Raw genomic sequence first — 72,089 nt, forward strand, 5'->3', positions numbered from 1 at the left:
GGATGTACCTCTAAACCGGATAGGATTGGGAGGAGATGGGGGATGAACTCCGTAGATACAGCTCATATGCTTGTCTAGTGAAGTGTAGATACAGCTCATATGCTTGTCTAGTGAAGTGTAGATACAGCTCATATGCTTGTCTAGTGAAGTGTGGATACAGCTAATATGCTTGTCTGTTGATGTGTGATATGCTTATCTATTGAAAAGTCTGTCTGATTTGATATAGCACTAAAATGTATATCATCATCGTTCGTGAAGTATGGAAGTAGTTTATGTGTTATTGATACAACACCAAAATGTGTATGCACCGTGAATTTTGAAAATGTTCTAGTGATGAACTATAATCTCATCAAAATGTTTTGGCCAGAGTACTGAACCCCGTTTTCAAACTCAAAGTTGAATAAGAAATGAAGGGTGAATTGTAACATAGGTTTGGTTGTCATGGAATTGAAATAAGATGTAAATGGAAGTGTAAGTATCGACCACCTATCAGTTGCTAATCTTTTAGTCATTGTTCATAGTTGGTTTAGTATATCTCTGCTGGGCTGTGGCTCACCCTATATGGGAACATCATTTTCAGGTACAGGTAGCATGCCGCCTCTACGAACATAGCTTGGGAGGCTAGGGGCAAGACATACTTTTGTTGCCTTACTTTCCTTTTGATGTATTACATGTAATTTCAAGCCAAGGGCTTAATGTGTAATCGAGTTAATACTCTCTTTTGTAACCAAGTGATAACTTGGAAAGCTGTAAGCCCGCAGGGCATTTACTTTTGTTGTTAACGTGTAATACTTTTGTAATGAAGTACTCTGATTTTTTTTTTTTGAGGAAATGTTGATCTTTTGTATATAAATGTATGTTTATATTGATGGGTTTAATATTATTTTTTGAGGGCGTGACAACTTGGTATCAGAGCGTACCGGGTTCGAATACTTTGGGTACGTGGGAAGTGATTAAGATCACAATGGGTTTGTCTCGCTTGATAGAGACTTAGTAGTAGTGTCATATACTATGTGTTTAAATTGATAACATGCTTATGTGACTATGTGGGTATGGAACGTAGTTTCTAGGATGTTGATTGGATCTTTGCGTTTCTGGGAGTCTAGTTGGAAAAGCACTTGATCAATGCTGTTTCTAACCAGAACTCTAGTAACGCCTCGGGACTATCATTATCCGGAAATGAAATTCGTAAGTGCTTATGTGTTTATGTGCTTACGTGGAGTGAATTTCAGTTGTCCATGTATTAGGACGTGAGTGTTTAGCTTCGGCACATGTATGAGTGTGCTAACGTGTCTCTGTTACTTTTACTAGGATGCCTAGGCGAGGAAGTTGTGATTTCCCTCCTTCCGCTCGGGAAGAGTTGCGGAAACAGTTTGTGGAGTTACGCCAAGGTACTGCACCTTTGGTGCGGTTCGAAAGGTGGTTTGCTAATCTGTCGAGGTTTGCTCCAGAATTGGTGGAGACGGAGGACTTGCGTTGTTTCGAGTTTGAGAGTAAGCTGCGTGACGACATCCGTGTGAGGATAGCGGGGTCTTGGCATAAAAGATATAGTGTGCTTGTTGAGGCAGCTGCCCATGTAGAGGTTGCGGTGCTAGCAATGGGGCAGAATGGGGAGGGAGCCATCTCGGCAACTCCCGTGACTCAGGGTGTTGGTAGACCTTTTAAGAGGCAAAGGGGTTTAAACCCGCAACAGGGAGGTCGGGCTAGAACCACCCTTCCAGTGTCGGATTTGGGTTCGGGAGAACGTAAACAGAGGGATGTCGTTTGTTTCAAATGTGGTCTTCTGGGCCACAAGGTTTCGGGTTGCCCACAGAGGAAGAGGGCAGGGTTAGCAGTTCAACCAGTAGTCGTACCACCAGGATCATCTAACCAGCCGGGTTTTGGGTCGATCAAATGCTCAGTGGGGAGGCAGTTGATGGGGTCTTCATCAGCTCAGATTCTGGACCAGTCTCGTGCTCAGGCACCGCCTACTTGTTGGTTGTGTAATCAGCCGGGTCATATTCGGCGTTTCTGTACTCAGCCGGGGGCTGCTTTAGGGGTTTTGCAACCTAGCCAGGCTCAGTTTCATTCGACTGAGCAGGAACAGTATCGTTTTGGGGGACTAGCAAGCCAGATTGCGAGGGCCTCAGTGGAGTCGAGTTCCCAAGCCCCAGTTGGGGAAGTTCGTAGTTGTTCCAGGTGTGGACAGAGGGGGCACGTCGGTAGTTCTTGTCCGTGGTTAGTAAACTCATAGGTTGTCTTGTATTTGGAGATGACCAATTTTGGCGGTCCAGCGAGGGACGACAGTGGTGGTAATACCGAGGGGTTGGTTTCATTTTGGCCAATCCGTTTTGTAATCGGTGAATTATCATTTGTGATCATTGGGTTCCGTTGTGTAACCAGTGTGCTTTGGGAATGTTGAAACATCTAAACTGTTTGTTTGTCTATATGTATACATATGTGCTTGTTCGTTAATTTCCCTGGAATGGGTGAATTGGAGCATGATGTAGCTCTGAAGTTTTATTAATGTATAAAGTTGCTGTAAAACCACAAAAATTTTTTTTTTGAATTTAGGCGTGTGACTTGATTGGGAAAGATGAAGGCTGAGGAACCATGTTTTCAAATTTGAAAGAACCACCGAGGGGTGCGTGTCCTAGCCAAGGCAATATTGGAGAGGATGTGAAGTATGCGATTAGTACTAGATGTAGCACGTATTTGATATGGTGTCCTACGGGGGCATAGCGTATAATTTTGTTAAGGTTAGACTTGTACCTTCGTGGTAAGTAGCGTTGCCGAGACTACAGGGGTACTGATTGGCCGTTTTAAGTGAGGGGATGTTAGTCCCTATATAAGGTCATGATTGTTGTGTCGGGGAGTGTTGTATTGTAAGCAATTGGTGCTATATCTCGGGCAGTAGTATATGGGTATTTCCTAAGTTTTGGGGCTCTTTTATTTTGATCGAATGTGATAGGCTTGTACCTTAACACTGGTTAGGTCGGGAGACGCCATCGTAAGGGTTGATTGGGTGTACAGTCGTTCGTAGTTGGGGTGTGATCCGTGGATGGAGTCACAGTAGTATGGTGTTTGCGGATGGAGATGTGGGTTAATGGCAAGGAGAGTGAGAACCTTTACTCTGCTGGATAGTTAGAAGAGTGAATCCTTGAAAGCCTTGTCGGCGACCTGTAGTGGTGTCGGGGTTTGGTTCATGATGGTTGCCTAGCGGTAGTTTTGACTAGTGGTTTAGCACGGAGGCTGGGCCTCTGGAGGGTACTCTCGGGATGGGTGGCAAGTAAGATGTGGAGATTTGATGTGATGGTTAGATGTGATGGTTGCGAGAGTTGCGTGGTGTTGGCAAGGTTATGTGAGAATGTTCGAGGAAATGTGAGATTTGTATCTCGGGTTAGTGGAAATGGTACCTGTATGTTGGTTCGTGTTTTGGACTTTGCTAGTTAGCGAGTCCGTGGTGACCCCATTGGTTGTATAGGGGTAACGTTCGTGTTTTGATTGGTTATCAATCGTTGGGTTTGGGTTGTGAGTGGATGCTGGCAACATTCTTTGAAGGAAGAGCAGTTCATGTTCTAAGGTAATGAGTATAGCGTTGGTCAAAGTGGTCCTTCGTGTTTGGTTGTTGTGATTGAGGTTGACCATGCCGGTCTTCGATCAAGGAAGTGAGCAGGCTTGCTAGATAGCCATGGTGGGGAAATGGTGATTCCTTTGGACGCAGTGTTGATACGGTTCAATTTTGGGAGATCCGGAGAGATTCCAAAATTTGTGGTTTGTGTAGAGAACTCCGTGGTTAGGGTTAGTGGTTTGAGTGGCACATCAGTGTGTGGATCACTGAGTATAGAGTTTATTGAGTTGATTAGTCAGCTTGCCGGTATCGGGTTTTGGGTTGGCATTGGTCACCTTGAGTTTAGTCTCGTTCGTTGTAGACTTCGTATGTTGATTAGGGAAAACTGAAACTAATCAAACATTTGTCGTTGGATCTGACGGTTGAAATAATACATCTAATATATGTATTGATTGATCATTGTGAATGATTGGCTTTTATACATTATGTATGTATGATGCTTGGTTTGATATTGATACAGCACTATAATGTGTATCATTTGTGTATTTCTAAGCCGTGTTTATGATTATAAAGTGGTTAAGTAAAGGGAGGCGGGATAAAATTGCAAAACCATGAATTTCTTATATCTTATGTGTTGATAGTACTGTTGTTATTTCTATTAACTATCATTATAGAAATGTTGTGTTCCGTGTTGGTTGTGGCATCACTATGTGAGTGATGGTTGTTGATAGTGTTATCTTGGAAAGAAATGGAAAACAAAAAAAATTTCCTAGTGTTTGGGGCCATCTAAATGCGTTGTTGAAAAGTTGATTTAATTCAAGGGTTTTAAAGAATTCTAGATTAATCTTTTGGCAAATAAACCGGGGGTAACTCTGCGTTTTGGGTAACACCATATTTGTGAAAAATGTTTACAAAGCTTTTGAGTTTTCGTATGGAAAATGCAAGAGTTATTTCGGAACGTCAACGTTGAGAATTTGAATATCTTTGAGAAATGCCTCTTGAACAAGAAAATGTTTTCTTATTATCTACTCTAAAGATTTGCTTTGGTCGTGTTGTTGAGTAGAGACTTAGCTTGAAGCACCAGTCGGTTATTGGTGAATTGTTTCGGGAGAGGTTTGGTTTGTTGAGGCTTGCGTACCTAAGGTGTTGTCGTTTAGAATGTGTTCCCTTGGTTAGTCTCTTCCTTGGTAAGAGTGAATTGGAGGTTTGTTGTGAAAGTAATTTCTTTCCTTGGGACTCAATTGTTGAGTGCTCTGTAATCTGTTGGCCTTGTGTTTTGGCGTACCCTTAATTTCGGGGACGAAATTCTTTAAGGGGGGAAGGTTATAGCGATCCCGATATTTCCTGTTGTTGTTTAACTGTAATCCGGACTTGGTTCCGTAGATTCGTTGTTGTCTTATCCTCATTTCTATCCCCTACTCTTTTAATTAGAGTTTTGGGTTGTGTTGGGCAAGTTGGGAATAAGTTGGTCGTGTTTTAAAACTTAGAAATTTTGCCCAGGTTTTGCTCTCTCCGCTCGAGCGGCAGTTTGGACGCTCGAGCGTGAATTCCCTTCTCTCAGCATTTTGGACATCTGCAGAAAATTCTGGGAGAGTGCATCCGGCGCTCGAACGGATCTTGGGACGCTCGAGCGTGAACCTGTGTCTGACGCTCGAGCGGGGTGTTGTACGCTCGAGCGGACCTGTTTTTATATCAGTCCGTGAAATCACTTTTTTGATCACTTTTTGATTTCCTTTCTCTCTCTTACTTTTTCAAAACCTCCATTGAAGAGCACCTCACTCTAAATCCCTAACTTCTCTCTTAGGATTGATCTAGTAGGAGTTGTTTTCTCACCTTGGGCCTTTACAAAAGTTGTGTTGATCGTAGAGGGCTGTCTTTTAATCTGAAAATTTCGGGATTTGGAGCATTTCCGTTTCTTCATCTCCTTCGTTGAGCCCCATCATTCGAGGTAGGGATATCCTACTCCTCTTTATGAGCTTTGTCTTTGAATTTTAACATTTTGATATGTCGGGGGTTGTTGGGTAATTTTGAGAAAGTTTGGGCCTTTGTGTAATTTTACAAAAGTTGGGGTTTTATTTATAATAAACCTAGAAGCATGTTTGGTATAGAGAAATGGAATAAATGTTGAATCATTGATGAAAATGGGACCTAAGGGTTGGGATGGTAATTATGGAAAATGACCTAATTACATTGTTTGATTAATTGAGATAATTAATTGTGAGAAATGAAGAAATGAAATGGAATTGTTGAGATTGGGAATGTATGGGGAAAAAGGGTGTAGTTGAATTATTTATCACTCACCGAATTGAAATGTTGATTGAATATCCATTTGTGCATTTATTTCCTGCTTAGAAATAATTGCTTTGGGCTATCGGTGGAGGGTAGTGTTGATTGTTGTAGACAATGCATGATGATTAGGCAAACTAAAACTAATCAATCGGATGTGTCATAGAGTATGACGGTTGATAGAATACATTAACTTTATGTATTGAGTGATTGTGTATATGACCAATGTGTTTATATGCATTATGTGTAGACGGTTGGTAGAATACATTAACTTTATGTATTGATTGATTGCGTATGTGATTCTGTGTTTACATGCGATATATTGTGTATAGAACCTTTGTGTTTATATGCATTGTGTAGAGGAGGAGATGGGGGATGTACTCCGCTGTTTAGGGGAAGATGGGGGATGTACCTCTAAACCGGATAGGATTGGGAGGAGATGGGGGATGAACTCCGTAGATACAGCTCATATGCTTGTCTAGTGAAGTGTAGATACAGCTCATATGCTTGTCTAGTGAAGTGTAGATACAGCTCATATGCTTGTCTAGTGAAGTGTGGATACAGCTAATATGCTTGTCTGTTGATGTGTGATATGCTTATCTATTGAAAAGTCTGTCTGATTTGATATAGCACTAAAATGTATATCATCATCGTTCGTGAAGTATGGAAGTAGTTTATGTGTTATTGATACAACACCAAAATGTGTATGCACCGTGAATTTTGAAAATGTTCTAGTGATGAACTATAATCTCATCAAAATGTTTTGGCCAGAGTACTGAACCCCGTTTTCAAACTCAAAGTTGAATAAGAAATGAAGGGTGAATTGTAACATAGGTTTGGTTGTCATGGAATTGAAATAAGATGTAAATGGAAGTGTAAGTATCGACCACCTATCAGTTGCTAATCTTTTAATCATTGTTCATAGTTGGTTTAGTATATCTCTGCTGGGCTGTGGCTCACCCTATATGGGAACATCATTTTCAGGTACAGGTAGCATGCCGCCTCTACGAACATAGCTTGGGAGGCTAGGGGCAAGACATACTTTTGTTGCCTTACTTTCCTTTTGATGTATTACATGTAATTTCAAGCCAAGGGCTTAATGTGTAACCGAGTTAATACTCTCTTTTGTAACCAAGTGATAACTTGGAAAGCTGTAAGCCCGCAGGACATTTACTTTTGTTGTTAACGTGTAATACTTTTGTAATGAAGTACTCTGATTTTTTTTTTTTTTTGAGGAAATGTGGATCTTTTGTATATAAATGTATGTTTATATTGATGGGTTTAATATTATTTTTTGAGGGCGTGACAAGAGCTGTGCATAGATCAAATGAAATGACATACATCTTAACATGGTTTTACAACTTGAATACGAAATAACATAAGGTACATATTACATCTTGATCAAAAGGCTTCTCAAGCCAAACATACAAAAAAATGAACTACAAAGCCAAGAAGCATAATCTTCAAGATGCTAGCAAAACATGAATCCAAAACATCTTCTAAACAAAGCTTAGGCGACATCGCCTTCTTGCTCATCACCTAGATATATATAAGGGGGAGGGTGAGCTTGGAGACTCAATAAATGAAATAAGTAATAAAGGTTTGAATGAATGATATCCAAGATCTTTATCAAAACAATACATATCATAGCCTGTAACAAAACATGAGATGAATCAAGTTCATCAATCAAAGTCTTTCAAAGCTTCTTGGGATGTTTATTAACATCTACATAATACAAAGGATGACATTCTTGACAAAACAAAGGAATAACCAACCCGGAATTGAAGCACACCCGTTCACGACCGTCGGTGGTCGACCTGAAATCAGTTAGACAACCCACCCGGAAAACCATCGGTGGCAAAACACAACCCACCCGTACAAGACCGTTGGTCATACCATCCGTACATGACCGTCGATAGCAAGAGATATCTCAACATAGGTGCTACATAAGCTTAACGTCCCTTAGCACGAAAGGACCTTCCAAGAATGTCATCAAAACAAAGATAATGCTTGATATAAAAACTAATGGATAATCATTCATACTTGATTAAATACTTTTCCAAAACAAAGCAAAGTAAAGCAAAGCTTTTATTGAAACATTATAACATAGCTTTATTAAAAATATCACTCACAACAGTTCTTCGGATGTAGGGATTAAGGCAAGAATCCAAGACCTACAATCATATAGCAAAGTCTACTGAATGCATTTTAAGAAGACAATAAGGAATGCTCAAAGATGGTTGTGCAATGCATTCTTAAAACAAGCTTTATATGAATGAAAATGATCCCAGCGTTTCTTTCCAAAACCAAGTCAAGACAAAGCAAAACATGTGCTGGGAGTCAAAACACTGTTTTTCTTCTAGGGAAAATGTGAGACCCCTAACTTTTGTAAACCTTATTAGGTCCCTAAATTTTGAGTTACTACAACAAAGCCCTTAACTCATTGATTGCTCGCAAATTAAACCCTAGAGTCAAAAACGCATCACGGACGAACCCATACAAACCCTAATCGACCCTGGAAGCTTAGAATCATAACACTCTAATATTAATTATTTAACTCTCAAATTTTAGATTAATTTCTCTAAACCCTAACTTTCGGTTTTTACAGTCTTCATTCAGTTATTTACCTTTAAATTCAAAGCAAGATAATACAAACCGAATTATTTTTCCTAAACACTAATTTATTAACTCTTCACTTGAAATAGATATTTTAATTGAGCCCAAGCCCTCACATTTTTATTAAATCACAATTGACCTCAAACAAGTACCATTATATATTTATATATACACTTGTACCCTAAAATCTTCTTTTAACATTATGTTTTACAATTTTTAAGATTTGTACACAAAATAAATAGGCAAATCTCCCCAAATCTCGAGGACATGACTAGCCGTCATCATTATACTTTAGTACAAACAAATCCCTTGAATCTTGAAGTAATAATGACTTTGGTACCAATAAAGATTTGCTATGAGTATTTAAATTAGCCCTAAACCTAACTAGATCATAATTAAATACATAAATAAGGTTCCAATACATGAGTTTAATTCTAAGCCCTCATTTCTTTTATTAATTTCAAGAATTACTCCAAAAATAGTACATGTACCCTAATACTATTAGTACCATCACTCAATTGAAATCTATATATATGCATACATTGAGAACTGTGCCCCTAATACCTAAAATGATTAAAATAATAACCCCATCACCCTTCCCAAGGGCCAGCCACCATAGGGAAACGTAAAGAGACAACTTTCAAGATATATCATCATGAAATTCTAGAAAGAAACACCACCTAGTACCCTAGACCTAGGATGCTAATTCCTAAACTAATTCTATTTTAACTAAATCTTGCCAAATCCTTGAGTAAGCCTCCCAAACCATCCCTTTTCCTTTAACACTTACAACAAATCCTAAACTTTCCATCCATTTTCAACTAGTGGGCTTTTAGGACATTTTACATCATGAATTGTCTATAAATATCAACCTCCCCTAGCTTGGAAAAGCACAAACACCACACCCACACACACACATTAGGTTAGAGAGAGGGAGGAGAGCAAGAAAGAGAAGTCTAGAGGAGAAGAAGGAGGAAGAAGAGAGCTTCTTGTGCAAAGCTTTGTGGGTAAGCCACAACACAACCTTCTCTTTCATTTTCCTTTTTCAAATACATGTTTCTAAGGGTTCTAAATAAAGTTTTCAGATCTGTTATTGATGAGTTACTTTTGTCAAAAATGCTAAAAGTTGAGCATTGATTCCATCTCTCTTGTATTTTCCCCATTTTGGCACAAAACCATCTTCTTTTTGTTCCAATCTCTCAATTTTTCAAGAGCACTCTTTCAACCAAATTTTCTGAGTCAAACATGTGATAGTCAGCATATTTTCTTCACAAAAGAAATGAAACTTTCCCTGGATGGAACCCTTTTTTCATAAATCTTCTTGTTTTGGGCAAAGCACCTTAGAATCTGTTTTTTTCAGCCCACTTCCAGAAATTCTATAAAAATGTAAAAAATTATTCTGGACCTCTATTTTATATAAAAACCTTCCTCAAGATGTTAGATTTCAACTAAAATTAGTTTCATCGAAAAACATCAAGTGGTTTGCAAGAAAATCAAATTTTCGTAACGGTCGACGGATCTGGACAGATTCTGGACAGCGTTGGAGTATTTTCTAAATAACTTAAAATCTGGAAAAGCAATCCCATTTCCGAAAAATGTTCTAGAAACTAGATCAAATTCTCTACGAACTATAGGAAGACCGAGTCCGGTGGAAGATCTAAAATAGTCCTTTCATTTTAATCTTTATGTGATGTTGAATCTGGAAACTATGTTATGCATGGATGTTTATTGCCCTTGAATTCACGAAATTGCCTACTTACTTATGAGCATATCTTGGCATGATATTATATGTGTTATGGTTATGTTATTTATCTTCCTCATCTTAAGGATGCATGCTTATGTGGATATTATTATCTTATCAATTAGACTAACCTTGATGTAAAACATTTAACTTCAACGGGAAACCTAATTGGGAGGGTATTGGGTTTTCGAGCACTTGAGTAATGAAAAGATGAGAATACGTGATATATGGTTTGTTGGGATGTGTTCCCTATTTGGAAGTTAAAGTCTTGCGCAAGCAGTTGTCGCGTAAACCCTGGAATGGAACGGACGTATTCGGACTCCTTGCGACGGTTTGAATGGTGAGATAATGATGGGTTCGGATGGGACATTCAGGATGATAAAAATTTTTCTGGAAGGATGAGGTTGGATTCAGGAGATAAAACTTTTTCTTTTCGCTATCCCTTTTGAGGCCCTGCGGTTGGCGCTACGCGGTATATAACCGTTGGTAGGCATCCGAGGTTAGTTCTGCAACAAAGCAGCAAAAGGGGGAGTTCCGAATAGTCTGGTGTCCAATTCTTGTGGTTGGGAGGACGAAATCTCTTTGGGGAATTTCTAGTTTACTAACATCTAACTTGAAACCCTTTGTTTATTTGGTTGAGTATCATGCTTTACTATTTGATGTTATATTTGTGATTGTGTATTGGACTGGGAAAAATGGATGGGGTGTGTGTGCGTTTACTGGGCATTCAAAGCTCACGGCGTGTCATGCCAGGTGCCGAAGAGGAGTTTATAGCTGGAGACGACGAGCCTAAAACCTTCAAAGACTTTTGGCCATCTTGGGAAAGTTAGAAATCCCTTTTGATATTTTGTAAGGCTCATGTCAAGATTTAAATTTTCCTTTTGGGATGTAATGTAATGGAACAAGCCTTTGGAATTAAGAATATTCGAGGTTTTTATGTACTTCTGTTCTATATATTTATATGTATGAACCTTATCGTTGCTTATGAGACCTTGTGTCAATACCTTTTAAGATCTGTCAAAAGGGTAGTGCGCTGCCTAAGAAAGCCAGACTTAGAAGGGAGGCTAATTTGACTCCTCCGGCGATCTGGGATCTTACTTGAATATTGACCATAGGACTCATTAGTGACTCTCCCTTGATTGCAACCAATAGTGTAGATTCGGGGCGTCACAGAAAACATGCTGGGTACCAACCAGGTCTCGAAATGGATGCACATAGATGATCTAGGCCAAAATGGCCTACCTGGGTGAACTCAAGAAGTCTTGGCCGAGGTGTAGTCTCCTAGGCCTAGGTGTGCGGCTGCTCGCCGAGATGTTACAAGGTGTCGGCAAGGGTGTACCATGGTCGGCCTAGGTGTGCATGCAAGATAGGCTAAGGTGCAAGTGATCACACAAGGTAGGCCAAGGTGAGATACGATGCTTGGCCTAGGTATGAGGTCTAGGCAAGAGTGGGTCTCAGTGACCATACTTAGGCAAATGAAGTTTGGAAATCTGGGTTTCCTCTTGAAGAACATGAATGCTAAAATCATAACTTCTTATTCAAAATATGAGATTTCATGATATGAGTTCAGAAACATGGACCTGGGTACCCATAGTTGAAGATTTCATGATGACAAACACAAAAACATGGAACTTGGTACAAACTTTCGAATCAAAACAAGGCTTTTCTTGAAGAACACAAGAACATCATTTTCTCTTTTTAAAACAAAATTTTAAATCAATGCATGGCTTATGAATCACGCTAGATCATGCGATGTGATCATATCAACGTAAAGAACAACAAGAGTAGATCAAAAATCTAACCTCAAAACTTGAATCCAACGGTTCAAACTCTAAGGATCAAGCTTGGAAATCTAGTTCTCTCTAGAGAACTCCTTCTTCTCCTTCCTAGAGCTTCTCTCTCTACAAGGCAAATATATGGCAAAATGATATGGGTTCCTCACTGCTAGCTGGCTAATACCCACTATTGGGACACGTGGCATCATCTGATTAGCTCTCCTAAAAAAGGTGCCAGAGAGACAAAGTGTGTACAACAAGTAAGATGGCATGGGCACTCTGACAAGGCAATGATCCCAGATCAAGACATAGGCTTCGGACAAGAAGGTTTCAATGATCTCGGCTAGGAAGGATAACACTTGACCTAGGTGTGCCACACCTTGGCCTAGATATGCCACACCTCAGCCTAGGTCATACCAGTCCCAGAATAAAAAGTTGCTAGGTTCAAAGATCAAGGATTTAGGATGCCTAGATGATGACATCTCGGCCAATATGCCAAGGTGAAGGTGAAGGTGGAGGTTAACCAAAGTGGTTCCAAGATGGTCCTAGGTGTTGGCGCTCAATGGCCTAGGTGTGAGAGGTTCAAAGGTGTTACCTAGGCTTGAGATAGCAAGGATAGATGACCTAGGCTTAACACACCATGCAAGGAACAAAGCACGCATATAACACTTAGGCAAAACATGATAGCATCAAAACAAAACAAGAACCTTTACATAGGCCAAATGAATCAAAGTCTAAAGATAAAAGCTTAACAAGGCAAAATCATTTAAACGCCCACGAATATGACTAAGACAAGATGAGGGTTGTTATAAAATTCTCAGTACGTTACCAATAAATTTTCAGTAAATCACTAATGAAATCCTAGTAAATTCTCAGTAAATTACCAGTAAATTCTAAAAAAATTACTCTGTAAATTCCTAGTAAATTACTCAGTAAATTCCCAGTAATATACTCAGTAAATTCTTAGTAAATTACAAGTAAATTCTCAATAAATTGCACAGTGAATTCCAAGTAAATTCCCAATAAATTATCTGAAAAATACTCAGTAAATTACTCAATAACTTCTCATAAAATGACTTAGTGAATTCCCATTAAATTTTCAATAAATTACCTATAAATTTTCGGTAAATTATTAAGTAAATTACTAGTAAATTACAAGTAAAATCTCAATAGATTTCTAAGTAAATTAGCAATAAATTCTCAGTAAATTACTCAGGAAATTCCCAGTAAATTACTCAATAACTTCTCAGTAAATTACTCAAAGAATTCCCATTAATTTCTCTATAAATTACCTGTAAATTTTCGGTAAATTACTCAGTAAATTACGCAGTAAATTCTCAGTAAATTACCAAGTAAATTCCTATTAAATTGTTACTAATTCTCAATAAATTGCTCAGTAAATTTTTATTAAATTACTCAACAAAATCCCAGTAAATTCTCAGCACATTATCGGTAAATTCTCTGTAAATTACTCAATGAATTACCAGTAAATTCTTAATAAATTAGTAATAAATTCTTAATAAATTACTCAGTGAATTCTTAGTAAATTATTAAGTAAATCCTCAGTAAATTCCCAGTAATATACTCAGTAAATACTTAGTAATTTCTAGTAAATCCTCAATAAATTGCTGAGTGAATTCCAAGTAAATTTCAGTAAATTATCAATAAATTACTCAAGAAATTTTAGTAAATTACTAAGTAAATTCTCAGAAAATTTCCAGTAAATTACTCAATAATTTCTTAGTAAATTACTCAGTGAATTCCTATTAAATTTTCAGTAAATTACTACTAAATTTTCAGTAAATTACTCAATAAATTACCAGTAACTTCTCAATAAATTACTCAGTGAATTTTTAGTAAATTCTCAGTAAATTAACAGTAAATTACTTAGTAAATTTTGAGTAAACTATTCAGTAAATTCTTGGTAAATTACTTAGTAAACTCTCAGTAAATTACCATTAATTTTTTAGTAATTTACTCGGTAAATTCTCAATAAACTACTCATTGAATTCCCAGTAAATTCTTAGTAAATTTAGTTTGTAAATTCTTATTAAATTACTTAGTAAATCCTCAGTAAATTCGTAGTAAATTACTCAGCAAATTTCCAGTAAATTACTCAGCAAATTTCTAGTAAATTACTCAGTAAATTCGTAGTAAATTCTTAGTAAATTACTCTTTAAATTTTTAGTAAATTACTTTGTAAATTCTCACTAAATTCTCAATAAATTCCCAATAAATTATCAATAAATTCTTATTAAATTACTCAGCAAATTCTTAGTAAATTACATAGTAAACTCCCAGTAAATTACTCAGTGAATTCTCAGTAAATTCATAGTAAATTACTGAGTAAATTATCAATAAATTACTAGTAAATTCTCAGTAAATTACTCTGTAATTTTTTAGTAAATTCCTTAGTAAATTCTCAGTACATTTTCAGTAAATTACTCAATGAATTCCCAGTAATTATCAGCAAATTACAAGTAAATTCTTAATAAATTACACTGTAAATTCTTAGTAAATCACTAAGTAAATTACTCAGTAAATTCCCAGTAATATATTCAGTAAATTCGTAGTAAATTATTAGAAAATTACTCAAGAAATTTTTAGTAAATTACTCAGTAAATGCTCAGAAAATTACTCAATAAATTCCCAGTAAATTACTCAAAAACTTCTCTATAACTTACTTAGTGAATTCCCATTGAATTCTTAGTAAATTACCAATAAATTTTCAGTAAATTACTCAAGAAATTACCAGTAAGTTCTAAGTAAATTACTCTGTGAATTTTCAATAAATTCCCAGTAAAATCTTAGGAAATTACTCAGGAAATTTTGAGTAAATTACTCAGTAAATTCCCAGTAAATTCTCAGTAAATTAGCATTAAAATTTGTGTAAATTACTAAGTAAATTTTGAGTAAATTGCTCAATAAATTTTCAGTAAATTACTTAGTAAATTCACAGTAAATTACTCTGTAAATTCTCAAGGCATTACCAGCAAATTCTCATAAAATAACTTAGTGAATTCAGTCAATGAATTTTCAGTAAATTCTCAGTAAATTCAATGGAAATTAATCAATAAATTGTCAGTTAATTACTCAGTAAATTCTCAGTAAATTTACTGTAAAATACTCAGTAAATTCTCAATACATTACGAGTAAATTCTCAGTGAATTCCCTTAGTGAATTTGTAGAGGCCCTAATGTTTGATAACTACACTTGAAACCCTAAACCTTAGGCTAATAGCATTTTAGCCCATAGTTCCATAAAAGTCTGCATAATGGCCCAATAAAGAATAATTTTAAATCCTAGAACACCACTTTATAATTGGAAATACCCTAACACTTGGCTTTAACTTATTTTACCTCCTAGTTTCTAAATTAATTCATACATTTTATTTATTTAGTTATTACTATATTTTTTTAGCCTAGTTGAATATTTACTAATTCTTTGAATCTTTATTATTTATTTGAGCAAATAAATAGCCATAGATATCTTTAAATAAATAGTTTTATTATTTATTTTAATATTTATTTGAGAAAATTAGTAGCAAATTAGTTGAAAAATATCTAGATATTTATAAGTTTTCGCAGTCATTAAGCTAGAAGGGTAGAATGGTCTTTTTAACCCAAATTCATGGCTTATAAATTGAGATCATTGTCTCAATTTCCACTGTCACGTTTCAGTAGCCCAGGGAGAGGGTGAGAGAGGGAGAGTGTGATTAGGGGAAGTGGAGAAAAAAAAAAAAGAAGAGAAAAGGAAGAATAGGTGACTCAAGAAGGTAAGAACCACACCTCTCTCTTGTCTTCTCTAATTTAAAAGAAATATCAAATTTGTTTATTTCTCAAATCTGAATTTAGTGAAGGCTATTTGGTATGTTTAGAGCTTGTGATAATTTTATTAGCCCCTAATTGTGTGTTTTTAGAGATTGGATATTTTGTTTAAAAATCAGGTCCTGAGTCTCTGAAAAACAATCCACTTCTTGCAATTTTATACAATTCCAGAAAAATCATCTCATGTTGGTTCTCCTATCAAAATTTAGGATTTTGAGTCCTCTTTCCAATGGAATTTATTTGGGTGAAAATCATTGGGTAGATTGAGAGAAAAGCTAGTTTTCCCAAAGGGTGACAAATCTTGACAGGTTTTCAAATATAGCTTGTAGATGAATTTTTGGAGGTTCTGTGCAAATTCTGAGAATTGGAACTGAAACTAGACAGATTGATTATTGTTTCTGTGCAATTTCAGCCCCTAATTTGACCTGAAAGTATTTTTTACCAAAGCATTATTGTTAGCCTTGCAGAATTGAATAGTGCTAGAAATTGTGTTTTATTGTGTTAAGTGTTTCAAAGCATTCCTAATGTTGTTTGTTTGCTTTACCATACTTATGTATGCTTATCATGGGTTATATTTCCTCTCTTATGTTTGTCTCATGCTCTTTTATGTGACTAACTAGCTTAGCAAAAGATCTAATAAACGGGAAATGGAAAGGGGTTGGTAATGGGCGACGTTCACCCTTGTATTTCAGAATGATTTATGTAATATACATATGAATGACATGAATTATGATGGGATTAATACCAAATGAGCTAAGTCTTGTGCAAGCGGTCTAAGCAAGCTCCTAGGTTGACACAGATGTATTCAGACTCTATGTGGCAGTTTCAGGGTGTAAGCGAGCCCTAGGCACGATTTGGTATGGTATGTGCAGGGTGTAAGCAAGCCCTAGGCACAATTTGGGTGTAAGCGAGCCCACTTGTTTGGCCGTCCCTTTTAAGATCCATCAATGTTGCTGACCGGTAAATAACTGGGAAGTGAGCATCGGTGGTAAGGTCCGCAAAACAGCAAAAGGGGGAGTTCTGAGTAGTCTGGTGTTCAGCCTTGTGGTTGGGTAGAATGATCTCTTTGAAGGATTCTAGATATCTAGTCTAACTACGAATTCAGATAACGTATATTATGTTACCCGATTTGTTATGTGTATGGTTGATTGGTTGATAGAAGATATGGGGGTGTGCGTGTTTTTTTACTGGGCATTCCAAACTCATGGTGTGTCATGCTAGGTGAGGAAGCAGTTTACGATGGTGAAGGTTATCCCGAAGGCAACCAAGATGAAATGTTGGAGCTGTGGTTCACTTGAAGACTTAGACTAGTAGTTTTTTTTTTTTACTTTGACTTTTGGCGTGACAGTGTTTGTAATCCTATTGCGGAACACAAATGAATTAACTATGGTAATTTACTGGGAATTTACTGAGTAATTTACGAACAATTTACTGGTAATTTACTTAGTAATTTACTGAGTAATGTGTTGGGTTATTTACTGAGAATTGAATGAGTTATTTATTGATAATTTACTAAGAATTTTCTGAGCAATTTACTGAATAATTTAATGAGAATTTACTGAGTAATTTATTGGAAATTTACTGGGAATTTACTGAGTAATTTACTGGGAATTTGTTGTGTATTTACTGAATTATTTACTGAGAATTTATGGAGAATTTACTTGGAATTTATTGGAAATTTACTAGGAATTTATTGAGTACCTTATTGAGAATTTACAAGGTATTTAGTGAGTAAGTTACTGAGAATTTACTAAGAATTTACTTGAAATTTACTAAGAATTACTGCATATTTACTAGGAATTTGCTAAGTATTTTACTTGGAATTTATTTGGTAATTTACTAAGTAATGTACTGAGTTATTTACTTAGAATTTACTGAGCAATTTACTGAGTAATGTAGTGAGATATTTACTAAGAATTTACTGAGTAATTTACTAAGAATTTTCTACGAATTTACTTAGTAATTTACTGAGAATTTACTAGGAATTTACAGAGTAATTTACTGTGAATTTATTGAGTAATTTATTGAGAATTTACTGAGTAATTTGCTGAGTAATTTACAAGGTAATTTACCTTGAATTTACTGAGTAATTTACTAAGAATTTACTGAAAATTTACTAAGTAATTTATTGCGTAATTTACTGAGAATTTGCTGGAAATTTACTAGGAATTTACTTAGTGCTTTACTAGGAATTTACTGAGTAAGTTACTGAAAATTTAATGAGAATTTACTGGCAATCTACTGAGTAATTTATTGAGAATTTACGAGGTAATTTATTGAGAATTGGCGGAGAATTTACTTAGAATTTACTGAGTAATTTACAGGGTAATTTACCTAGAATTTACTGAGGAATTTACTAAGAATTTACAAAGTAATTTACTGAATAATTTACTGAGAATTTATTGATAATTTACTAAGTAATTTACAGAGCAATTTACTTGGAATTTACTAAGAATTAACTGGGATTTTACTGAGTAATTTACTGCGAATTTATAGAGTAATTTACAGAGTAATTTACTAAGAATTTATTGGTAATTTACTGAGTAATTTATTGCGAATTTACTAGGAATTTACTGAGTAATTTGCTGAGTAATTCACAGAGCAATTTACTTGGAATTTACTGAGTAATTTACTAAGAATTAACTGGGATTTTACTGTCTAATTTACTGAGTAATTTATTGAGAATTTATTAGGAATTTGTAGAGAAATTTGCTGAGAATTTACTGAGTAATTTACTGTGAATTTACATAGAGAATTTACTAAGTAATTTAATGGGAATTTATTGAGAATTTACTGAGTATTTACTTAGTAATTTACATAGAATTTACGGAGAATTTATTTCGAATTTACTGAGTAAGTTTCTGAGAATTTACTGAGTAATTTACTAAGTAATTCCTAAGTGATTTACTGAGAATTTACTTGGAATTTGCTGAGAATTTATTGAGAATTTACTGGGAATTTACTGAGTAATGTACTGAGAATTGACGGAGAATTTACTTGGAATTTAATGAGAATTTATTGAGAATTTACTGAGTAATTTTCTGGGAATTTACTTAGTACTTTACTGAGAATTTTCTGTTAATTTACTGAGTGAGTTACTGAAAATTTACTAGGAATTTACTGAGTAAGTTATTGAGAATTTACTAAGTAATATCCTAAGTAATTTTTTCAGAATTTACTAGTAATTTACTAAGTAAATTGCTGAATAATTTATTGAGAATTTATGGAATAATTTACTGAGAATTTATTAGGAATTTACTGAGTAATTTACAGAGAATTAACTAAGTAAATTACGGAGTAATGTACTGAGAATTTACTAGAATTTATTGATTAATTTACTGTGTAATGTACTTAGTAATTTACTGGAAACTGACTGAGAATTTACTAAGTAATTTACGGAGTAATTTATAGATAATTTACTGTGAATTTACTGAGTAATTGTCACGACCCAACCCGCCCCTATAGGTTTAGCATCGTAACTGGCCAGTAATCCTAAGATTACCGAAGGCCTCTGAAACAAATTAACAAAATAGGGGGCCTAGCGAAAGCAAATACATAAATATAATCGTCCAATGAGCTGTGCTGACTTAAATGAAACAGAATATTTAAAACTTTATAAACATATCCAAAAGTCATTCATACATTATACCCACACACATCGTAACATCTTATGTACAACCAACAAAACAAATCAAGTCTGATATACATAAATAACCAGATATACGTGACACTTTAGGAACCTCCATGCGAGGCACGATGGTTGGCTGACAACAGAACACAGATCCAGACAAAAGCCTTCAGGCTCGATCTCCAGAATGTCCACTTATACATATATATACACGCAGTGAACTAAAGTCCAGTGAATAACATTAAGGTAAAGAGGTTAGTGAACGAAATCATAACATGTCATAAGCGTAAAACCGATCATAGCACAAACATTCTCGTATCTGAACATAATAATGGTACATCCCATAGAACACATCATATATCGTCTTCCGACTAGAGTAATCAGTTCCGGATACTGATTAAACACATATCACCACAATGAAGTGGCTAACGAGATCTCGTAATCACATATATGTCATGGACCCGCATTAACATACCGTCCCCCGTGACTTGGGACTATCTATGGATGCCATAATAGATTTCAACATAGGACATTCGTTCACGTAAACAATATCATTTCAGAAATCATAACGTATCATAACTCGTTGGGAACATAATTCATATCAACATATCTTTACAGAAATGTTCCTCGCTCGAGCAGACATGCAAAATGTGAAAGGTAGCTCGAGTGCAGATTCCTTTGCTCGAGTGGTGTGCAAAAACATGAAACTTTTGGGAGCTTGCATTTCATGCTCGAGGGTACTTCTGGTCGCTCGAGCGTAGAATATGTCGCTCGAGCGTGGAAGCAGAATCTGGAATTTCCAGATTACACTTCCAAGCTCAAAACAAGAATTCCACTCTTCAAAACACATCTCTTGGGCCCCAAAACTTGAGATAACATAGTAAACTTGCAAAATATGATGAATTAAGGATTATTTCGTAAAATCGTGGCCCAAGAGTTTGCCAATAACTCAATATTCATTTGAAACTTAAGGAGCAAAACATGTATGTAAAACCTTTCAATCTCTTTACTCCAAAACTTATGAAACTAGCAAATTGAGCTCATAAATTCCATGCATGTAAGAAATTCCTTCTCAAAACATGAATTCAAGTGATGAAACATGATAATTCAAACATGCATGTACCAATTAATTCACAATAACACTTTGAATGCACAAGCTTAACTCAACATGGTAAAACTTTATATATTCATGCATGCATGTGGACACTTCTTCTAAATTCTCTTCTAAGACTTCAAAAACATAGAATTGACTTACAAAACTTGATGAAATATGCATGTATGTACATTTCATTCTTCAAATTCAACACAATTGATGAAACTCATAGCTAACATGGTAATTTAACACCTACATGAGCATGCATGTATGAATTGTAACCCAATTCTTTATTCTAAGCTCAATGTACACATTTAAACACATGATCTTCATGTTAATAACTTAGATTCATAAATTGGGGGTTGAATTCATACCTATGGTCTTGAATCAATTAGATTATTGCACAATATAGATGAACTCAAGCAAAATCTTCAACTTCTACCTTGAATCCACACTTCCTCTCTCTAAAATGGAGTCTCTCACTCTCTAAAATGTATGAACTCAGATTTTGGCACTAAGGAATGAGAGAATTAAGCTCAAGAATGAGTTTAAGGGTCACTTGTATATTTATGATGCAATAATACATTAATTGGAACATTAGGCTAACCAAATGCAACTTAATGAATCAGACTGAATCGATTTTTAATAAAATTTGCCATAACACTCTAAAAATTCTAAATAACATATTCATGTAACCGATTATGATTTCGGATGCCGATAAGGCTTCCAATTTTCATATTAAAGCAGAATTCCAGGCAGATATTTCTACAAGTAACAGATAGAAAGCCAAAGATCATGCAAAATACATAATAAACACATAATTTATTTTAATCACTTGATTAACATCCTTAATCAAGAATTAATAATTGATTACGGATCGGGGTTGTTACAGCCTCTCCACCTTAAAAAGTTTGGTCCTCCAAACTTGAGTTATCTTATACGAAAAGGAATGATGTCCAACACAATTTTAACTTTAACTCTGTATAAAACAGAAGCATAACTATGTCCATGAATATGTTCATAACCCAATCTCGACATTATCTCCATACCAGAAACAAAATCATAAATCATATACAGAGATCTTTATCAAAACAATACATATAATGACTTGTACAAACATGGGATGAACTAAGTTCATCAATCACCGTCTTCCAAAGCTTCTTGGGATGTTTTAGTAACATCCACATAATACAAAGGATGACATTCCTGACAAAACAACGGAATAACCGTCCCGGAGTCAAAGCACACCCGTTCATGATCGTCGGTGGCCGACCCAAAATAGGTAAGACAACCCACCCGGAAAACCGTCGATGGCAAAACGTAACCCACCTATACAAGACCGTCGGTGGTATCATCCGTACATGACCGTCGATATCAAAGAGTTATCTCAAACATAGGTGCTACATAGGCTTAACGTCCCCTAGCATGAAAGGACCTTCTGAGAATGTCATCAAAACAAACATAATACTAGATACAACAACTAGAGGATAATCATTCATGCCCGATCAAATACTTTTCCAAAATGAAACAAAACAAAACTTTTATCAAAACATTATAACATAGCTTTATAAAAAAAAAATACCACTTACATCACTTATATCAAATACTTATCGGACGTCATAGATTCACACTGTTTCCATCTTCATAAGTAATTTCCCGTCAAGTTACAGAGACTTGATTTATTCATTTCCTAGTCATTCATCCGATCTTGGTTCAATTCGGTTTTCAATTTGGTAATTCATCACAGTTTTTAGGTCATTCAAAAATCATCAGTATACCAGAAAAATTAATATATATAAACCCCATAGCAATAAACGCCATTCTGAAGTAATCATTCCCATACTGATCATCAGCTTCGGTTTCCACAGATTCGATTGTAATATGCGTTAACATAAGAGCAGCCATTCACAGTGCATACGGATTACATAAGCTTCCAAGTAGTCAGGGTTTACAATTAAACTAGTTTGTTATCAGCAAGTCCCATAACATCAATTTCGAAGTATAGTAACACAGAAAACAATCATTCTCTTTTGCAAACAAGTTCGTGGTAGTAACGGTAATACCGAAGCAATTAACCATGTGTCATAGATGAGCATAAGTTACAAGTCCATTCACGTATGTTCTCGATCGTTTATAGGCATATGGTTAAAAGTTGTTCATAATCATGTAGTCCGTTATTGATAGTTCACATTCTTCATAGGTGTTCAAATTCATTCAGGTTCTCAGTCGATTGGTTCCCTTACCAACATAGCCCTGTCATTCAATCATAAGCAATTCATAGTCCCCCATAACGTAAACAAATCAGTTAACAGTTCAGATCAAATCAAATCAAAATTCTATCGGATCACATGAAATGGAAAGTTTTATCCGACCAAATCAAACAAAGCCCAGAGCATATGTCATTAAACATAAGTTCTATTAGTTCAAACAAGGTCTCATCAAAGCAAAGTTCTATCAGGTCAGATCAGGTAAAAGTTCCATCCTTATCATTTTCCATCAAAATACATTTAGTTCTATAGTTCGTACTCCATTCGCTTAGATACACAGTCAATAGTTCTACAGTGGTTCTAAGTTTATCAGTTTTCAAAATCACATCAGAGCCATGTATCATAATAGTTCATATCAAAGTGCTTCAGGTCATATACAATGTTGCATTCTCCAAATAAGTTCACATGTAGGTGTATAGGCATGTAGTTGTTCATATCGAGAGGAAAGCATCATAGTCAATATAGCAATTTCCCAAATGAGTCTTTCATATAGGCGTAAGGTACACAACAGCGTATCATATAAAGTTTCTCGATGGCACACAATAGCAAATTGTTATGCAGAAGTCCCAAATCAGTCATACAGTCACTAAAGCATAGGCTCATTGGTCTAGTCAAGTAGTCTTGTCAATTTTTCAACAATCATAGTTCACAGTTTAGAGGTTATCACTTGGGATCTTCACTTAGTCACACAATCCCAGAGTCATAGTCCCACCAATCTAGTTAACAAAACAAATAACATACTAATCATTCTGAGCAAGGGTATAGTCGTATATGTGTATGTCCTGAGTCTAATAACATTGTCAAGCAAAGGTATGCATATTTGTCAAATTTCATAGCATTCCAAAAATGTTCGATAAGTAGAATTCTATCCCATCAATTCTAATCACATATCACACATTAGTAAAATCAGGGCATGAAGCATAGGTTCAAGATTCTAATAATTCAATTGGTCAGTCAACATATTAGTAATTCTTCTCATGCCAAAGGTCATATGTATTTTCAAACCGATTTTCACACATACACGTGCACATAATCAAAATAGTACCTGCATTAGGCCTATTGTTGTTCAGATGAGCTCGGGAGCAAGATTTAGCCAAGTGTCCTTTCTGTCCACATCTAAAACAAGCCCCTGATAGGCGGCGACAAATGCCCCAATGTTGTTTTCCACATTCTTTATAATTAGGTATATCATCGTTCATGTTGCTTATCTAACCTGCATTGCCAAAAGTCATTGCCTTAGACTTTTTATTCATAGAGGTCATTGAATTACTGGTCATTTCAACTTTCTGTTTCTTTTGTTTCTTTCCCTCTGATTCAGTTGACGATGTTGATTTTGATATTTTCAATGCTGCTATGTTTGCCTCGGACATTAAGGCCCTATCAAGAACCTCCACATACTTTGACAACTTTAAAACCCCAACTTGGTCATACACATCTAGGTCAAGCCCACCTTCAAATTTTCTAGCCTTTTTGTAGTCAGTGTCTACCATGTGTGGTGCATATCTAGCTAGTTCAGTAAATTTTGCCTCACATTCAGCCACTGTCATATCGCCTTGTTTTAGTTGTACAAATTCGGATACTTTTCTATCTCGGATGCATTGGGGAAAATATTTTTCAAAGAAAATTTCTTTAAATCTATCCCATATCACACTTTCATTATCATTTCGTACTAACATCCACCATCTCCTAGCTTCTTCTTTAAGTGTGAATGTTGCCAACAAAACTTTCTGTGCCTCACTACATGGGAATACTTCGAATATTTTCTCAGTTTCTAAAACCCAAGCCTCAGCTTAAAATCAGCTGATTTCTGGGGTTCAATAGCCCCCAGAAATTCCGGTGGCTTCATCTTATTATATTTTTGTGTCAGTGTTATCATATCACAATTAGATGATTCAAGTACATGTATTTGCCTTTGTTGTTGTTGTCTCAAAGATTCGGTTAAGGCTTTAACCATTCTTTCTAACCGGCTAATTCTAGCATCAGAAGATTCAGATTCGTCTACATTCCTTGTCCTTTCCATTGTCTATACATAAACAGGGTGATTATAAACATTGGACTAGTCCTCACTGACTTCATGTTTTAGTTTCACTTCGAATCAAACAGTTCATCATTTTATTTCAACTCAAATATATTCACATAGGTGTGTAGTCTTTCACGTTCATATGGTCATGTTCATACACGTTCAATATTGAAATTGACATTACATGTTATTCCACATAACTTCCTTGTTCATGCACATAGGTTTCATTTCATTTCATTTTCAATAAAGATATGCTCATAATAGTTCACACACTTACACATGATAATGCAATGTCCCTATTTCATTTCTAGGACATCTTATAGCTCATATGGACTAGTGTGTGTGGTATAACTCGTGCTCTGATACCACTCTGTCACGACCCAACCCGCCCCTATAGGTTTAGCATCGTAACCGGCCAGTAATCCTAAGATTACCGAAGGCCTCTGAAACAAATTAACAAAATAGGGGGCCTAGCGAAAGCAAATACATAAATATAATCATCCAATGAGCTGTGCTGACTTAAATGAAACAGAATATTTAAAACTTTATAAACATATCCAAAAGTCATTCATACATTATACCCACACACATCGTAACATCTTATGTACAACCAACAAAACAAATCAAGTCTGATAGACATAAATAACCAGATATACGTGACACTTTAGGAACATAGATCCAGACAAAAGCCTTCAGGCTCGATCTCCAGAATGTCCACTTATACATATATATACACATAGTGAACTAAAGTCCAGTGAATAACATTAAGGTAAAGAGGTTAGTGAACGAAATCATAACATGTCATAAGAGTAAAACTAATCATAGCACAAACATTCTCGTATCTGAACATAATAATGGTACATCTCATAGAACACATCATATATTGTCTTCCGACTAGAGTAATCGGTTCTGGATATTGATTAAACACATATCACCACAATGAAGTGGCTAACGAGATCTCGTAATCACATATATGTCATGGACCCACATTAACATACCGTCCCCCGTGACTTGGGACTATCTATGGATGCCATAATAGATTTCAACATAGGACATTCGTTCACGTAAACAATATCATTTCAGAAATCATAACGTATCATAACTCGTTGGGAACATAATTCATATCAACATATCTTTACAGAAATGTTACTCACAGTGGTTCTCGTAAATGGTCAATCAATCTTCGAGTCTTGGCCTACAACCACAAAGTACATAACATAAAGATATCTTATCATTACACATTCATGTGATCATCACGACTTAGCTTTCGTTAGATTGATTCTTGCTCTTTCTTATCACAATGCTTAAAACACACACTTGTAATTTCTCAACTTAGTACGTTCCTTTCTCAGTGTGTTTCTAATCCATAACCTCATTACTATGGCTTAATTAAGTCTTAGGAATGCCTAAGATGCAATGAGGATGCTAGAATGCATTGGAAAACACTTAATCAAATTTCTAAAAATAGGGTCCTCGCTCGAGCGTAGCTTTCCTCACTCGAGCGGACATGCAAAATGAGAAAGGTCGCTCGAGCGCAGATTCCTTCGCTTGAGCGGTTTGCAAAAACATGAAACTTCTGGGAGCTTACATTTCACACTCGAGCGTACTTCTGGTCGCTCGAGCGTAGAATATGTCGCTCGAGCGTGGAAGTAGAATCTGGAATTTCCAGATTGCACTTCCAAGCTCAAAACTCGAATTCCACTCTTCAAAACACATCTCTTGGGCCCCAAAACTTGAGATAACATAGTAAACTTGCAAAATATGATGAATTAAGGATTATTTCATAAAATCATGGCCCAAGAGTTTGCCAGCTCAATATTCATTTGAAACTTAAGAAGCAAAACATGTATGTAAAACCTTTCAATCTCTTTACTCCAAAACTCATGAAACTAGCAAATTGAGCTCATAAATTCTATGCATGTAAGAAGTTCCTTCTCAAAACTTGAATTCAAGTGATGAAACATGATAATTCAAACATGCATGTACCAATTAATTCACAATAACACTTTGAATGCACAAGCTTAACTTAACATGGTAAAACTTTATATATTCATGCATGCATGTGGACTCTTCTTCTAAATTCTCTTCCAAGACTTCAAAAACATAGAATTGACTTACAAAACTTGATGAAATATGCATGTATGTACATTTTATCCTTCAAAGTCAACATAATTGATGAAACTCATAGCTAACATGGTAATTTAACACCTACATAAGCATGCATGTATGAATTGTAACCCAATTTTTTATTCTAAGCTCAATGTACACATTTAAACACATGATCTTCATGTTGATAACTTAGATTCATAAATTGGGGGTTGAATTCATACCTATGGTCTTGAATCAATTAGATTATTGCACAATATAGATGAACTCAAGCAAAATCTTTAACTTCTACCTTGAATCCACACTTCCTCTCTCTAAAATGGAGTCTCTCTCTCTCTAAAATGTATGAACTCAGATTTTGGCACTACGGAATGAGAGAATTGAGCTCAAGAATGAGTTTAAGGGTCACTTATATATTTATGATGTAATAATACATTAATTGGAACATTAGGCTAACCAAACACAACTTAATGAATCAGACTGAATCAATTTTTAATAAAATTTGCCATAACACTCAAAATTCTAAATAACATATTCATGTAACCGATTCTAATTTCAGATGCCGATAAGGCTTCCAATTTTCATATTAAAGCAGAATTCCAGACATATATTTCTACAAGTAACAGATAGAAAGCCAAAGATCATGCAAAATACATAATAAACACATAATTTATTTTAATCACTTGATTAGTAATTGATTACGGATCGGGGTTATTACAGTAATTTACTGAGAATTTGTTGTGTCGTGACCCGAACTCGTCCCTATGGATTAGAGTCATAATCGACCAATAATCACGAGATTACCTGTGGCCTCAGTGAGAAATCAAACCATATTTAATAATTGGGGTCCAAATTGTGGAAGTAAAATATACAATTGTCCAACGAGTTGTGCATATATGGCCAAACCAAAACATTCCCATGTTCATATAATAACTCACACCGCACAAGCATTCATATTGTATAAGTATCATATACTCCAGGATCATTTAATAGACAACATTCAATGAAAACAAAAACTCCAAAACCAAGGTTATACAAGTTCGGTCATACGTGACTGCAAAAGAACGAAAGAAAGGTAAAACAAAAGTAAGGCCTTTGCATGAGGCCACCTTGGTTGTCCTCACAAAACTTGGTTTCTCAATGCTCACTGGGGCTGGGGTTGGATATCCCGCTGCTCACCTACATACATATAAATAAAGAGTAAGCGAATGCCCAGTGAATAATACCAAATTAAAGAAGCTAATGAATGAGATTCGTTCATAAATGAGTCATACTTATAATATAAACCTTTTGAACCACTATTCCCATTCACATCAGATTTATAAATCATAACAAAGCAAAACGACCTCAAGTTCAATACATCATATCCATATACAAAACAACCTCGGGTCCAACTTGTAACACTTGGGTGTTTTAATATATTAGAAGGTGCATTTGACATCTTTATTTTTGTTTTGGGAGTCTTTGGAGTTGTGGTCTATTGGTTTTGAAGGAGTACAATCCGATTTAAACTCGTTGGGTTTGTTCGTTCGCGTTTGTTCTTGTTAAAGTGCCTTGGAAACTTAGAAATTCGGCCTTGGGGTCGACACTAGCCTTCCTAAGGGTCGACCCTTGCATGTTGTAATGTTTCTGGGAGTGCCGCTAGAAAATAGGGTAGACCCCAGTCTGGGGAGGGTCGACCCTCTTATGTTGCAGGGTTGCTGGAAAATAGGGTCGACCCTCTCCTGCCCAAGGGTCGACCCCCTTGCTTGTTGCCAGATTGCCTTTCTACCTAAAGGGCCGACCCCCTTGCCCAAAGGGTCGACCCCTGCGAGTTTATTTCAGTATTTTGGGCTCCGAATGGGCCCTATTTTTGGGGGTTTTTGGGCTTAGCCTTTTCTTTGACCTTAGGGCTATCATCTAATACTATAAATAGACCCAAACCCCACCTCTCTCATAATTTTTCTCCTTTTTTCTTCTCAAAATCGAGAGTCTCTCTCTCTCTCTCAAAAACTCACTTTTTCCACTTTAATCCTTAGATCTACACTCTTAGAGGTGTCTTCTCACCTTGATCCTTTGAGATAACTTGAAGATCTCGTCAAGGGCTCTTTATTGGTCCGAGAAGTTCTTTTTTTGGGTGGATAAGTCATAAAATAAAAAGCAAAAAACTTACACCACTACAAGGGGCATACCCTGGGCCCTAGCCAAACGCTATACAAGAAGCATCGAAGCAAAACAAAAGAAAAAACCAAACAGAAATGCCACTGTAAAGACAAGACAAGACTGAAGAAACCACAAAGAAAAAGAGAGAAAAGAAAACTATGAACAACCAAATAAAAAAAAAAAACCAACGACCCAAAAGATTTTCCATTTTAAACCAAAAAAATATGTTCATGGGCCGCATACAGTTGGAATGAGGAACATGAACACACCCAGCCAGCTAAAATCTACAAAGTCACAAAACACAACCAAAAACAACTAATATCTCTCCATGCACATCCCGTACGGGTGGGCCAAAAAACTAACTAAAAATAAATACCCAACATCAAAGTATCTAATAATTACCAAAGTAAATACCAAACCCAGAGATGTAAAAAGCAAATAAAAGAAGATTTCTTCACACAAAGGCGCCTCTAGCAGCCATCTACACGAAAACAGCCTGTTCCAGAGCAAGGACCCAGAACTGTTTACCAAATCAACCAACAGCCACCCAGGATTGCTGCATTTCCCATGCATCTCAAACATTATAATAAACCCTATCACCAGCAACGACCAAGACATGATTAGTCTATCAACCATCAAAGTACCATTGGAGTCTAAAACTCAATTTACAGTGTAAATCACTCATATAAATGCTCACTACACTCAACCCACAGTAATATATGCTCACATCACTCGAAAAAGAATGCTCCATGTACCTGCAGAAGAAAAGATACAAGATATATAAAACAATAGAATTAGTATCTCTCAATATGGCTAGTGGTTATGGGTTAGGGACTTTTGTTCCTCACACTAAACTCAACCCTCATATAGATACATTTCATACAAACACTCTGCTCCACTACACTCCAAGCACCTATCACAGAAACAAACCATTAGGAAACCCCACAATGTTCTGCTAGCCATCACTCAACCCACATTTTGAGAACTCACATCCCTCATTCTAGCTGCAGTAGACTTCAACATGGTATGAGGTAGCCTCCAAGAGTTTAAATACCAGCTGTCTGTATGGTGCAGATTAATATCGGTAATATGCGTTACCCTGAATCTAGCCATATCAACAATACACTTTATTACCACCTCTTCGGGTAATAAATCCTTCCTAAAAACTCTATTATTTCTAGCAATCCACAGCTGGTACATAGTACAAGCAAATGCAAGCTTAGAAATAATAGCACCTAATGATTTCCCTTTCACAGATTTGGCAATAATCTGGATCAGATCATTCCACTGAGTGGATGGCCAATCAACATTTATTTTGCCCTTTATACAAGTCTACACTCTATCAGAGAAAGGACATTCAAAGAAGAGATGATTATGGTCTTCACATGAATGGTGGCAGAAAGCACACTCAGCAGATTGAGACACACCAAAACTTTGCAATCTATCACCTGTGTTCAATCTGCCAAGAATGGCCATCCAAACCACAAAGCTACCTTTAGGGATATTATGAGGGCCCCACATAATTCTAGACCAATCTACTCTGTCAAAATGGTGTCTTAAGGAGTTCCAAGTGGACTGAATGGTGAAATATCCATTAGCAGCAGGACACTTGTCACGACCCGAACCCGCCCCTATGGGTTAAGGCCATAACCGGCCAGTAATCACGAGATTACCTACGGCCTCAAACCAAATAAGACAAAACTCATCAGAGTAAAGGGGCCAAACGGAAGCAAATTTAAAGCTTTGTCCATAGAGCCGTGCTTATATGCACATCATAACATTCCACATTTACATATGTTAATAACTCACCACAGAAAGTATAGTAACAAATGGTTCTGTACAGATAGGATCATTCAAATCTAAGTCAGCCAAACAAAACTATACACAGACGTAAACCAAAGTCCTTGCCAACATGACGAAATACACAGAATGGCAAAAGGGCGAAGACGTGTCTCGTGCGTGAGACGCAAGGGCTGACTCTTCAAAACTTTGGTTGTTCCATACAGACTTCACTGAGGCTGGATCTGGACCTCTCTAGGCTCACTTACAAACACATGAATGAGCGTGAACGAAAGCCCAGTGAATAATATCAAATAAAGAATATACATTGGAACAATATACCCCAAACGGCCTTGGGCCCAGTTTATATTTCTAACTAATACACACATACATAGACATATGTAAGTTAAGTAACTGCGGTTCCAAACACATCATACGGCCTCGGGCCCAATTCATTCGTATCATTCAAGTCAAACTGGCCTTTGGCCCATTCATACCTTTATGTCAAACTGTTATTCATGTCAAACTATCATTCGTGTCAAACTGTTATTCGTGTCAAACTGGCCTTTGGCCCATTCATTTATTCATGTCAAAACGGCCTCTGGCCCATCCATTCATTCTTATCAGAATGGCCTCTGGCCCATCTATTCGTTCTTGTCAAAACGACCTTTGGCCCATCCATTCATTCTTGTCAAAACGGCCTCTGGCCCATCCATTCATTCTTGTCAAAACGACCTCTGGCCCATTCATTCATTCTTGTCAAAACGGCCTCTGGCCCATCCATTCATTCTTGTCAAAACGGCATTTGGCCCATTCACTCATTCATTCTCGTCAAAACGGCCTCTGGCCCATTCATTCGGTATAGCAAACATTGTCCACCAATCGAATCAACGAATCTTACAAAACTGACATGGACGTAAGCAATTGGACAATAACATATTTCAGATATTTTTGTTAAGATATTACTCACAGTGATCAGCTGATTGATTTGCCCTTGCCCTGGAGCTTGACCCTACACATCACATAACACATATGGGTCACAACCGATTCAATCCGTTCTTAATTCACATATTCCTCTTTAGGTTTAATTCTTATTCTTCTAACTCATTTACAATGCTCAATGTATGCCTAAGAGTACTTAGAAGTGAAAGGGAACGAAAAATGAAACACAGAATGCATTTTCAAAATTTCAGAAAATAGGGTCCCTGCTCGAGCGTACCCATGAGGTCTGCAAAAGTACTAGATACATCGAATTTACGCTCGAGCGTGAAGTCTGGCGCTCGAGCTGAAGGTCTGTCTACATAGCTCTCCGCTCAAGCGTGAACTTCCCCGCTCGAGCGGACACCATGTCTACAAAAAGTTCTGGGAGCACGTATTTCCTGCTCGAGCGGCGGTTTCCACGCTCGAGCGGACACCAAAAATTCTGGGTTTTCCAGCAATGTTCTTGAGCCAAAATTTGACATTCAAAGGTTCCAAAACACATGATTTTAGTTCAAAAACATGAAAACACATTACATTACATGAGAGTATAAAAGTATGACCCGAAATTGTTCAAAGTCATCATTTAATTCCCAAATAGATCGACATTTCTTTCGTATGATCAAAATCCAAACATTCAAACTTCATACCAATTCCATAACTTCTTCAATCATGCATGCATGCCAAATTTTGACTTCATTTCTATTACAAATGGTTCAAATGATGCTCCAAATCATGAAGCTACACAAAACTACTCATGCATGTAAGGTTTGATGCTCCATTCTTCATATTTAACATGCTACATGCTAGAACACCCAAAATTGTAACAATTATGCACATGCATGTTCATTTTAACTTCAAATTCAACTCAATCTTACCCATGAGCTACCATACCACTTGATTTCACAAAATTGCATACTCAATTCATAAATCAAGAATTGATTACTCACCTAGGAGCTTCAAACACTCAATGTTCTTTGAGTTTTAACTTCCAATTTCACAATCCTGAATCAAAATGCATAACTCCTCCTCCCCCTCTCTCAAGAACTGGCCCTCTCTCCCTCTCTAGAGAAATCTCAGCCCAAATGGATAAAAGAGAGGAATTGAGTGCATTGTGCCCTTTTATGTAAGTCCTACTAGTCAAAATTATTAATATTAAATAATTGGGCACTTAATTAATCGTTTTGAATCTAATTATTTTGATCCGAAATAATTTTCAATTAAATTTCACCGTAGGCTCTAAAAATTATGCCAATCACAATGGCACAATCAATTTCGATTTTTACGACCGATAAGGCCTTCAATTTAAATTCCAAAGCAGATAATCAAATAGATATTCCTACAGATAGAAATTCAAAAGCACATATTTTCACATAATGGCACACAAAATCATATCAAACACATAATCACATTCATAATAAGGACCAATGAGCTAAATACGGAATAGGGTTATCACAACACCAATCAACAGCATTAGACCCACCAGTAGGGAGAAAAGTGGAGGGGGTACTATTGATGAGATCTATAATCTCCCACGAAGAGGGGAAATGCCATCTCCAAGTAGTGCCCTCAACAATCTCACTAACCTTAGCATTAATACCTAGTGTAGAATCATAAGCAATTCTACCCCCAAATTTATCGCACAGAGACCCCATAGGGTGCCAGTTGTCAAACCAAAGGAATATCCTAGAGCCATCACCCACTCTGTGTCTGATTAGAGGGTATGTTATAGGTCTCAGAGAAAGAATTTTCCTCCAAACCCATGAGGGGTCATTTGGTAACCTAACTTTCCAAAAACTTCTACCTTTAAGATTATAAGCCTTAACCCAAAGACACCACATAAATTGAGCACTCCCCGAGAAAAGGAACCAGACATGCTTAGCAATAGCAGCCTTATTCCACACAGTGAGGGATTTAAACCCCAAACCCCCTTCACTTTTAGGAGAGCAAATCCTATCCCAAGAGACCTTAGCCCCATACTTCTTCAGCTCGCAACTAGACCAGAAAAAAGATCTAAAAAGGCTCTCAATGGACTTGATAACTTTCTTGGGAAGAATAAACAGAGAGGTCCAGTACACTTGCATAGAGAATAACACATATTAGATCAATTGAGCTTTGCCAGCATAAGTGAGACACTTGTTGGTCCAACTCTTGATTCTCTTAGTTATTCTCTCAACAAGCTTATCACAGTCAGTGGCCTTAAGCTTAGTGGATACTAAGGGAACCCCTAGGTATCTCACAGGCAATGTACCTTCATTGAACTCACAAATCCGAAGGATCTCATCTCTCAAATTTCTATCACAACCAGAAAAGAAGATGTGACTCTTGTTAGGACTAGGAGACAACCCAAACAAAATTTTAAATTCTTCCAACCCATCTTTAATGGACTGAACAGTGAACACATCACCCTTACAGAAGATCATCAAATCATCTGCAAAGCAAAGGTTAACCAACTTTGTTTTATCACATCTCCAATGGAATTTGAAATTGGGATGAGAAGCCTTCTCAGCCAAGATTCTAGCTAACATTTCCATGACAATAACAAAAAGATAAGGGGACATAGGGTCGCCTTGCCTCAATCCTCTCTCCCCCCTAAAATAACCATGCAGACTCCCATTTATGTAAATAGAAAAAGAGAGGCTAGTCATGCAAGCTTTTACCCAATGTACAATGTTAGGGGGGAACCCCATCGCTGTTAAGACATCTAGAACAAAATCCCACCTAACATTATCATATGCTTTCATAATATCCACTTTCATAGTACACTTGGGATAAGGTGAAGATTTGTGATAGCCCCGCATAAGTTCTTGAGAAAGGAAAATGTTGTCAGGAATTCTCCTCCCAGGAACAAAAGCTGATTGGACAGGGTCAATAATATCATGGAGGACAATTTTGATCCTATCAGTAATAATCTTATATATGCATTTGTACATAGTGTTGCAACAGGAACTAGGCTTGAAATCTCCCACTTTTTCAGCATTTGGGATCTTAGAAATAAACGCAATGGTTGTGCTATTCAATTCCTGAAGCAATTCCCCCGATGTAAAAAATGATTTTATCGCTTCAATAACCTCTTTTCCCACAACATCCCAGGCTTTAAGAAAAAAGCCCGCCGAATAGCCATCAGGGTCGGGGGCCTTGTTAGCTTTAAGAGATCTAAAAGCATCAATGATCTCCTTATTAGTAACCTCCCTAGCAAGATTTTGGTATTGAGCAGTAGACACTTTCTTAGTGACAAGACTTCTAATCCTATCATAACCATTATAATGGTCGTCAAAAGGCTTCCCAAACAGACCAGTGAAGTAGTCCACAAAGGTATAATGGTCTGAGAAGTTTGTGGCTTTGTCAAGCTTGAGTGTTTTGGGTCTCTGTAAACACCCCATTTTTGACCGACCTTAAGACTTAGACGTCATCGATTGAGCGCTTGGTGATAGTGCATGTTTGTGTTCGTTTCGAGTTTCCGGAGTTTTTAGCCGAGTGCCTTGCCTCCAGGCCTCTGAACTCTTTGTGTTTTGGCTCGGTTTGTGGACCAAGCCTTGTTAACCATGCCTGGAGGGGAGAGAGAGGTCCGTAGACCACTTTTCCCTTTTGTCAGCTAGTTTTCGATTTTCAGAGCCTTCGACCGAGCGCCTTGTCTTGCTTCCCTTTTGGTTTGGTTTTGAACCAAACCTTGTTTTCCCTTCCTTGGAGGGAGAGAGAGGTCTGTAGACCACCTTTTTGTGGTCGTAGACCACTTTTCCCTCTTGGAGACTAGTTTCCGATTTTCAGAGTCTTCGGCCGAGCGCCTTGTCTCGGGACCGCTTAATGTTCTCCTCTCGGCCTGGTTTTTGAACCATGCCTTGTTGCCTCAGCCTATAGGGACATTGTGGTCTCATAGACCACTTTTTTCTAGCTGTAGACCACTTTTCTCTCATAGACCACTTTCTGTGCCCGTAGACTAGTTTTCGAGGCTTCCGACTGCGCGCCTTATCCCGTGGACTTTCATCTTTCATCCTTTTTGGTTTGGTTTTGGCACAAACCTTGTTTTCCTTGTTTGGAGGGTGGGAGACCAGTTTCTCTCCCTGAAAACCACTTTCGTTCCCCACCAGCTAGTTTTCTGGTCGACCAACTGGTCTTGGTTGCCTTTGGACCACCAAAAGTGGTTGGCAGCCATGCCACCACTTTGCTTTCTTGGTGCAGACCACCTCTCCCCCCTTGCTGACCACTTGGTCTTCTTGCAAACCACTTTAAGTGGTCGGCCGACCAGTGTAAGTAGCTGGCCGACCACTTCAAGTGGTCGGCAACTTTCCAGCACCTTTCTAAAGATCTTTTCTTGCCAGCTGTGACAGCTGGTGAGCACAGAAATCATTCTCCATACACGTGTATGGAGGGATGGCTTGGAGCCCTTAGCTTCCTCAACAAGCTTGTTGCTTGTTTTTATATATAAGGGAGGCCCTCTCTCCCTTCTCTAGGTTCAAAAAAAGTTCCTTGAGCCATAGATACAAACCTATCTCTATATTTGCTCATTCCCTCTTGTTTTGTGCTTTAAAGTCCATTTTCTTCTTACTTTTGCACACAAACACATAGTGAAACACCATCCTTTTGTTGCTGAGGCACTTAGAAGCTGGTTTTGGTGTTTTTGGACTGGTTTTAACTCAAAAAAGTTGCTGGAGTTGCATCTTTGAAGTTGTTCTTCAAGGGTGAGTTTCTAACCCCTTAAATCTTGGTTTTTGTTTAAGCCTTTGGCCCTATTTTCATGATGTTTTAGGCCTAACTCTTAACTACAAAAAGTTCTGATTTCACATGCTTGAAATGTTTGTTTAAGGCCTTGTTGGTGTTGGGGGTGATCTACCCCCTCTTGTGCCTTGTTTAGACTTGGTTTTGTGCTATCCTTTTAAGTTGTTGGGACCACCTCTTTTTGGCCTTCTCACCACTGAAACTCAGAGGAATTTCAATGGTGGAAAGTGTGTTTTGAGGTCCCAAATAGGAGGGGGTCATCCCCTCTCCTTGTGTCTTGTGTGCTTGCCGTATTAGCCTCATGTTTGAGCATGATTTTCTAGCATGTATTGGCTTGTTCTCAACTTGTTTTTGGTGTTATTTTAACATGGCATACCTCTATTTCAGCTTGGTTGAGTCATCACTTGCATGCATTCTACACTTGTAGTGTAATCTTGCATGCTAGCCTAACATGCATCATGCTTTTGGACCATCATTCTAACATGTTTTGGCTTAACTCCAAGAAGCTTTTGGCTATGTTTTGCCATGCTTAAGGTCTGATTTATGTTGTTTTGGTCATGCATGCCATGCTTTGTATAGCCATAGTGCATTCTAGCTCACTAGCTTTGTGTATTGAGTTCACTAACATGCTTTGCTTGGGCCATTTGCATGATTTGGCATCATTTGTTATGTGATTTCAGTACATGTAGTGTGGCCATACACTCATATGAGCCATTGTGCATGCCATCTTGCCTAGCATTTTGGGCCACCATTTCAGTGTGTTTTTGGTGTTGTTTTTCCATGATACAACTCTGATTTTTATTGGTTAAGTCATCTCATGCTTGGTTTTGGTAGGTGTAGTGTAATCCTCCTTGTTGGCCTTGCATGCTTGTTATTTTGGCCCTTCATGCTAACTTGTTTTGGCTTTAGTCCATGCATGTTTTGTCATTGTTTTTGCATGCTCTAGGACTGTTTTCGGTTGTATTGGCCATATGCTTCATGTATTGCATAGCTATAGTGCAAGTGCCTATGCTAGTTTCAAGTTTTGAGCACCATAGCATGCTTCATTTATGGCAGGTACATGATTTGGCATCATTTACCATGTTATTTCAGAGCATATAGCACTGCCATGCTCCCACTTCTTTCACCCTTTGAGTGCTTTCAAGGGTTGTGCATTATTGCCTTGTTTGTGGCATAGCTTGTATGCATGCATGCCTAGACCTTTGAGCTCCCATCTCAACATGTCTTGGTCTTTGTTTTGACCTATTTGAGCTCTATTTGTGGCTGGTTCATCCATTTGTGTCATGCATTGCATGCCTCTTGTGTAGTCCCATTCACTAGCTTTCATGTTTAAGTGCTCTTGCATGCCTTACTTGTGTTGTTTGAGTGGTTTGGCACCATTTCATACATGATTTCAGTGCATTTTGTGTTGTCACACTTCCATGTTTGTCACTCCTTGATCATGTTTAAGAGTTGTGTTGTTATGCTTAGTTGATGGGCCCTCACATGTGTTCTTGGCCCTTTTGTGCCTTAGTTTTGATGCATTTTGGCCACTGTTTTGGGCATGATTGAGGTCTATCCACATTCGGTTTAAGTCCATTGAGCATTGTTTTGCATGCCCCTTGTGAGGTAACCTTTACTAGCTTTGATGCCTTAGCCTCTAAGCTTGCCATACATGCATTGCTTGTATGATAGAATTTTGTGCATGCCCTTCTAGCATTGGTTGCATTGCCTTGTTATTTGTATGCTTATGTTGCATAGCATTGTGTTTGTATGCCATTAGCATTGTTAGGTTGAGCATTGGTTGCATTACATTGTGTTTACATGCTTGTTGCATTGCCTCATGTTTGTATGCTTGTTTCATTGCATTGTTGTTTGCTTGCACGCATTGCATTGTGTTCGGCATGCTTGTGTTGCATTGTGTTTGGATAGGGTGTTAGTCCAAACACGAGAAACGAGCGACGTTTCATACTTGAAGTGATGAAACGTGCCTTATGTCTCGGTCGCCGACCCTCTTGATCATGCATGATAGAGGTTAAGGCTTTATGTGTTATTTGTGCATTCATTTACATTGAATTGTGCAATATTGGCTTCTCGGCCATCGTGCATTGCGATGCTCGGTTGGTGGCCCGAGAGTCAAGAACTACACTCCCTTGAACTTGAGAAATGATAGGGAGAGTGGTTGTGCACACATATCTTGCAAATACATTGCCATGCCCCTTCTTGTTCTCTGTTGCAGCAAACTGGAAAGTGAAGCATTTTCTGGTCGACAGACCAGTAAAAGTGGCCGGCCGACCACTTTTTCTGGTCTGCAGCAAAGGTAAGTGGTCGGCAGGTGGTTGGCAACACTAAAAAGTGGTCAACAATGCTCCTGGAGGTTCCCATGATGGAGTAAAAGCTATTTGGAGCTTTATGCAGAGTTCTGAGAACAATTGCAAACAGAGGCAAGTTGGGGCATCGCGATGGATTTTCGAACGAGGCGACCGAACATGCATGAGCTTCTCACTCCGAGGCCCCTTCTACTTGCTTTACTTAGTTGCTTTGCTTAAGCTAGCTAATGTATTGGTTTTTTGTACTTAAGTAGTTAATACGCTTAATTATTCATTAGTGTTTGTAATAACTAGTTAGTTAACTTGTTAGTTAATTAGTTCTGTTTTGTAATAATTAGCTTAGATTAGCTAGTTAGCTTATTATTCGAACCCTTCATCGAGAGGGCACAACTGTTGTAATAAGCATGCGTGTGTGTGATGCATGTCTTCCAAACCCCTTTCTTTCTCCCTTTTACTTATCCGCTTTCAGTGGTTAGTTTTAGGGCATGTTTCAATTAGCATACTTATGCTAGCATGTTTGCATTCATTCATCTATTTTGCATGCACCGGGCTCGGCGCATCATACAAACTACATTGTATTTCAATACCAATTTGAATACATGTTATCAAGTCGCTTTCACATGACATCTTAGATTAGCCGAGCCTATCTTAGTTGCATTTTTGCATGTTGCATTAGGCATTCTTAACATAGCTAGGATCATGCATTGATTACTAACTAGCTTCCTTTTTTGGTTCGGAGTACTAGGTAAGCTTTGATGCTTTAGCATCCTTGCATGTGTGCAAGTAAATGCCATGATAGCATGCTTGCCATTAGGCTATTTTCTTAACTGATATAACTGCATGAATGCCTGTGGATGAAGGTTGGATTGCTTGAATTGGAATAATTCATCAAAATGCGAGCTTTTAAGCCCACTTGAAGTGGCAAAATCATGTTCTCCTAAGCCCACTAGAGAGTGGCAAATCCGCGTCTTAGCCTACTTGCGAGTAGCAACTCCAAACCATTTTCAAACAAACAAACATGAGATGTTTTGTTCCAACTTGAGTGATTTAGTCTATACTTGTATGCTGTGCGCATCACATAGTAAACTAGGCTAATAAATCGGAATAAGAGCACATGTGTTTTCAAAAACAACATATCATGTTAGTAAAGGCTGATCCTTTGATCGGGCGAGCGGGGGTGCTCATTGCATGACCTTCCCCTCTCGTACCCAAGTTCCCGAGGCGAGGCCACTTTGGTGATGACAGACACGTGGCCTTAGGCACAAGTCAGGGTTTCCTAAATTTCCCAAAACAAAATATTTAGGTGGGGACTCTGAAATCTGGCAAAGCAGTCCATGTTTGGCGCTTTTTTATTCAAAATTGAATTTTCAAAACCAATTGTTGGATTTGGACTCTTTGGTGATTTATCAGTCTTACATTGCATTTTGTGAGATTAGATTCAGAACCGTGACATGAGTCCGAACTGTAGTTGCTAAGAACAACGATTCACGCCCTCGCGCACGGAGCGGAGTTCCGGGCGGTCTACAGTTTCCTTCCTCACGACTTGAGGTAGGGACACGTTTATCTTAGTATTTCTTTGTTTGGAAGGGATTTCATTGTATGATTGTGATTTACGAGTTAATTGGAGAGTATTGTTGGATCAATGTCATGTTTTACATAAATAACCCATTTTACTTGACTCTTGCTTGAGATTTCTTTACTCCGTCTTTTCAAAACATGTATATAAATGTTATTACAAGCCATATCTATAATAGAGGAGAAAAACCCCCAAATTTGGTAAAAACCCTAGATTCTCCACTTGAGTTAAAAACACCACATTGAATGGGAAATTTCCTTGATTCATGAAATATTGTGAAATAAAATAGATGGAGGATGTGGATGTTGATATAGTAAAAGAATTGTGGCTTGAATGTTATTTGTTTTCTTTAAACCTTGTGTTGTATTTGATTCTTGAGTAATGTTGGATGGTTGTTGATGGAATAAAATATGAATGAATTGTTAATTGTGCATGAGTCCGGGTATGAGTCGGTTTTTCAAGTGTGGTGTTGTGTTGGTATTCGCATGGGGGGCGGGAGTTTAAAAAGGTGCCCAAATGCCCTGTCCAGGCTTATCGCTGAACGAATGTGGGAAAAATATTTTTGGGTGTCCACACAGTCCTGCCATATGATAGACAGCACAAGTGGAAAAACGGATGGTTTTCTTTGGGGTGCCCACTTCTTGCTGTATAATAGCCGGCAAATGTGGGGGTTGGTTTTAAAAACAAAAGTAAAGGGTGTTTTGAATTGGACTCTTATAGGTGGACTCATGGTTTGCGTTCTATGGTTGTAAATGTTTAATTGTTGTGCTTGATGACATGAATAGTCACTGTTATTATCTGGTTGTCATGGCTCTATATGTTTGTTAAGGATTACATGTAAAGATAAATTTCCATGCAATGTTTGGTCGCAAGGATAATATAATCTTATTCAAGGAATTAAATACTTAGTTAAATGTGTTCCTACTGGGCATATAGCTCAACCCTATCTTATCTTTTTCAGGAAACGATAGAGTTCCATCTCCCTGAAGGGTTGGTTAAGCAATAGTTCCTCTTTGGAAAAGTTGATCCATGTGTATTTTGTTTGTTTGAATTGAAATTTTTGTAACAAACTATTAATTTGTTTTGTTGTAATTGTACGCCCTAGAGGCTTATATTTTGTAAGACCACTTAGTTCGTTGTACTGGAATATGACTTCTGAACATTATGGGAATGTATATGGTGAATTGTAACCTCTTATCTCTTAGTTCAATGAGACGCTGGACTTTTTGGGTATAATGTTGTATTTGTTTGGGCATATTCTTGTGGGAAAATTTCAGGGCGTTACAAATGGCATCAGAGCAAAAGGTTAGAATACCTCGGGCTTGTAGGAAGTGATGTGTGCCACAATAGGGTCCCTAGGCTAGGACGGAATGCTTAGGATGTCTTGTGTGTTTTGTGTTTTCATGTGATTATGTGGATATGGGGTTAGAATCCTATGATATCGTTTTTGTCTGTTACATTCATCGAAATCCTTTTGGAAAGGCACTTGATCACTGTTCTTTCCACTTGGAGGTCCTTGATTGCCATGGAACTAGCTAATATCTTAGGATGACAACTCACGCGTGCTTTTATGTGATTGTATGTGTGATTGTTTGGATTATTCTGTGTGGAAGTTTATGTGTTTACTTGGCATACGAGTGAAAAGATTAAGAATGAAGCACATGAGTGCGGCAAGTAGGTCTTGAATTTAATATTGTCTCTACTTCTTATAGATGTCTGGACGTACTAGAGCTCGCGGTAGACCCCGTCGGGGAGGCACGAATATTCTAGCCCAACCCGAGATCTCTCTGCAAGAAGAAGGAGTGGGTTAAAATAATATACCCGTTCCACCTACCCAATAAGCTATGGGGACCTTGGCTAGGGAAATGACAGGGGCTCTACGAGAGTCCATGGAGATATTGAGAGCCGAGCAAGCGGCTAGAACAATTGAGGGAGAAACAAGAGCTTCTTTTTTGAAAAAGGAGTTCTTTCGATCCAATCCCCCCGAGTATAACGGCGAGCCTGATCCGATGAAAGCTGATGAGTGGTTGGAGCAATTGGTCAAGTCCTTTGAGATCTTGGACATTCGAGAAAATGAATTGCGGATGGCATTAGCGGCCTACCAGTTGAAGGAGGAGACCGGGCAATGGTGGAAATCCATAAAGAATAGGGTTGAACGTACTTGGGAAGCATTTGTGCAAGCTTTCTAAGATAAATTCCTCCCTCCCACGGCTAGGGAGCGGTTGAGGAAGCAGTTTGAGTTATTACAATTAGATACACCAATGGCGGAGTTTGAAGCCAAATTTGCTAGCCTCTCACGTTTTGCACCTGAATTAGTGGCAATGGAAGAACGAAGGTGCCTTGAATTTGAGAAAAGGTTAAGTTCGAAGATCCTGATGAAGGTGGTTGGCAATATGATACATGATTATGACTGTTTAGTTGAAGCGGAAGCTCATGTGGAGATTACTGTAGAGGCCGAAGAGGCAAGACAGAGATTGAAGAGAGTAGGACATTCGGATGCTAGGGGTGATACGAGTTCTTCAAAGAGGTTGAGGGGTTCGTCATCATCCTTTCAATTGCCTCCACCACAAGCCAAATCCTCTAGTTCTGTGATGAGTGGAAGTTCGGGAAGCATGACCCGAGTAGCTGGTGCCTGTTATAGATGTGGCCAAACAAGTCACAAGGCTGCAGAGTGCGGACAGAAAAGTGGAGCACGGTCCCAACCTATGCGTTCGCAGGGTTAATCTCAAAATAGGAGCCAGCCCCAATCTTGTTACCAATGTGGTTAGCCGAGACATTTGAAGAAGTTCTGCCCGCAGAAAGTGGGGACTCTGAGTGTAGCAGGGTCTAGACAGTCAGGAGGTTTACAGATGGGTCAGGGACAGATGCAATCTTATCAGCCGACTCAGTCATGACAAGCATCCAGGACAGTTCAGGGAGCCACATCTGCTCAATCCGCACAATAATCTTATGTTCAAAGAGGTGATGTGGGGGGGAGAGGTCACATGGAAGAGTGTACGCTGTCACCACTTCTGAACAAACGTCGGGGCCATCAATTGTGAGATGTACATTCCTCATTTTTAATACCTGGGCTAATGTGTTGATTGACACTGGAGCATCACATTCATTTATTGCCACATCTTTTGTATCATTGTTGGGGTTAGAGAGTAGGCAGTTGCAATCTTCACTTACAGTGGAGTCACCAATTGGGGGTAAGGTCATTTTGACCCAGGAATGTCAGGGGTGTGTAATTAAGGTGGCGGGCCGACAACTTCCGTTTAATTTTGTCTTGCTAGAAATGTCAGGTTTTGACGTTATCCTCAGCATGGATTGGTTGTTTACTTACCGGGCCACCATAGATTGTTATCGAGAGAGAGTTACGGTGTGCACGGCAAGCGGTGATCGTCTCACGTTTTTGGGAGACAAGTACGGTAGATCCTTACCCTCCTCATACTATCCACGTGGTAGGGGCCAGTTTAATTCTCTTTTAACTGCCTTTTTAGATGATGGAAGTGGTGTAGTCCGGGGCAAATTTCCAAAGGTAGTATGTGAATTCCTCGATGTCTTTCCTGATGATCTTACAGAGTTACCTCCTCATAGGGAAGTAGAGTTCACCATAGACTTGCTTCTGGGTACAGCACCTATCTCCTTGTCGCCATATAGATTTGCCCCAACTGAATTGGTGGTTTTGAAGGAATAGTTGCAAGAGTTACTTAGTAAGGGCTTTATACGCCCTAGCACCTCACCTTGGGGAGCCTTGGCGTTGTTTGCAAAGAAGAATGACAGATCCTTAAAATTGTGTATAGATTATCGTAAATCGAATCAAGCCACAATCAAGAATAAATACCCCTTGCCCAGGATAGATGATCTCTTCGATCAACTTAAAGGCTCTCGTTGCTTCTTCAAGATAGATTTAAGGTCGAGTTATCACCAAATTCGAGTTAGAGAGGAGGACATTCCGAAAACTGCTTTTCATACCCGATATGGTCATTATGAGTTCTTGGTTATGCCCTTTGGGTTGACTAACGCTCCAACCACATTGTAGACGCGCTCTCGAGAACTCTCTGATATCCACGCTCGCGAGGGGGGCGCGAATCTCGTTTTGTTCCGAGCTACTTGCTACAGTTCGAACTCAATGTCACGGTTCTGAATCTAATCTCGCAAAGTGCAATGCAAGATCAATAAATCACCAAAGACTCCAAATCCGGCAAATCGTTTTAGAAAAATGATTTGCAAAGAAGTGCCAAACATGGACTGTTTTTCCAGATACAGAGTCGCCACCTAAATATTTTATTTTGGGAGAATTTAGGAAACCCTGACTCGTGCCTAAGGTCACGTGTCCGTCATCACCAAAGTTGCCTCGGCTCGGGAACTTGGGTACGAGAGGGGAAGGTCATGCAATGAGCACCCCCACTCGCCCGATCAAAGATCGGCCTGTACTAAGCATGATATCTTGTTTTTGAAAACACATGTGCTCTTATTCCGATTAATTAGCTAATCTTACTACGTGATGCGTACAACATACAAGTATAGACTAGATCGCCTAATTTGGAACAAAACATTGCATACCCGTTTATTTGGAAATAGTTTGAAGTTTGCTACTCACAAGTAGGCTAAATTTGGGATTCGACGAATTGTTCCAATTCAAGTAATCCAACCTTCACCCACAGGCATTCAGGCAGTTATACACTTAAGCAGTTAGCCTCATGGCAAGCATGCTATACATGGCAATCAATAACACACATGCAGTATGCTAAAACGTAAACACTCACAGTGTACTCCGAGCCAAAACAGAGAACTAGTTAGAAATCAATGCATGATCCTAGTTCATGTTAAAATGGCTAATGCAACACATGCGAAAATGCATCTAAATAGGCTCGGCTATTCTGAGATGTCATGTGAAAAGCTGCACTCGATACATGTATTCAGATTGGAATTGGAATACAATGTAGTTAGTATGATGTGCTGAGCCCGGTGCATGCAATACAGATGAATGGATGCACGCGTGCAAAGCATAAGGTATGCTAATTGAAAATGTCCTAAAACTAACCATCGAAAGCGATTAAGTAAAAGGGAGAAAGAAATTGAGGTTGGAAGACATGCATCTCACACACGCACCCTTATTACAAAATTCGCCCCCTCGACGGAGGGTCCGAATAAATAATACAAACCAATTAATTAACTAACTAACAAGCTAATTAATTATTACAAAATCGAATGAATAACTAGTTACAACTAATTATTACAAAACTTAATTAATTAACAAATTAACTAATTAAATTACAATTCCAAATGCTAACTAACAAGTAAGCAATAAAAAATGTTGCCTCAGCTCTGCTTGGAAAGTTTGAACAATGCATGTTCGATTCCCGTCCCGAAAGCTCTCCAAATGCTCTTTAGAGGCTCTGTCTGCAGGGTGTCCTTGAGAACTTGCTGCTGGATCTTACCAAAAACATGTTGGGGAGTACACCAGTGGCCTACCGGCCATGAGAAGCTACTGCCGACCATCCTGCCGGCCAAGGATGCATTCTGCCGGCCAAGGATGAAAGGTTGCCGGCCAACAATGAGAGGGTGCCTGCCACTGGTGTGCTGTGACACCAAGCTGCAACAGAGCACAGAATAGAGGAAAGGGAGGGTCTCCCAAGGGTATGTATGCACTATGCCACTCCATATCACCTCAAAACATCAAGGGGGAGGCATAATCGAATCCAAGACCATCAATCACGCATCTCGATGCATGATGGCCAAAGATCCAACATGTGCGAATTTCAATAAATGCATGACAAATAAGACACCAAGTCCATTTCCTTATCATGGGAAGTCAAAGGAAATGGAGACCAAGGGTGATTGGCTCACTTCATCACTTCAAGTATAAAGTAGACCAATCAACCTTGTGTTCAACATAACGTCCGGTTGAACACAATGCAATGCAAACAACATATGTAATGCAACATAAGCATGCCAAATGCAATGTAACAAGCTTGCAAAATGCAATGAAAGCTAATCATGCAAACATGCAAAATGCAATGCAACCATAATAAGCATGCTACAACATGCAACGTGACAAGCATGCAACAACATGCAAAGATGGATAAGCACGCAACAACATGCAAAGATGGACTTAAACCAAAATGGGTAGGCCTCAGCCATACCCAAATTAGTGGCCATAATGTTGAAATTAAGGCACAAAAGGCAAGGTATGCAAGCACAATGCATTAGCCATTCAACTAGGCCCAAGAGCACAACCCTCAAGAAGGCTCGAAGAGTGACAAATGTGCAAGTGTGACAACACTAAGTGCACTGAAATTAGACAAGAAATGATGCCAAGTCACTAAAACAATGCAAGTAAAGCATGCTAGGGTCCTAAATCATGAAAGCTAATAAAGAGGACTACAAAGGAGGGATGCAATACATGGCGCAAATGCATGAACTAAGCATGGACAGAGCTCGAGTAGGTCTTAACAAAGATCAACATATGCTAAGATGAGGGCTCGAATACCTAGGCAAGATAGCATACATGCTAGGCCATAAACTAGGCAACAATGCACAACACTCAAAGACACTTAACGAGTGAATGAAGTGGGAACATGGCAATGCTAAAAGCTCTGAAATGTCATGTTAAATGATGCCAAATCATGTACACAACACAAAAGAAGCATGCGATGGTGCTCAAAGCTTGAAGCAAGCAAGAGCACTTGTACTACAAGTATGCAAAACATGAAGCATGTGATCAAGGCAACCCAAAATAGTCCTAGAACATGTTAAAATAAGTCTAAAACATGCATGGAAGGAAGCCAAAATAAGCTAACATGAAGGGCATAAGGCATGATGCATACAAGGCAAATGAGGTGGATTACACTACACCTATTAAGACCAAGCATGGGATGACTTAACCAGAAAAAATCTGAGTTATATCATGGCAAGATAACCCTAAAAAACACATTGAAATGATAGCTCGCAAGCTTAGGCATGAAGGCATACGCAATGGTTCATGTTAAGGCATAAATGGGCAAACCCTCTAACACATTGAATAAGTGAAAAATGCAGGTGCATGAGCATGAAACATGGACTAAAATCACATAATAAATAATGCTAAATCATTCAAATAGTCCAAGTAAAGCATGCTAATGGACTTCGTGCACAAAGCTAACAAGCTAGATTGAACCATGGCTATACAAAGCAAGTCATGCATGGTCAAAACAACCAAAATTAGAGCTAAAGCATGTTACAACATGGACAAAAGCTTCTTAAAGTTAAGCCAAAAGCATGCTAGAATGACATGTTAAAGCATGATGCATGTTAGGCTAATTCATGGAAATGCACAACAAATGCATGGAGCATGCAAGGGCCAACAAAACCCACCCAAAACATAGTCATGGCATGCTAAAACAACACCAAAAACCTACTGAAATTGAGTCAACATAAGCTAGGAAGACATGCTACTTCATGAAGCATACAAAGCTAGTTTATGAGATTTACACTACAAGTGTATTGAGCATGCATGGTGTAACAAAACCAAGCAAAAATAGTGGCATGTCATAGAAAGATAACCACAAATACAACCTAAGATATGGCCAACATAAGCTTAACAAACATGCTCACACATAAGGCATTCAAAGCAAGTAAACACATCACAAGGAGAGGGGATGACCCTCTCCTATTTAAGACTCCAAAACCACCTTTCCACCATTGAAAATCCTCTAGATTTCAGTGGTAGAAAGGTCATGCAAAGGTTGCAACAAGAGCCTAAAGGGATGGCCTAAAACAAGGCTTAACAAGCCTAAGAGGGGAGAGATCACCCGAAATGAAAAAGTGATCTTAAACAAACTTCTCAAGCATGCAAAAAAAGAACTTTTTCCAGTTAAGAGTTAATCTTAAAAACATATGCAAGAAGGGGTAAAAGCTTAAGCAAAAATGGGGGATCTAAAGGTTAAAGACTCACCCTTGAAGACCTTCTTTACAACTGCAACTCCAGCAAATTCTTTGAGCTCAAACCAGCCCAAGAACGCCAAAAATAACCTCAAGAAGCCTCAGCAACACAAGCAAGGTGTTTGAGTGTGTGTTTGTGTACAAACATGAGACAAAACTACACTTTTAAGGCACAAAGATGAAGAAACAAGGAGATATAGATACAAAGCTATATCTATATTTCAAAGCTCCAAATTCTCAACCTCTGAAATGGAGGAGGAGCCTCTCTTTATATAGAAGAGAGGCAATGCACAGCTTGTTAAACAACCTTGAAAAGAGGCTTATCCCTCCATGTACGTGTATGTGTAGACACCCCATTTTTGACCGTCCTCATGACCTGGACGTCACCATTCGGACACTCGGTGATTATCCATGTTCGTGTTCGTTTTGAGTTCCCGGAGGCCTTGTGTAGACACCCCATTTTTGACCGTCCTCAAGACTTGGACGTCATCGTTTGAACACTCGGTGATCATCCATGTTTGTGTTCGTCTTGAGTTCCCGGAAGTCTCGGCTCGCGCGCCTTGCCTCAGGATCTCTCGACTCGACTATTTAGTGTCTGGTTTTGCACCGAACACTTGTGTTTTACCTTGGAGGGGCAGGGAATACCTTGTGAGGCATCCCCACACATCACCGGCCATGGCCAAAGGCCACCGGCTGGTGTTTTGCTGCCATCGGCAATGTATATTGCCGGTCGGCATTCTTTGTTGCCGGTCGGCAGTCCATTTTGTCAAAATGGCAATTTTGAGCAGCCGACTACTGTTCATCTACTTTTTGTAGATATTTTGTGCCAGCTGTGATAGCTGGCACCCACTCTGTTCCCCTCCACACACGTGTATGGAGGGATTTCCCTCTAAGCAAGCTTGTTTGGAAAGCTTTGCAAGGGGGACTTCTATAAGAGGAGAGGTCTTCTCCTTGTTCTAGGTTGGCAAGTTTGAAAGAAAAACCAGAGCTTATACACAGATATATCATCTCTCTCTATATTTCTCTCTCTCTCCTCCCTTAGTGTGTGTTTGGTAAACCAAAAGTGCATTTTTGCCTTACTTTTGCACTAATACACACACCATTACACCTTGCTCCGAGATTGAGTCACTTTGAGGGTTGATTCTTGAGCTTTTGGACTGATTTTGATCAAAAGAAGAGGGCTGCATTGGCTGTTCTTGAGGTGTGCTTCAAGGGTAATCACTTTGCTTTAGTTTCCCCAAACTTGCACTAGTTTTTTACCTATCTTGCTTGCTGATTTAGGTTTTATGCATAACATAAAAAAAGCTTATATTTTCATGCTTAAGAACTTTCATTAAGGGTGTTTTGTGGTTTGAGTTCAAACTCACCCTCTTAGGCCTTATTTGGCCTTTTTGGTGCTTCCTTTGTGAGGCTTTGTTTGCTCGAGTGTTTTAGTCTTCTCACTACTGAAAACCAGTAGATTTTCAGTGGTGAGGAAGGTGGTTTGAAGTCTTGTATAGGGGAGGGACACCCCTCTCCTTTCATTGCCTCATTTCCTTACCTTTTGGCTTAAAGGGCAACATGCATGCTTGATTGATTTTGGCCCTATTTTAGAGTTTTTTTGGTGTTTCTAGGTCACATGTTATCTCTTTTTTTGGTCGGATTTGTGCCCTTTTGCATGCTTAACATACTTGCTTTACATTCCTCTATTTGGCCTAGAAATGCATCTTGTGTTTAGGTCATGATTCTTGCATGTGTTAGCCTAATTTCATGAAGGTATTGGCATTACTTTACCATGTTTAAGGCCTGTTGGCCATCTGTTTCAGTCATGCTTGCCATGTTTGATGTCCTCTCTTTGTGTTTTGGCTTGTAAGCCTTGAGCATATTGGCCTCTAGCATGCGTAGCTTAGACCATCCTCATGATTTGGCATCATTTAGGATCATATTTCAGCCCATAAATCATGTTTGTATGTTTGCATATGTGACCTCTTTCATGCTTTGAGGATGTGCCCTTTTATGCCTAGAAATGAGTTTTGGTGCATACATCTCATTGGAGCCACTTAAGCTGCCATATTAGTGGGTTTTGGAGTCCATTTTTGCATGCTAGGATTCTGTTTTTGCTTGTCTAATTCATGCCATGAATGGTCATGTTGGTGGAAGTAAAGTGCCCCCTTTTTGTGCCTTAGCCTTAGGCCCATTGGCTTGCGTATTGGCACGAGTGTTTGTCCACCATTTTGGGCACTTTTGGCCACTGTTTTGGGGTGGATTGAGGTCTGCCCCTTTACGGTTTAAGTCCACCATTGCATGCTTGTCTCACGTTTGTTGCATGATTGCTTCATTAGGTGTTGTAACATGATGATCCTATTGCTTAAATCGTCCATGTTTGCATTGCATCTGCATCTTGCATACCTAGCATTGCATACTTGCCATGGTAGTTGCATGGCATTTGGCATGCCTTGCATCTTAATCTCATGTTGTATCTTTGAGTCATGTTTGCATGACATGCATTGCATTACTTGGTTTGGGGTGCAAACCAAGTGTGAGGGTTAAGGAGCGTTCATACTATAAGTGATGTAACGCGTCTTAACTCTCGGTCACCGGGGCCCTTGACTTCGACATGATAGGGTCGTGGTCCTCATTTGTGTGTTGCATGCATTTTTACATCAAATGGCAAGCTTGATCTCTTAGGCTATCATGCCTAATTGATGGCTCGAGGATCGAGGGCCATGCTTCCCTGAGTTCAATACATGATGGGGAACTGACCATGCTTACATGTGCCTGAAATCCCATGCCATATACTGTCTGTCCTCTGTTGCTGTCAAAACTGTCTTCTGCAGGAAGTTTCTGCCGATCGGCAGCATTCAGTGCCGACCGGCAATTTGTGAATGGCCGATAACTCCATCAGTAGCCGATGGAAGTTATATATGGCCGGTGGGCATTTCCTCCAACCGATGGTATTCTACAGTGTGCAAGGAACCTGTCCCAGAACTTTGGCATTTTTCAGAGAAGCCAGGTAGTGAAAACAGAGGCAACAATGGTATGGTACAGGCTTTCGGGGCAAGACGGGTTCGAGCATGCATCATTCGCGCATCCCAAGGCGGGGGCTGTGGCCGCCTTTCTTTTGGCATCCTTTCTGTTAATTAATTAGAAATTCTGTAATAATTACTGTATTTATTATTCGGACTGTAATATTTATTTGGACCCTCCGAGTGAGGGTAATTGTGTAATAAGTGTGCGTGAGTGTGTGCATGTCTTCCAACCCCACGTCTTTCTTCCCTTTTATTTACCTGCTTATGATGGTAGACTAGGGCATATTTAAATTAGCATACCTTATGCTATGCATGCGTGCATCCATACATTTGTCTTGCATGCACCGGGCTCGGCGCATCATTCTAACTGCATCTGTATTTCAATTCCAAATTGAATACGTGTTAGTTACAGCATTTCACATGCCATGTTTAGGATAGCCGAGCCTATTTGGATTGCATCTTTGCATGTGTTGCATTAGCCATTTCAAATATGAACTAGGATCATGCATGTGATTACTAACTAGTTCCTGTCTTGGCTTGGAGTACTCTGTAAGTTCTTTTGCTTTAGCATCCTTGCATGCGTGTGATTGTTGCCATAACAGCATGATTACCATGAGGCTAGCTGCTTACGTGATATAACTACTTGAGTGCCTGTGGATGGAGGTTAAATTACCTAAATTGGGATAACGCATTAAAACTGTGAGTTTTAAGCCCACTAGATAGTGGCAAAACCATCTTTCCCAAAAGCCCACTTGAGGGTGGCAAAACCTGCATTTTAGCCTACTTGCGAGTAGCAAACCATTTTCAAAACAAGCATGAAATGTTTTGTTCCAATTTAGGCGATTTAGTCTATATTTGTTTGCTATGTGCATAACATAGTAATGCTAGGCTAATAAATGGAATAAGAACACATGATGCTTTCAAAACAAGATATCACGGTTAGTAGAGGCCGATCTTCCAATCGGGCGAGAGGGGGTGCTCATAGCTGACCTTCCCCAATCGTACCCAAGTTCCCGAGCTGAGGCAACTTTGGTGATGACGGACACGTGGCCTTTGGCACCGAGTCAGGGTTTCCTAAATTCCCCCATTTTAAAATATTTAGGTGGCGACTCTGTATCTGGCAAAGCAGTCCATGTTTGACACTTCTTTTCAAAAAATTTGTTTCTCAAAACGATTTGCCAGATTTGGACTCTTTGGTTCAGATTAAGAACCGTGACAACAAATCGAGTCCGAACTGTAGTAAGCCCGCAAAACGAACAGAACGGGACTCACCCTCCCGGGGCATTCGGGGACGTCTACAGTTTCTGGCGACTCTGCTGGGAATTTAGAGAGCTTGACTCGAACTCATGATATCCTGTTTTGATCTCATTTATGTGTCTCTTTGCATTGCATGTGCATTGGTGCGCCTGGGACACAGTGCTTGCCATCTGCCATTCCTGAACGGTCTGCCGGAGGCTTGTCTTGTCAAGGCATGACCATAAGGCTGACCGGTTATGGGCTCTGACAGCATGGGAACACAAACCCCGGTTTTACCGGGGCACCCTTTTTGACCATTCGACCTAGTGCATATCGAAATCCGTAGTGACCATTCCAAGCTAGGACAGGTCGCTTACCCGATGTTAGGTTGTTTGAAAATTGCTGCGTGCATAGTGGAACCCTAGCTCCTGACAAAATAGGACAAGGAAACCCTACCCCAACATAGGGGTGTTTTGGCTCTCTTTATTTGCTATGTGCTTTTAGAGTGTATCTCTACAGGGACGTACATATCAGTTTGCAAGATTGAGTATTAGACCTGAGGGCATCAATATCAGTTTATGAGAATCAGTTATCTGCGGGTACCAGGTTCAGTTTTGGAAACAGTGATTCTGGGGAACAGTGATCAGTATCGAGGAACAGTGTGTTCGGCTTACCAACTGTGTCTTATGAATACCCAACTGTGCGTTGTATGTGTTTATATTACACCGTTGTGCTGTCCGATTGTTTGTTTATTTACTGCTTTATTTATCTTTTTGCTAGGTAGTTTAGCACCATTGCTTCCAACCCGGTAGATATTCCCCAAGCACTCTGGATTAGAGGTCGTCGGCTCCATCGATCTGAGGATCTGGTAGACGGACAACCAGTGTACCACTCTCTACCCCCGGTTACTAGACGGAGGATAGCTAGGCAGAGGGCATCAGTTCAACAGTCAGTACAGAGGACTTTATCTACCCCACCTGTGTACAGTAGGGATCAGGGTTCTGTTTCACTTACAGAGAGGGAACATACACCGATAATACAGTCAGAACAAAACAGTATGGCTAGTTTAGAGGAGATGGTGCGCCAACTCCAAGAGAGCATGAAAATGATGCAGCAGGATACTGTCCGGCAGGCAGAGTTCGCCAAGCAGCAGACCACGGTTATGAGTGAACAAGCAGAGTTAATCGTGAGGTTACAACAGCAAAACGGAGCATCTGCTTCGCAACAAGTTCTTCCCCCGCCAGGAATTCCTACCCTCGGGGAGACAGCTAATGTTCAGAATGACACGGACATTCCCATTGGACCACCTCCACCCTCGATCCTACCCCAAATCCAACCCCAGTTGTCCAAAACACCCACCAACCCACCGAACTCTCCTTTCGAGTTCGAGACAGATCCCACAGCATTAAAGCTGAGCAAGCTCGAAAAGCTGTTCAAAAGATCCCAGGGAGTCAAGACCATCCCTGACATCGAAGATGGGTATACCGACGCAGCCGTGACGCTGCCTGACAGATTTAAGATGCCGCACATTGACCGATTTGATGGGTCTGGAGACCCCATGGTGCACCTAAGATTGTTTTCAGACATCCTAAGGCCAATGGGCCTCACTAGACTGCAGAAGCTGTCTCTATTTGGCCGGACCCTGTCGGGTGTAGCGGCCATATGGTATGCCAAATTGGAGGATGACGTCAAGAGAAGTTGGGATGAGATGGCTGAGGCCTTCATCTTGTAGTACTCATACAATACACAAATCGAGATTACGACCTGGGATCTCGAGACAACGAGGCAAGAACCCAAAGAGAGCTTCTCAGAATTCGTAACCAGATGGCAGGCTAAGGCTTCGATGATGACCTTAAGGCCCACAGACAAAGACCAGATTCGGATGATTGTGCGCAATCTTCAGCCGAAGCTAATGCAGAAGATGATTGTACTCCCCTTCCCTACCTTTTCAGATCTACATGAAATGGGGGTGCAGATTGAGGATGCCTTAAAGCAAGGCATAATTGATAATGACCGGGAGCAACCCCGCAGAACTTTCAACCGTAACACTAATGCAGGCCCGAGTGGCACTACAACTACCAAGACCTCCGAAGTGAGTATGGTCACCACCAACCCTCCCCCGAGAACTATGGCAGCCGCACCATTCTCCGGTGTGTCCAGAAGCAACCCACAAACAGTCAAATACCCACCCAAAAACACCAGAACCTTCGCTCCACTTTATATGCCCCTGTCCAAAGCTTTGGGGGTCTTAATCAGAAAGGGGCATCTGAAGCCCCTAGAGCCGCGGCCCTTACCAGAAAGACTCCCCGCTGCCCACAACCCAGCCAAGTATTGTGCATTTCACTAACAGCACGGTCATGACACCGACCTGTGCTTCCGATTGCGTCATGAGATTCAAGATCTCATCGATAACGGGGTGATTTTGCCTCCCGAGAAACCCAACGTTACTACAAACCCTCTCCCCACACATAACCAAACTCCACCACCCAAAAGAGTCAACTTCATCCAAGCTGGGGTCGTGCCTTACGATCCTAGCATCTATATCACTCATTCCCACCTGCCTATGCCGGAGGTGTTCCTTCCCGATTGCACCGATTTGTGCATGATGCACATCTCCATAACCCAACCTAAGCCAATGGTGGTGACTATCGAAAACAGGAGAGAGAAGACTCCAAAGGAGATGGGGGTTGTTGAGCCAGAGTCTGCAGAATCTGGGAGTGGTGTTGGGAATGCTTATAGTCCGAGTGACTACATTTTGTCAATAGGCCAGGACATGCCAGATATGGAACTACCAACAGAGGGGGAGCTGTGTGTGATCCAAGGGGACAGTCTGGGACAAGGAACGGATGATGTAACGGCTGTGGAAGATGACCTTGCCAAGCTCCAGTTTTACAGTAACCAAGATCCAGGGGATTTAGCCGTCAATTGGTTCGATTATGAGGAATCAACAGAGGCTACGGGATGGTTAGACGATCAACCAGATGTGGTGGAGGAGCTTCAGCCACAACAAGGCCCGGCAGGGGCAAGAATATCAGTGACAGCCGGAAGGGTTGGAGAACAGAGTGCATCGCCGGAGAGCGCCGGTGTCAAGAATTTTGCTCGGGATTGGAGCATTTCGAGTACGAGGATTATTGAACAGTCGGCTGCATTGACATAGTCGGAACAGGGAAGATTCGAAGATTCTGAGAGAATCAGGAAGGCAAAAGCCCATGTGGGGATTGAGACTGCTGCGAGTACAGAAAGGGAGAATGCCGCGAGCGTAGGAATAGAAGGTGCTGCGAGTAAGAGAACAGTCATGCCAAAACCGGACAGGTGCCTGTCAGCAGCAGATGGAATGTGGTGGGAGGATGATGATCTATGTCTTGCCCACACAGACGAAGATTGGGGGAGTAACCAACCAGATGATACCTGGTATATCGGCGAAGTCGATCACATGACTAGGAGTGGACGGTATTTCAAGCCTCCACACCTAGATCAACCAGAGGCGTCTGGAAAAGATAGGGAGGCAGAGAAGCAAAAAGAAAAGCAACTCGAAGATGAGGCTGTATTAAGACAATTGAAAAAGATACAAGCAGACAACTCCATCTGGGGGCTGCTTATGGCTTCTCGAGTACATAGACAGGCTGTCCTTTCAGCCATGGACAAAGCCAAGCTTTCTATAGACACCACGCCCGAACAACTGGTGGGCCTAGTCTTTTCGGGAGGAGCTACCCCGATGCTGACCTTTTCTGACAAAGAACTGCCACCCGAGGGTGCGAACCATAACAAGCCACTCTACATCTCCGTGGAGTGCAGAGATAAATGGATACCCGTGGTGCTTGTCGACACAGGGTCCGCCATCAACGTCTGACCGGCAAGGACAGCCTACGCGATCGGTTTGAAAATCGCGGACTTTGTGCCAACGGGCCAGGTGATTCGGGCGTATGACAACACAAGTCGGGAAGTAATGGTGACAGTTAAGATTCAAACAAAGGTTGGGCCGGGACAACATGAGATAGATTTCCATGTCTTGGAGGTTCCTGCAACGTTCAACCTGCTTTTGGGGCGGCTGTGGCTGCATCAGGTAAATGCGGTCTCCTCCACCCTACATCAAGTGGGGAAATAACCCTATGGGAAGGGAGTAGCCATTGTTTTCGGAAACTCATCAATTCATCCGCCGCCGGAGGTATCTACGCCTGTTCTAGAAATTGAGCACAGTATGGAAGATGTGTTCATATCGGGTTTTACCTTGGCCGAGGCTCGGGTCGTACAGGACATCATGGCAGCTAATAAAGGGGCATATGTCAGTGCTCAAGCAGTCTATCTCATGAACAAGCTCCAGCACATCCCCGGGATGGGATTGGGAAAGAGCGGCCGGAAAGGCGTCGCGGCATTGGCCGAAGTGCCACACAACCCTCATACCTTCGGATTGGGTTATCTACCCACCAAAGAGGACTGGATAAGGAAAGGAAAGGAGATGGCCGGAAGAGCCAGAGTGAAACAGATGGGGAAGCCCTTTGACTTAATGCACCAGCCCATTCAGGGTACCCTAAACGGACGCTTCGTCCGGGAGGGGGAGGACTTTCCGTTCTGTGGCTTCCCAGAGCCGTGGCTGAACGCGGAGAGGAAGCGCGTGTCGGGGTTTGAGATTTTCTTTGACCTGCAGCTACCTGAGAATGACGTCGCCGAAAGGCAAACAGATCCATCGGCTGAGGCTGAACAGAGTAAGGAAGTCCAGTCTGAGGACGCTGAAAACGAAATGGGGGTAGCGCTGGCATGTCTACTTTCAGATCCTCCGATCGAACAAAAGTGCTTGGGGGACAACTCCTCGGTATGCATGATCGGGAATGAAACGGCTGCGGGCCTACCATCAACTATTTTGGATGCATCCATCGCACCCTCTCTCGTCTGGCAATATGAAGAGGGATTTTTATCAAGCAGCACCGGGTCAGGTAGTGAGCCAGAATCTGATTCCACCGAGTCTTGTGAGTCGGAATCAAGTTCCAGCTCAACTGAGTCTGAGTCCGGTATTCCTGGGGGTGATAACCCGGATGCCACAGTCCTGTCTAGGTTGTCATTTTCTTTATCTTTTGAGTCTGTTGTAATAGAAGAATCGGACGGCTTGGAAGTATTTAATGAGAATGATGTGGATGTGGTTTCTGAGTATTTTTCTGTGCCTTTGATTTATTGCTTAAATCAGGATTTTCAAAATTTTGATGAAAACGACGAGGAAGAAATTCCTCCGGTTTTGCAACGATTAATTGATCAAGAGTAGGAAAGATTTGTTAAACCCTTAATGGATGAAATCACTACTGTGAATGTTGGTACTGAGAAGGACCCGCAGCTGGTCCAGATCGGGTCCACGTTGTCTTCAGAGGAACGCGAGCGCTTAGTCGCTTTATTAAAAGATTTCAAAGATGTTTTCGCGTGGTCCTACGAAGACATGCCTGGAATCGATCCTGAGATTGTACAGCACCGGATCCCTCTCGACCCCGAGGCCCGACCCATCAAACAGAAGCTCAGAAGGATTCGTCCGGACTGGGCCATCAAAATTAAGGAAGAGGTCACCAAGCAAATCGATGCAGGCTTCCTGTTGGTATCCGAATACCCGACTTGGTTGGCCAACATTGTTCCAGTGCCGAAGAAGGATGGCAAGATCCGAGTATGCGTGGATTTTAGGGATTTGAATAGAGCTAGTCCAAAGGACGACTTTCCCTTGCCATATATTGATGAGTTGGTGGATTTTACAGCGGGGCATGCCTTGCTCTCGTTTATGGATGGTTTCTCAGGCTACAATCAGATAGTGATGGCACCCGAAGACCGGGAGAAGACGACTTTCACCACCCCGTGGGGGACATACTGTTACAGAGTGATGCCGTTTGGCTTGAAGAATGCTGGGGCCACGTATCAACGGGCTGCAACCACAACATTGCATGACATGATCCACAAAGAGGTTGAGGTGTACGTGGATGACATGATTGTCAAGTCCAAAGAAAGAGAAGGCCACTACGCCGCCTTGCAAAAGTTCTTCCAAAGGATCAGAGAATTTCGGTTGCGGCTAAATCCTCAGAAGTGTACGTTCGGTGTTACGGCGGGAAAAATGCTGGGATTTCTAATTACACAAAGGGGCATCGAGGCCGACCCTTCAAAAATCACGGCCATCTTAGAAATGCCACCACCAAGGCCTGAAAAGGAGGTGCGAGGCTTTCTAGGTAAAGTGCAATTCATAAGACGGTTTATTTCAAAACTAACCTTGACTTGTGAACCACTCTTTGGTCTCCTAAAGAAAGGAAAGAAATTCCAATGGGACGGCCGATGTCAAGCAGCTTTTGAACAGATCAAAGAATATTTACAGAACCCGCCTGTGTTGTCACCACCAGATCCGGGGAAATCGTTGATATTGTACCTATCAGTAACTGAGACTACCATGGGCTGCATGCTCGCACAAGAGTCAGAGGACAAAGTGGAAAGGACCATCTACTATCTAAGCAAGAAGATGCTAGATTACGAGACCCGCTACACACCATTGGAGAAGGCTTGTTTAGCCTTGGTATGGGCTACCAGGAAACTGCGGCACTACCTGTTAGCTCACTCTGTAATGTTGGTTTCACGCTTGGATCCCATCAAATATCTTTTCGAGAAACCGGCACTTACGGGTAGGCTAGCTCGTTGGCTGCTGCTGCTTTCTGAATTTGATCTAAAGTATGTGACACGTAAGTCAGTAAAAGAAGGAGCGCTAGCGGAGTTCCTTGCCGACCACCCGGTTGAAGGGGATGAGGTGGTTGAGTACCTATTCCTAGATGAAGCCATTCTGCACATCGAAGATGAAACTTGGACGATGTACTTTGATGGAGCGTCAAACCAGTACGGGTACGGGATAGGAGTGTTGTTGATAGCGCCTGACGATTCCCGTATCCCTTTAGCATTCAAGCTCCGGTTCAAAGTCTCGAACAATGAAGCAGAATATGAGGCATGCATTGCCGGCCTAGAAGCAGCCCTAGAACTAGGGGCAAGGCGGTTGGACGTCATTGGAAACTCGAACCTTGTTGTGTCTCAAGCAAAAGGAGACTGGAAAGTCAAAGAGGAGAAGATGATAATTTACCACCAGACCTTGGATTTGTTAATTCCTTGGTTCGAGAAGCTAAATTTCACCCACCTAGTGAGGGAGAACAACAGGTTCGCAGATTCACTAGCAACTCTATCTTCCATGATAGACATCCCGTCCGGAGTCCGGATGCGTCCAGTTATCATTGACCAGAAGTTTGTGCCGGCGTATGAATCAATCGCTGCCATAGACGAAGTTCAGGACGAAAACCCCTGGTATTACGACATTTGGAACTTCTTGGAGAATGAAGCATATCCACCAGGGGTAAATGCCAAGGATAAAAGGGCAATCAGAAGAATGGCCGTTCAGTTCATCATCTGTGGAGGTAAGCTTTATAAGAGAGGCCATCTGGGAATGCACAAGCTATGTGTCGAAGCCGAAGAATCGAAGCGCCTGATGGAGGCCATCCATGGGGGAGAGTGTGGTGCGCACATGAACGGAGTAATACTAGCACGGAAAATCCTTCGATAGGGATACTACTGGTCCACCATGGAGGAGGATTGTATCAGTTTTGTTCGGCGATGCCACAAATGTCAAATCCATGAGAATCGCATGAATATCCCGTCGAAGCTGTACAACATGACTTCACCATGGCCATTTTCAGTTTGGGGAATTGATGTGATCGGGGCTGTTACTCCAAAAGGGTCAAATGGGCATGAGTTCATCCTAGTCGCGATAGATTACTTCACGAAGTGGGTCGAGGCCCAATCATACGCGGTGTTGAAGGCGTCGCACGTTGCAAAGTTTATCAGGAACAACATCATCTGTCGCTACGGGGTACCAAACGAGATTATTTCGGATAATGGTTCCCACTTTAAGAAGGAAGTAATTGACTTGTTGGAGAAATATAACGTGGCTTTTCATAAGTCATCCACATACCGGCCGCAAACCAACGGAGCAGTTGAGGCCGCCAACAAGAACATCAAGCATATACTGCGGAAGATGGTGGAAACCTACCGTGGTTGGCCAGATAAGCTGCCGTTTGCTTTGTGGGGCTACAGGACTTCAATTAGGACTTCTACCGGAGCGACTCCATATTCATTGGTTTATAGGATGAAGGCCGTTCTACCTATCAAAGTTGAGGTTCCGTCATTACGAGTATTGTCTGAGTGTCAAATAGCCGAAATAGATTGGCAGCAGAGCAGGTTTGAGGAACTCATGCTCTTTGATAAGAGAAGGCTGAAAGCACTGTACCATGTTCAAAGTTATCAGCGCAGAATTGCCCGGACTTTCAACAAGAAAGTTAAGTCCAGGAATTTAAAGGAAGGAGATTTGGTGCTCAAGGACAACCGAGCTCCCATCCACGACCCAAGGGGCAAGTTCAGACCTAATTGGACTGGTCCCTACATCATCAAAGCTATCTGGTCAGGTAGAGCTGTGGTTCTGATGGACCTAGATGGCCTGGAATTTTCCCAACCGATCAACATGGACAAGTTGAAGAAATATTACCCCTGAGAGGCTCGCTAGGCCGAAAACCCGAAAGGGCGACCTCGGCAAAAGTTAGAGCATGAAAAAATTGAAAAATATAAAAACTGAGATCGCAAGGTTGAAAACCTGCAAAGGGCGACCTTGGCAAAAGTTAGAGCGTAAAAGGAGAGTGAAAATACTCGAGTGAACCTAAGCCTGAACTACGTAAGGCTTGATTCCCATCTTTGGGATACGTAGGCAACTTCATCCTGGAGTTCAGCCATAACCCTTTTCCCCGATCAACTTTGTCCATTTGATCATCTCGGTCATCTTTGTCTATTCAGCATTCAAGGGTTCGGTTATGATCTCTGGTGCAGTGCTTTTCAGACTAGGGGCAACTTTCCGTTGCCATGCAGTGCCGTGGTACTCTTCAGACTAGGGGCAACTTTCCAGTTGCAGAGATCCGGGGTTGTGCATCTCAGTGACAGATTTCAGGCGTGTCCAGTTCTGATCCACATTAAAAATGTCTTTGAAAAGTTTTAATAAAAGCTGACTTTGTTCAAATTAATCTTTTTACGACAAAGACCATTTTTGGACCAAAGCGGAAAATTTTCAGTGCCACAACCTTCAATTTCATTGATTTCAAAATAGAGTCCTCCTGCTCTTGCATACAATCGAAGTTGCTTTTTATTACATTCATAAAGAAAACTTGAAAGTACTAATAAAGCAATAAATTCGGGGCATAGTCAAGTCAGGTGCTCCTACGCCCCCTCCCAGAGCTGGTCGAAGCCTTTGATGCCAAGGTGGGCCCGACCTGTGCCTCCTCATTAAGCCAATCCAGGCACTCGTCAGACAAAGTGCAACTGAAAGTAGAAGCGGGGGCCAGGAGTTCTCTCGTCCTCCACGCGGTGACCTGCCAAGCAAGTTGTGCGCCTCGGGCGGGGAATGCAGCAGGATACTCTATCCCCTTTGGCGGGCAGGTCTGATCATGGCCGAATTGGCGCCGAATCTGGAATGGGAAGTAGAATACACAGTGAGTGAGACCAATCAATTGAATCCCAGTCTGCCGGGGCATATTGTAACTCATTGCCGGAAGGCTCAGCCAAGGGCACCGCCAAGCGATACGGTCTGCGGACAAGCAGCACATCCAAGCGAACCACCATCCCTCATCCAGGGCATTGACTAGGCGGTGCCAGAAGAAGTAGCCGCGAGCTGAATACGCTGGGCAAGAGTCCACAACCTGCAGTTTGTCCATCAACCATACCTGGGAAGGGATGAAAAATGAGAGAATAAAGAATAGAGAGATGTACGAGGAGAGAAAAGTGAGAATAGGGTTTTGTGAGAAAAGACCGAGCTTGAGGGCCGAGTGATGTGAGCAATGCAAATGTGAGATTGGGTGGGAAACATTACCTGTAGTAGTAGTGGACTCCCTGCTAATCTGGTCGTCTCATGACGATAAAAGGCGTCTAAGCCTATCAACGTCTCAGCCAGAGTCATGGCAATACAGCTCTTGCCCTCCTTCAAGCCTTGGGCAACCTCGGTCAGCCGGACACTAGACCCTCCGGAGCCTGAGACAAATAGAAAATGAGATAGCATGCACAAACAGAGGGCGTGTCGCCGGAAGCCTTGCCAGTGATGGTTGTTGCAATCACCAACATCAGAAAACCGATCGGTCAAACTCAGAATGTCCAGCATCCCGTCACAAATCAGAGACCGAGCGTCACGCATACTGAGTCCACACATTCGCCCTAAGGATTGGGCATGGCCAAAATTAAGTTGGGGCAGGAGCTCCTCGTCGCGCTCGGACTCCATTACGGCTCGGAAATCTTCAAAGGTAGGACATATTTCTTGCCCAGCGAAGCTAAAGACATGTGTCACCGGATTCCAAAACCTTGTCGCGGCATGGAGAAACGGGAGGTGCAATGGGGTACGACCCAGAGTGAATAGTGCATTTATGCCAAAACCCCGGAAATTCAACTTTTCCGAGCCATCCAAGCTAGCAATCCAAGCTGTGAGATTTTGAGCAAGAAACTCTTCCATTAGAGCAAATCAGTGTGGAATTGAGAAAAACTACGAAGTTGGGGTTTTTTGTAGGAGATAAGGTTGGGTGGAGGACAAGTGTCAACATTCTGGTGATTCCCTCATTAATAGCCGGCCAGCCAAATATTCTGCCGACCGGCCGTTATCTTTTGCCGACCGAACAAGTTTATGGCCGGTGGCCATTCCTTGTGGCCGATGGCCTCTAGCCCTGACCGATGGGCTTCCTCCTGGTTCCCTGAGCTATTTATGCTAGGGATTGGGGAACTCCACCACCTCTGATCCCTCCCCCGGTGATCGATTCTTGCGGAGTCACACCTGTCTGCTTATCAAGTTATTGTACATTTTCTTATCGAGTTGTATTTCACTCTCTTTGAGTTTTTGATTTATTTATCGAGTTGTACCCACACTTGTTTGGTTATATCATGTCTTTGTTTTGCTTATCGAGTTGTAAGTCGGTTCACTACCTAATTATTACGATGCGAATATTCAGTGTTCAAAATAGGTTCAATTTCGTTCACATTGTGGTGTGGTACCTTGCGATGCGATGCATAGAACATTTACAAACGCAACATCTTTTGAACAAAATGGTTGTTTCATTCCCGTCACGTGTTTTGCAAAATATGTAATTTTGGGAAAAAATAAAACCTGCCTGAGGCAGTGCAATGTGCTTAAACTACCAGTAAAAAGGAAAGTAAAGCATAGAATGGCAGGGTAGCAAAGTGTCGGAATTGATACCAGTAAAACTCCCCTTGCGGTCAACGCACCTTCCGCACCTTTGTTCGGGTTAACTACATGGTTTGGCGCCTTCATCACTCGAGACAATGCGGGAAAGCACACTTTTGAAACGTGAACCTTCGAGTTGACCTCAGGCCACAACTTCTGCGAGCAATGCTCGATACGTGCGAAGAACGTCCCGTCTCGTATCCCTTTCATGTCTTGTGAATTCCACAAATCGTTTCAATTATGCTGTGTTACAGTACTCTACATTCCAGCATCGTGAATGACATGTTTTTACTTACATGTGTACATTCAACTCTTCTCATACACACTACTTGCGTAGACCGCATGTTTTGCTTGCGTAGAACGCATCTTTTACCTGCGTAGACTGCATGTTTTGCTTGCGTAGACCGCATGATTTCCTCGCGTAGACCGCATGTTTGTTCAAACCCGTCACCTGCGTAAACCGCATGTTTTGCTTGCGTAGACCGCATGTTTGTTCACTTTCATTACTCGCGTAGACCGCATGTTTTGCTTGCGTAGAACGCATGTTTGTTCACTTTCATCACCTGCGTAGACCGCATGTTTTGTTTGCGTAGACCGCATGATTGTTCAATTTCATTACTTGCGTAAACCGCATGTTTTCCTTGCGTAGACCGCATGATTGTTCAAATTCATTACTTGCGTAGACCGCATGTTTTGCTTGCGTAGACCGCATGATTTCCTTGCGTAGACCGCATATTTGTAATCAATTTCAATACCTGCGTAGACCGCATGTTTTGCTTGCGTAGACCGCACGATTGTTCAAATTCATTACCTGCGTAGACTGCATGTTTTGCCTGCGTAGACTACATGTTCGTAATCATTTCATTACTTGAGTAGACCGCATGTTTTGCTTGCGTAGACCGCATGTTTGTTCAATCCCATTACTTGCGTAGACCGCATCTTTTGCTTGCGTTGACCGCATGCTTATGTTCAAATTCATTACTTGTGTAGACCGCAATGCTTTCTCTGCGTAGACCGCATGTTGTACCTGCGTAGACCGCATATTTTACTTGCGTAGACCGCATGTTCTGCTTGCGTAGACCGCATGCTTATGTTCAATTTCATTACTTGCGTAGACCGCATGCTCATGATCAATTTCGTTGCCTGCGTAGACCGCGTGCTCCACTTACATGTCTGTGCCTTCACAGCATCGTTATGCTTCCCACTTGCATTGCATTGTCACGCATTTCGAGCACACTATTATGCATGTTGCTGACGATATTGTACCTGTTAAGTTTGTTTTCTTTACAGGCACGATATTGTATGTACGGTTCATTTGAGGCTGGTGCAACCAGACGAGCCGCACAGGTATTGTATCCTCCGAGTGAGACGTATCGAGAATTACATAATTCTCTTACATCCTTTCTGCATTGTAGTGTAGTTTGGTATATGCTAGCATAAAACTGTCGCATGTGTGCTCCGTTACAGCTTTCTTTGCATGATCACAAGTTATGTTTGGCTCTGTGCATTGTCTTGCATTTTGCCCCTGCCTTCGGGCGCATATCTTGTTTGTCTTGTATGTCTGTCTGAGTCTTCGACCTTGTCAAAAATGGGTCGTCTCTGGGCTTTGACATTCACTCCCGTCATTGTTATGACTTTCGAGTTCTGTTAAAGAGGGGCAACTGTAGACACCCCATTTTTGACCGTCCTCAAGACTTGGACGTCACCGTTTGAACACTCGGTGATCATCCATGTTTGTGTTCGTCTTGAGTTCCCGGAGGTCTCGGCTCGCGCGCCTTGCCTCAGGATCTCTCGACTCGACTGTTTAGTGTCTGGTTTTGCACCGAACACTTGTGTTTTGCCTTGGAGGGGCAGGTATAGACGCGCCCGTGGGCCTCATGCTACAGTTCAGACTCGATTTGTGTCACGGTTCTTAATCTGAACCAAAGAGTCCAAATCTGGCAAATCGTTTTGAGAAACTGATTTTTTGGAAAGAAGTGCCAAACATGGACTGCTTTGCCAAATACAGAGTCACCACCTAAATATATTTTTCTTAATGGGGAAATGTAGGAAACCCTGACTCGGTGCTGAAGGCCACATGTCCGTCATCACCGGAGTTGTCTCGGCTCGGGAGCTTGGGTACAATTGGGGAAGGTCAGCTATGAGCACCCCCTTTCGCCCGATCCGAAGATCGGCCTCTACTAACCGTGATATCTGATTTTGAAAATGTTATGTGTTCTTATTCCGGTTATTAGCCTAGAATTACTATGTTATGCGCGCAGCAAACAAGTATAGACTAGATTGCCTAATTTGGAAATAAGCATTGCATATCCGTTTGTTTTGAAAAGTGCTTTAGAATTTGCTACTCGCAAGTAGGCTAAAACATGGATTTCAACGAGTTTTTCCAACTCAAACAATCCAACCTTCACCCACAGGCATTCAAACGGTTTATCACATAAGCATCTAGCCACATGGTAAACATACTGTCATGGCAACACTCACACGCATGCGGGATGCTAAAGCATAAATACTTACATCGTACTCCGTGCCAAAACAGTAAACTAGTTAGCAAACATGCATGTCCTAGTTCATGTCGATTTGACTAATGCAACACATACAGGATGCAATTAGATAGGCTCGGCTAATCCTAAACATGGCATGTGAAATGCGATCAATCGATGCACGTATTCAATTCGGAATTGAAGTACAAATGCAGTTAGTGTGATGCACCGAGCCTAATGCATGCAATACAAATGCATGAATGCACGCATGCATTGCATAAGGTATGCTAATTGAACATGTCCTATTACTAACCATCAAAGCAGGTAAGTAAAAGGGAAGAAAGAAGTGGGGATTGGAAGACATACACACCACTCACACACACTTATTACAGATTTGCCCTCGCTCGGAGGGACCAAATGAATAATACAAATAATTAACTACGCAAGCTAATTAAATATTACAAATTGCCTAATCAGCTAAGAAAATTAACTTAAGCTAAGAAAAGTAGTAAACCGCCTCGGGAGGAGAGCCAGATGCAATGCACGCTCGGTCTTGCTCGAAAATGCACCGCCATGCATAAGCTGCCTCTGTTTTCCTTCCTTTACTCCTCTGCAGGCTGCCAAAACCTCAGGACTGCTTCTCTGGACATTGAGGAATGCCACCGGCTGAATGGAATTGCCACCGGCAGTGGGGTGTAGTCACCGGCACAAAATGTATCCATCGGCTGTGGATTCACTGCCGGTCGGCAATATATACTGCCGGTCGGCAAAGTGTTCCTGCAGAATCTGCAATTGACAGCAACAGGGGGCAATGCAAAGCATGGCAGCACAATTCAAGCATATATGCACCAATCATGTCCCTTATCATGGTTGTGACTCAAAAGGGCATGTGTCTCGATTCTCGGACCACCAATCACACATTTCCATGCATGATGGCCCAAAGAATCAAGTGTGCAATTTTCATGTCAAATGAAATGCAAACCAATCAAACAAACCAAGGCCCAATTCCTATCACCAAGTCAAGGAACAAGGCATGCATGCAAGATGTAATGCAACCTAGGCATGCAAGCTAAGGATGCAACATGGCATGGCAACAAACTTATGCAAGCATACAAGCAAACATGAGGCAAGGCCAACTAATGGCAAGATGGACTTAGACATGATTTAGGCAGCTCTAACAAGGCCCAAAACAGTGGCTAAAGTGACCAAAACAAGGGACCAAAATACACATACACGCATGCACATGTTAAGGCCCAAATGCTTAAGCATCAAAGGGCTATTTCTAAGCACATTTGAATGAGGCAATCATGGACAAATAGCATGCAAGGTAAGCATTGAAAATCATGTTAGGATGGTGTCAAACCAAGCAACAAGGTAGGCTAAACATTAACATGCAAAATGGTCCAAGTACTTGAAGCAAGTCAAAGGGACTTGAACCATGGCTAAGCCAACCAAGCCTCACAAGGCTAAGAGGGCTTAAGATAGGTTCAAGACAGACCTAGACTATGCAAAGGGGGCCCCCTAGATGGCATCTAGGTGACTCAAATTCAAAGGCATGTGCAATGGCCAAAACATGGAGAATGCTACATAAGCTTTCAAAGCATTAAAGAGGCATTCAAGATAAACATATAGGCATGCAAATGGGACTGAAATGACATGGTGGATGGTTCCAAATCACCAAATCAATACAACAATGTCATGCTATACATTCATACACTTAAGGCCAACAAGCCAAGATTCAAAGGGGCTATACTAAGCATGCCAAATCCGACCCAAACAACTATGGACAGACCTAAAACATGGCAAAATATGCACAAAAACTTCACAAGACTAAGCCTAAAACATGCTTGAACAAAGGCTAACAACCTAAGGCATGTTAAGGCAATAATAAGGCATTACATGGTAGGTATGCTAAGCATGCATGATGTACCAAAACCAACACAAAATAGAGGCATATTATGATATAATGGGCACAAAAAACAGCCAAGGCATGGTCAACATGAAGCTTAGCTAGAGGCTCTCTCAAGAGACCAAAAACGGTCCATTTCAAGGACAACAAGGGGAGGGGATGGCCCTCACCTTTTGGAGACTTCAAGGCACCATCTTCACCACTGAAATCCCTCAAGATTTTAGTGGTGAAGAGGCCCAAACACCAAAGTCTCGAAACTTGCAAAAAATAACACAAAATGAGGCCTTTCAAGGCCTAGGAGGGGTCAAACACCTCCAAACCACAAAACACCCTTAATAAACAATCAAGAGGGCTAAAAAACAGAACTTTTTTGTATTATACACTAAGCTCAAAAACAGTTCTAAGATAGGCATAAACAAGATGCAAAAATGGGGTAAAAAGGGGTAAGGTTCTTACCCTTGAAGACCTCTTCAACAATGATGCTCCAATGGCCCTCCTTGGCTTGAGTCCAGCTCCAAAACACCAAAACCAAGCCCTTAGAACCTCAGTAGCTAAGTGAAGGTGAAACACTAGGTGTTTGTGTGCAACAGTATGGACTAAAACACCTAGAACACAAAGAGAGATAGGATATGTATGGATCCTAACCCTAAAAACCAGAGCTTCTCTCTGTGTTTTTTGTCTCTAAAATGTCTAAAGTCCCCCAAACCTTGCAACAAGAGAGAGCCCCTCTCTTTATAGAGCTTATTGTCTTGTAAAGCTTACAAGACAAGCTTCCAAAGAGGGAGATCCCTCCATACACGTGTATGGAGGGGAGCAAAAACCAAGACAGCTATCTTAAAATATCTGCAAAAGCAGATGCACAGTAGTCGGCCGGCCAAAAATGCCATTTTGGCAAAATTGAGTGCCGACAGGCACTAAACAGTGCCGACCGGCAATATATATTGCCAGTGGCAGCAAAAACCAGCCGGTGGCCTCTAGCCACTGCCGGTGGTGTGTGGGGATGCCTCACAAGGCATTCCCTGCCCCTCCAAGGCAAAACACAAGTGTTTGGTGCAAAACCAGACACTAAACGGTCGAGTTCGGAGATCTTGAGGTAAGGCGCGTAGCCGAGACCTCCAGGAACTCCAAACGAACACAAACATGGATGATCACCGAGTGTTCAAATGGTGACGTCCAAGTCTTGAGGACGGTCAAAAATGGGGTGTCTACAGTTGCCCCTCTTTGACAGAACTCGAAAGTCATAACAATGACGGGAGTGAATGTCAAAGCCCAGAGACGACCCATTTTTGACAAGGCCGAAGACTTAGACAAACATGCATGACAAACAAGGTATGCGCCCGAAGGCAGGGGCAAAATGCAAGACAATGCACGAAGCCGAGCATAACTTATGATCATGCAAAGAAAGCTGTAATGAAGCATACATGCGACAATTTTAAGCTAGCATACACCAAACTACACTACAATGCAGAAAGGATGTAAGAGAATTATGCAATTCTCGATACTTCTCACTCGGAGGATACAATACCTGTGCGGCTCGTCTGGTTGCACCAACCTCAAATGAACCGTACATACAATATCGTGCCTGTAAAGAAAACAAACTTAACAGGTACAATATTGTTAACAACATGCATAGTAGTGTACTCGAAATGCGTGACAGCGCAAAGCAAGTGGGGAGCATAACAATGCTGTGAAAATACAGCCATGTAAGTGGAGCATGCAGTCTACGCAGGCAACGAAATTGACCATAAGCATGCGGTCTACGCAGATAATGAAATTAACAAGTATGCGGTCTACGCAAGCAAAACATGCGGTCTACGCAATCAAAACATGCGGTCTACGCAGGTAATGAAATAATAATAATGCGGTCTACGCAAACAAAACATGCGTTCTACGCAAGTAATGAAATAATAATAATGCGGTCTACGCAATCAAAACATGCGGTCTACGCAGGTAATGAAATAATAATAATGCGGTCTACGCAATCAAAACATGCGGTCTACGCAGGTAATGAAATAATAATAATGCGGTCTACGCAATCAAAACATGCGGTCTACGCAGGTAATGAAATAATAATAATGCAGTCTACGCAATCAAAACATGCGGTCTACGCAGGTAATGAAATGATTACAAACATGCAGTCTACGCAGGTAATGTAATAATAATAATGCGGTCTACGCAATCAAAACATGCGGTCTACGCAGGTAATGAAATAATAATAATGCAGTCTACGCAATCAAAACATGCGGTCTACGCAGGTAATGAAATTGAACAATAACGCAGTCTACGCAAACAAAACATGCGGTCTACGCAGGTAATGAAATGATTACAAACATGCGGTCTACGCAGGTAATGTAATTAACATGCGGTCTACGCAAGTAATGAAATGATTACAAACATGCGGTCTACGCAGGTAATGTAATTAACATGCGTTCTACGCAAGTAATGAAATGATTACAAACATGCGGTCTACGCAGGTAATGTAATTAACATGCGGTCTACGCAAGTAATGAAATGATTACCAACATGCGGTCTACGCAGGTAATGTAATTAACATGCGTTCTACGCAAGTAATGAAATGATTACAAACATGCGGTCTACGCAGGTAATGTAATTAACATGCGGTCTACGCAAGTAATGAAATGATTACCAACATGCGGTCTACGCAAGTAATGTAATTAACATGCGGTCTACGCAAGTAATGAAATGATTACAAACATGCGGTCTACGCAGGTAATGTAATTAACAGTGATACAAAAGTCAGTAAAATCATTGATGGGTCTTCTTGGAAGTGGCCTATCCCCAACTCTTGGGAAATTTAGGAGTTAATCTCCTCTACACCTGGGTGTTTTCATCCCAATCCTTCCAGCACTGATCAAGCTTTTTGGAGTCTTACTACTGATGGTAAGTTTTCCATTCAATCAGCTTGGAATCATTAGAGGAAGAATTTCGATAAAGTGGTTTGGCATAAGCTTGTGTGGGGCCCTCACAGAATCCCTAAAGCCAGCTTCATTGTTTGGGTGGCTCTCCACAATAGACTTTACACTGGTGATAGACTCCGTATGTTTGGCTTGTCCACTAGCTCTCACTGCCCTTTTTGCCTCCACCTGGAGGAAAGCCACTCTCATTTATTCTTTGAGTGCATCTTCTCTAGTAGAGTCTAGAGTGCCATTGAAGTTGCTTGTAACATTAATTGGCCGGTTCTTGGTTGGCCTGATCGTGTTACATTTGCTTCTAAGGAGACTAAAGGTAACTCATTGAGGGCTAATATCATTAGTAATGCATTCTTATGTTCTGTTTACATGATCTGGATAGAGAGAAATAACAGAATTTTTAACAAATAGCTAAAACCTGAAAAGGTGGTCATTAAATCTGTTATCCAAATGGTTAGAAATAGAATGCTGTCTATTAAGAATATTCCTAGATCCAATGGTGACAGATGGTTTCTTGATCAATGGAGTCTGCCGGAGACAATTCTGAAGCCCCATAGCACCAGAAATAGGAGGGCTGCTGAGTGATGTGAGTTCACTATATGTGGGTCGAGTGATGCTAGCCATAAAATTTTTCTAATGCCTATATATACTGTAAATTGTTATGTGCAGGTTAAGGAAGCTAATCTTGAGTGGTGTGAGCCCCTAAACTATGGGCCGAGTGATGTGAGTTCCTACATTGAGTGTGTTGCTGATATGTTCTCCAATTACAAGTGGGTCGAGTGATGTTAGCCATAAAATTTTTCTAATGCCTTTATATACTGTAAATTTTTATGTGCAGGTTATGGAAGCTATTTTTGAGTGGTGTGAGCCCCTAAAATGTGGGCCGAGTGATGAGAGTTCCTACATTGTGTGTGCTGCTGCTATGTTCTGTCTTGGGTATCACTGGATGTACTCA

At 40.5% G+C, this 72,089-nt stretch overlaps 2 protein-coding genes across 2 annotated transcripts; one reads left to right on the forward strand and one right to left on the reverse strand.

Moving 5' to 3' along the window:
- Window positions 1-24,554: 24,554 nt before the first annotated feature.
- Window positions 24,555-35,191, reverse strand: LOC145797910 (uncharacterized). Its single transcript, XM_082885350.1, has 6 exons — window positions 34,060-35,191; window positions 33,249-33,885; window positions 29,696-29,806; window positions 29,454-29,607; window positions 29,321-29,335; window positions 24,555-24,806 (listed from the first exon to the last, which is right to left on the reverse strand). The coding sequence occupies exons 1-6, from the start codon at window positions 35,189-35,191 to the stop codon at window positions 24,555-24,557; spliced, it is 2,301 nt and encodes a 766-aa protein (XP_082741476.1).
- An 8,495-nt stretch (window positions 35,192-43,686) lies between these two features.
- On the forward strand, window positions 43,687-44,088 carry LOC145797911 (uncharacterized). Its single transcript, XM_082885351.1, has one exon. The coding sequence runs from the start codon at window positions 43,687-43,689 to the stop codon at window positions 44,086-44,088; it is 402 nt and encodes a 133-aa protein (XP_082741477.1).
- Window positions 44,089-72,089: the final 28,001 nt, after the last annotated feature.

This window comes from Camellia sinensis, chromosome 8 (genome assembly GCF_055761805.1).
Source record: "Camellia sinensis isolate YWXY chromosome 8, ASM5576180v1, whole genome shotgun sequence".
Lineage (NCBI taxonomy): Eukaryota > Viridiplantae > Streptophyta > Magnoliopsida > Ericales > Theaceae > Camellia > Camellia sinensis.

Bases quoted from the DNA above. Each gene is read 5' to 3' on its own strand.
- LOC145797910 (XM_082885350.1), bottom strand. From the start codon at position 35,191: ATGGGGTGTTTACAGAGACCCAAAACACTCAAGCTTGACAAAGCCACA. The intron at 33,886-34,059 runs GTACATTGCCTG...TCTCTATGCAAG, and splicing joins GATTTGTGAGTTCAATGAAG to TGTACTGGACCTCTCTGTTT. The intron at 29,608-29,695 runs GTACTTTGATGG...TGGGAAATGCAG, and splicing joins TTGAGTTTTAGACTCCAATG to CAATCCTGGGTGGCTGTTGG.
- LOC145797911 (XM_082885351.1), top strand. From the start codon at position 43,687: ATGTCAGGTTTTGACGTTATCCTCAGCATGGATTGGTTGTTTACTTAC.